Source organism: Impatiens glandulifera, chromosome 2 (genome assembly GCF_907164915.1).
Source record: "Impatiens glandulifera chromosome 2, dImpGla2.1, whole genome shotgun sequence".
Lineage (NCBI taxonomy): Eukaryota > Viridiplantae > Streptophyta > Magnoliopsida > Ericales > Balsaminaceae > Impatiens > Impatiens glandulifera.
Genome location: NC_061863.1, coordinates 9,154,242 through 9,226,330, shown reverse-complemented (window position 1 = coordinate 9,226,330; position 72,089 = coordinate 9,154,242). Strand labels below are relative to the sequence as shown.

The 72,089-nt window shown below is 30.2% G+C and overlaps 6 protein-coding genes and 1 non-coding gene across 8 annotated transcripts; 3 read left to right on the top strand and 4 right to left on the bottom strand.

Moving 5' to 3' along the window:
• Window positions 1-7,462: 7,462 nt before the first annotated feature.
• On the bottom strand, window positions 7,463-8,524 carry LOC124924303 (aquaporin TIP4-1-like). The gene is made up of 3 exons (XM_047464361.1): window positions 8,398-8,524; window positions 8,063-8,307; window positions 7,463-7,798 (listed from the first exon to the last, which is right to left on the bottom strand). The coding sequence occupies exons 1-3, from the start codon at window positions 8,522-8,524 to the stop codon at window positions 7,463-7,465; spliced, it is 708 nt and encodes a 235-aa protein (XP_047320317.1).
• A 7,452-nt stretch (window positions 8,525-15,976) lies between these two features.
• TRNAS-CGA lies at window positions 15,977-16,058 on the bottom strand. Its single transcript has one exon. It is a non-coding gene; the product is annotated as a tRNA-Ser (tRNA).
• A 2,103-nt stretch (window positions 16,059-18,161) lies between these two features.
• On the top strand, window positions 18,162-24,126 carry LOC124926040. The gene is made up of 3 exons (XM_047466200.1): window positions 18,162-18,694; window positions 22,083-22,163; window positions 23,480-24,126. The coding sequence occupies exons 1-3, from the start codon at window positions 18,307-18,309 to the stop codon at window positions 23,884-23,886; spliced, it is 876 nt and encodes a 291-aa protein (XP_047322156.1). The 5' UTR covers window positions 18,162-18,306; the 3' UTR covers window positions 23,887-24,126.
• A 2,033-nt stretch (window positions 24,127-26,159) lies between these two features.
• LOC124926818 (60S ribosomal protein L37-3) lies at window positions 26,160-28,125 on the top strand. Its single transcript, XM_047467126.1, has 4 exons — window positions 26,160-26,230; window positions 26,329-26,464; window positions 27,716-27,817; window positions 27,907-28,125. The coding sequence occupies exons 1-4, from the start codon at window positions 26,228-26,230 to the stop codon at window positions 27,951-27,953; spliced, it is 288 nt and encodes a 95-aa protein (XP_047323082.1). The 5' UTR covers window positions 26,160-26,227; the 3' UTR covers window positions 27,954-28,125.
• Window positions 28,126-29,224: 1,099 nt separating this feature from the next.
• LOC124925708 (mediator of RNA polymerase II transcription subunit 4) lies at window positions 29,225-31,208 on the bottom strand. The gene is made up of 2 exons (XM_047465783.1): window positions 31,039-31,208; window positions 29,225-30,651 (listed from the first exon to the last, which is right to left on the bottom strand). The coding sequence occupies exon 2, from the start codon at window positions 30,618-30,620 to the stop codon at window positions 29,382-29,384; it is 1,239 nt and encodes a 412-aa protein (XP_047321739.1). The 5' UTR covers window positions 30,621-30,651; window positions 31,039-31,208; the 3' UTR covers window positions 29,225-29,381.
• Window positions 31,209-32,001: 793 nt separating this feature from the next.
• Window positions 32,002-49,365, bottom strand: LOC124926029 (helicase and polymerase-containing protein TEBICHI). 2 transcript variants are annotated; one of them, XR_007098328.1, is made up of 27 exons: window positions 49,193-49,365; window positions 48,658-49,001; window positions 48,175-48,397; window positions 47,358-48,092; window positions 46,493-46,557; window positions 45,723-45,828; window positions 45,438-45,638; window positions 45,048-45,251; window positions 44,010-44,171; window positions 43,684-43,923; window positions 42,317-42,529; window positions 41,903-42,253; window positions 41,564-41,716; window positions 40,495-40,713; window positions 39,734-39,952; window positions 39,485-39,602; window positions 37,801-38,840; window positions 37,078-37,275; window positions 36,026-36,285; window positions 35,558-35,747; window positions 35,353-35,463; window positions 34,230-34,582; window positions 33,553-33,661; window positions 33,324-33,464; window positions 32,616-32,712; window positions 32,357-32,526; window positions 32,002-32,320 (listed from the first exon to the last, which is right to left on the bottom strand). XR_007098328.1 is itself a non-coding variant. In XM_047466187.1 (26 exons), the coding sequence occupies exons 1-26, from the start codon at window positions 49,226-49,228 to the stop codon at window positions 32,453-32,455; spliced, it is 6,162 nt and encodes a 2,053-aa protein (XP_047322143.1). In that variant the 5' UTR covers window positions 49,229-49,365; the 3' UTR covers window positions 32,002-32,452. The 2 variants fall into 2 exon arrangements, 1 of the variants encoding a protein (XP_047322143.1); XM_047466187.1 differs by having other exon boundaries at window positions 32,002-32,526.
• A 15,012-nt stretch (window positions 49,366-64,377) lies between these two features.
• LOC124926561 (protein ALTERED PHOSPHATE STARVATION RESPONSE 1) lies at window positions 64,378-68,169 on the top strand. The gene is made up of 4 exons (XM_047466810.1): window positions 64,378-65,575; window positions 65,685-65,860; window positions 66,147-66,370; window positions 67,178-68,169. Exons 1-4 carry the CDS (start codon window positions 64,600-64,602, stop codon window positions 67,992-67,994), a joined length of 2,193 nt encoding a protein of 730 aa, XP_047322766.1. The 5' UTR covers window positions 64,378-64,599; the 3' UTR covers window positions 67,995-68,169.
• The last annotated feature ends 3,920 nt before the right edge of the window (window positions 68,170-72,089 follow it).

Genomic DNA, 72,089 nt, shown 5'->3' with positions numbered 1-72,089 from the left:
ATCTTAATTATAAATAGTAATTAAAGTAAACATTACTTTATAAAATATTATAAAAATAGTTTTCATAAATTTTAATACAAACATTTTCAAACATAATTTTTTTTATTAATTATATAGACGTGTTATAAAATTTTAATTAGTATACACAAATATTTTATTAATTATATTATTATATTTAAAAAAATATATTTTTAAATTATTTTATTTATTTATATCTATTTAAAATAATATATAATTTTATTTAAAAATGATAATTATATTTATTTTATTAGTAACTGATACTTTTATTAATATTATTATTTCATTTTATTATTATATTTATGTTAATGAATTTTAATATTTAATTAATATTATAATTATTGATCAATAATATAAATATATATATATATATTTGAAAAATGTAATAAAAGTATTAGAATTTAAAAATAATTTAAAACGGTTAATATTTATTTGAGAAATATCTCAAAAATATTAAAAAAATATTTTTTTATCTTTCAGAATTATTTGAAAATAAATTAGAGTTTTAAAATTAAAAAAAAAATAATTATAAATTTTGAAACATGGAACCAAACCAGCCTTAGGACCAGAGTCTTAAGACTTGGGATCGTTTTTACCGATCTAGGCTCGGATAGGCTCGGTCTAGACCATGAGTGGTTTGGATCGGAGCTCGGGACACTTAGTCAAGGGACCGGAGAGTTCGACCCTAGAGTCTCAGTCTCAAATCTAGCTTCCTCGGTCGTGGGACCTGGGAGTCTTAGTCCCAAGTTAGACCTCTCGGTCCTAGGTTAGAATCATCGGTCGGATTCCTCGATCTTTGCTCAAGAACATCGGTCTTAAGGTTCGGTCCTCACTCAAGAACACCGGTCATTGGTCTCGGTTCTATATCAATTTTCTCGATCCTTGGTCTCGGTCAGGACCGAGAATTCTCGGTCCCGATCTTACATGACTCGGTTGTTGGGGACCGAGTGTTCTTCATTTGATATAAAGAATTGCAAGTTTATAACTCTTAATACTGATCATGAAAGCATGATCTGTAAGTTGAAAACAACTCATATGGATATAGGGATCATAAATCCTAACCCTAAATATGATCAATCGAGTTTTAAGATCATCAATTCTCAACCCAATTTTTAGGGCAAGAATTGTGAACTTTTGATTTAGGTCATCTCATGGCCTAGTTCTTGTTCCAACAACTTTGAATTGATGTTTATAGTCGAACACAACCAAAACATGAACATCAATCAAACTCTTTAACAACTTTCAAAACTCAAACTCAAACTCAATTTTTTTTTAAATTTAGTTGGATCAAACATGACTGAGATGTATTTTATGATTTGGAAATCATCCTAACATGTTTACAAACATGCTGTTAGGATCGGTGTCAACTATAAAGAGGGGGTCCTGAATATAGTTAACAACTTTCAATTCGATGTTAATCATGTGAGGGATTAAGATCTGTTTCTATTCTTCACAAATCTCCGCAAGCTCTTGAACGGTTTCAAGTGCGGAACTGCTTGCTAGATTTGAAGCGTTAGGAAAACGAATGCAAGAAGCGGAAAGGAAATAACACACGGAGTTTTATGGATGTTCAAAGATAAAACTTTTATGTCACCCATTTTTCTGTTTCCATAAAGTTTTTCACTAGAATGCTTTGATTAGTATAGAATACTACACAAATCCGGTCAGATACACATGACATAACAACCACCTATTTTTGAACTCCTAGTTAACTCTCTGTTGAACAGAACAATCTCTGTTCAACTTACAATATTGAGATTTTACACAGAAAGGATAATAGATTGATTACAGAATGTTCACAAAGTGAGAAATTCGCACTTGAGCTTTATAGTGCAAGAATGTCAAGAGAGAGATTCGTCGATGTCCTTGTATTGCTATTTATACTGAAATCGCACCAACAATCGAATCTTCCTTTTGGACACGTGTCAGTTAACCGTTGGATGATCGCAAAGAGTACGAGATCGTACAATAGAGTATATGCGTTTGATCGTGGCGAATTAAATCGTACTTTAGAATATTCGTAAGAACGTGGTGTACGGGACAGTACAGAACGTGAGTTGGTAGAATATTTGAATACGTGATAAATAGGCAGTTAAAGTGTGTTCAACTGTATAGGCGAACGACTGATAATGAATATTGTTGACTGGCAAGCTGATGAGTTGAAGTTAGACGGCGTCTGCTCGCGCATTTCTTCAGACCACGTCTGATGAAGTTAGACGACGTCTGCTCGTGCACTTCTTTAGACCACGTCTGATGAAGTTAGATGACGTCTGCTTGCGCATTTCTTCAGACCACGTCCGATGAAGTTAAACGACATCTGCTCACGCACTTCTTAATACCACGTCTAATGAAGTTAGACGACGTCTGTTCGTGCACTTCTTCAGACCACGTCTAATGAAGTTAGACGGTGTCTGCTCGTGCACTTCTTTAGACCATGTCTGATGAAGTTAGACGGCGTCTGCTCGCGCACTTCTTCAGACCATGTCTGATGAAACTTCTTTAGACCATGTCTGATGAAGTTAGACGGCGTCTGCTCGCACACTTCTTCAGACCATGTCTGATGAAGTTAGACGATGTCTACTCGCGCACTTCTTTAGACCACGTCTAATAAAGTTAAACGACGTCTGCTCGAACACTTCTTCAGACCACGTCTGATGACATTCATGTTTTGAGTTATACCTGCGCAAATACAATTTTCACAACTTACTTTTGTTCAGACCACATCATTAAAACTATGTCGTACTTATTCTCTTAAGATTATTAATTAAATATTTCTCTTTTAATTAATTTTCTCTTTACTTAATTTAACTTAATCTAGCGCGTGTTAAGCAGCTAATTGAATCAAAATTCAAGATTAAAAGCTAAAGAACACAAAATTCAAAATTTCTAGATTTTCAAATCAAATTTGGGTTTTTTTATTAAGGTTAAATTGATGAATCTCTTTCGACAGAAAGCTTAGAAAATATCTAGAGATTGATTTTGGCTATAGAAAGAACAAAATTGAGCCCTGAAAATGATCAACGCGATCGAACTTGGAAAATCCAATTTTGTTTCCTTATTCGAATTACAAATGAACTGGAAGCTTACTAATGATTGGAGAACACTCCAATGATGTGTAGGAAGCTTTCTCAAGCTCTAGATCAAATCTTAGATCGCCAGAGAAGTTTTTACAAAATACAGTCGTCGGAGTTCATTAGAATGCTTTGAATTAGGCTGTAAGTTTTTATGTATGTTCGATGGATTGGAAGAACACTACCTAAAGACTATTTATACCCAAGCTATGTCGGTTATTAAAGTTGAATTCAACTCCAATTTGGCTACCAAAGTTCTTCTTCCCAGTTTCTGTTTTGTCCTTAGAAGCCTTGGTAGAGTATAAGTTTTGACTATTTATCATAGGGTAAATAATGGCGAGGAAGAGATGTGCACATGGGTGAAAGAATGGAGGGATAAGGTTTTTGGAAGAAGAATCAGCGTCGATCGCGACCTCCAGCATTGGCCTAGTTGATCGAGAAAGACGAACAAAACGACGTTGTTTCATTTAAAATGAAACGTGTCATTGCGATCCATTAACGTTTGGGCTATCGAGCTAACGGGGTTAGCGTCCCGTTAGTTGATTTGGTGTGGGTCGGGCGCGCGTGTGCTTTCTTTACAGCCGAATGTGTGGCGTCTTCCTGAGCATTGTATGAAAATTCAACACTGATCTGATGGCTATGAATCATGCTTCAAAATTTAAACATAATTTTTTGCACACAGGATTATAAGTTTATATTTTAATAATAAGGTTATTTGAAATCAGTTTTAAACCTTTTTTTGTGTTTTTTCTTCACCAAATTAATACACAAAAATATTTTTGACAACATAATAAAAATTATGATAATTTATTTTATTTTGAGGTATTTATTTAATTATTTTAAGTCATAAATTATACATAATTTATGTTTAGAATTATAATTAAATTATTTCAACCCATTTTGGGGTTTAATTTGAATAAAATAAATAAAATATTTTAACCTCAAATTATTTTTGGATTTTTATTTAATTATTCTAATTAGAATTTAATTATCACAATAATTAACCCCAATTTAATTTTTAATCTCTCCTTTGGGTTATTTTGAATATAAATTCAAAATATTTTTAATATTATTATAAATTGAAATATGCTATATTTTCATGCTTACAATAATAAACAATATTATTTATAATATAAGTAATATAAATAATAATAATAATAATAATAATTTTAAATTCATATTCATATAACTCGTACTATGTTCTTATACTATACTTGTATGTAGTTCATGCATTTGCACGAGTAATTATATAAAACCAAGCAAAAAAATTACGTTAAAAATGTGATTTTATAATTTAATTCAATATTTTATTATCTAATTATTGAAAAATATGACAAAACTTACTTTTATCTACTTGTTTTATTTTTAAAAAAATTGTTATTTTTTAAGGTTGCCCAAAATCCTATAAATTAAAAACATTCATTAAGTGAAAATATAAATAGTTTCGATAAAAATAAATTTTCAAACATTGAATTATGGATCAAATTATGGATCAAATATAAAGTTTAATGGAGTTTAATATTACTTAATATTATATACTTATTTTAAAAAAATAAGAATATTAAAAAAATCATTTAACCAATACATTTAAGTTTTTATATTTATAATGATTTTGATTATTTAATAACTAAATTCGAGGGTGCATTTTTAAACAATCGATTACACATTTAGCATAAACCCTTAGGTTTTTTTATCACAAATGTTTGTGTTATTCAAGGTGACATTTCCTCCATTGACAAACCCTTAGTTTTTTTCACCTATGTTTGGGTTACTCAAACCGATATTTCCTCCATTGACAAACCCTTAGGTTTTCTCACAAATGTTTGCGTTACTCAAACCAACAATCCCTCCATGGACGAACCCTTAGTATTTTAAACAATTGATTACACTTTTAGCATAAACCCTTAGGTTTTTTATCACCAATGTTTGTGTTACTCAAGTCGACATTCCCTCCATGGAGGAACCCCTAGGTTTTTTCACCAATATTTGGATTACTCAAGCCGACATTTCCTCCATGAACAAACCCTTAGATTTTTCACAAATGTTTGCGTTACTCAAGCCAACATTTTTGCTTTCGCACTCACATATAATAATTACTTCTGGGATTTGAACTTTGGTCTTTAGTATGAAATGTTAACACTTTAATCGCTAGAACACTTATAATTCTTGAAATAATTTTATAATTTTGTGTATGTATATATATTTTAGAAGTTAGATTTTGAATAATTATATAAATTATTTATCAGGGTCTAATATTACTTATTATTATACACTTATTGGTTAAAGGGTTGTACTTGTTTTGTTATGTTGTAAATTCGAAACATATATACATATATAATTTTTAATTTTATTTTTAACCGTTTTAAGTTTATAGGAGGGTCAACCCAGAATCCGACCCAAGTATCCATTTACTCTCACATATATATCTAAATTAATCACAACTCACGACCCGGCAATCCGGACACTTTCAAAATTAAGCAACATTATATATATATATATATATATATATATATATATATAGATTAGTTATTTAAAAAGTTAAACTTGTATTATTACAATGTCATGCGTTCATCAAATTTGGTGTTGAATTAAAAATATAAAGTGTTATTAGCATAGTTGGTAAAGAGTTGTACTTATTTTGTTAGGTTGCGATTTCAAAATATACCTATAGCAATTTTTATTTTTAACCGTTTTAAGTTTATGGACAAGTCAACCCAGAATCTGACTCAAGTATCCAATTACTTTCACATATATATTTAAATTAACCACAACTCTCGATCCTACAATCCAGACACTTTCAAAATTAAGCATCATTATATATATATATATATTCATTTTCAATATAATATATAAAAGAAATACATGAAAATCAACCTAATATTGAAAAGTGGTTCCTAATATTGAAAAGTGGTTAATAAGAAATATTATATATATATATATATATATATATATATATATATATAGTAATAGAGAGAGAAATCTCAAATCTTTTACCTTTTTAAAAATTCACTTGTAAAACTCTTATTAGCTTATTTTTCTAATACTTTGAGGAGCCATCTACTGTTTTTTTCAAAAATCACCGTTGTATTGAGAAAGAAATATACTGTTTATTTTGCCTTTATTCGGAAGTACTAAATTTTAATGATTTAATTTAGTATTGTTTAATATAACTAGCATGTATCTCGTGCATTTGCACGAGTAATAATATAAAAAACCGTGAAAAAATATTACGGTAAAAAATTTATGGGCGGGTCAACCCAAAATCCGATCCAAGTATCCATTTACTCTCACATATATTCAAATTAACCACAGCTCTCGACCCGGTAATCCGGACACTTTAAAAATTAAGCATCATTATATATATATAGATTAGTTAGTTAAAAAGTTGAACTTATATTGTTAAAATATCACGCGTTTATTAAAATTTGGGTTGAATTTAAAATATAAAGTGTTATTAGCCTAGTTGGTTAAAAGGTTGTACTTGTTTTGTTAGGTTGCAAGTTTGAACCATACCTATAACATTTTTAATTATATTTTTAACCGTTTTAAGTTTATGGGCGGGTCAACCCACAATCCGACCCAAGTATCCATTTACTCTCACATATATTCAAATTAACCACAGCTCTCGACCCGGCAATCCGGACACTTTAAAAATTAAGCATCATTATATATATATATATATATATTAGTTAGTTAAAAAATTGAACTTATATTGTTAAAATATCACGCGTTTATTAAAATTTGGGTTGAATTTAAAATATAAATTGTTATTAGCCTAGTTGGTTAAAAGGTTGTACTTGTTTTTGTTAGGTTGCAAGTTTGAACCATACCTATAACATTTTTAATTTTATTTTTAACCGTTTTAAGTTTATGGGCGGGTCAACCCACAATCCGACCCAAGTATCCATTTACTCTCACATATATCCAAATTAACCACAGTTCTCGACCCGGCAATCCGAACACTTTAAAAACTAAGCATCATTATATATATATAAATTTGACATAAAAAAATAAAAATGATAACAAAATACGAAAATAAAAATAATAACATATGTACTATCCAACTCAATATATTTTTTAATCGTTCAAGCATTAACAACAAAAATACCAATTTAAGTAGAAGAGTCTTGCACAAATTGAATTTCAATAAATAGTTTTCAAAGACTAACAAAAGAATATAATGCTAAAATTCATTTGAAAGTCAACATTAATAGAAAAGTTGATTAGAAACCACCTTAATAACAATCAAGCTTTAAACACGAATTAAAAAAGTATACTAGTTCGAGTATATACCCTAGCATGTTTTAGAAGTTTTGAATATTCGTCTCAACTAAAGATTTCATTATTCATTGGAAGAGCGACATGAGTCATAATTATGAAGAAATTCTTGTAAATAATCCAGCAAGACCACCACTGATGAGAGGTCCAGCCCAATATACCCAATGATCGGTCCAGTTTCCGCTTATCAAAGTTGGCCCAAAATATCTCGCGGGGTTCAAATAAGCCCCGGAGAAAGGTCCGCCAGCCATGATACTTGCACCGACGACGAGTCCAGTTAGAAGTGGGCCGGGCCCATTAAGGAAGCCCTTTTTGGGGTCTACAATTGCAGCATAGACTATGAATATCATTGACAATATCAAAATTATCTCCATTATTACCCCTTGAATGAAATCCATTCCACTTGCCAAAGTATTCACATGAGGAGTTGTCTGCATCAAATAATTATAATCTTTCTTAAAAACAACATAATGTAAGAAAGATCTTTAACCATCCAAAATGTAAATCAATTTTTAGATCTTCAAAACAAGTTACAACTACAATATTTTCATCTTGTATAAAAATATTCAATGGTTTAGTATAATCTTATTAGATAGTTAAACTAAAGTTATTAAAAGTTAAAACTATATATTGTTATATTAATTAATATTAATTATAAAAGTTGAGATATAAATAAAAAACAATAAATATATTACCAGTCCAGTGGTTAGATATGAAAGGAGGGAGCAAGCTGAGGCAGAAGCGAGCGTCTGATCGATCAAATAAAGTGAACTTCTAGCCATCGTGATATGACCTCCGGCTAAGAGACCAAGAGTCACCGCCGGATTAAGATGGCCGTCGGAGATTCTCATTCCAGTGGAAATCATCACCGCTACCACAAACGTATTTGCCGTCGCCACAAAGAACAGACCCGTCAAAGAAGATCCAGCCCCTAGCTGATCTACATAAATATATATTTTTCAAATAAAACCAATTTGTTTTGTTTTCAAATAAAGAGTTTTTATATATAGGATATTAATTAATTAATTACCGGCTGCCATGGCGGAACCGAGTCCGGCGAAGACAAATAGGAAAACACAGATGAACTCGACTGTTAGGGCTTGAGTACAGTTCACCTTATCCGCGTCACTGGCACTTCCGACGGCGATCTTAGTCATAATGTCCGGCGGTCAGATCCAGAAATTGTTTTTACTCTTTAGAGACAAAGAGGAGTGTTTTATTGATTGATTCATGTTTTGTTTTTATGGGAGGTGAATTATTTTGGCAGTCGAATGACAATAATGGCCCCCCAGCAGTTGACTACTAGAAAACTAATTTCATCGTTCAAACGCATCTGAACCGCCCAAAAGGTGACCAGATTCAGTAATTGAGTTGCGGTGGGCATTGGGTAGGTTCAGTCTAAAAAACGATTAATTCGATGCTAACACTCACTCGACGTGTCAAATATACACGACTGTGAAACGTCACTTCACAGTCAAATTTTTTCTTTGTACATGTGTCGTTTTCTTAATGGATACACGTAGTTGGGTAGTATCGAACTAACTATAAAAAACAACAGAAAAATTATGAACAAAATAAAGGGTAAGAAAAAAAAATTATGAATTAAAAAAGAAATGATTAATTAATTTTTTTTTTTTTAAAAAAATAAGGGTTAAACCACCTTTCTACCCTAAAAAAAATTATGAGTGAACTGAAGCACACCTGATTCTTAACCTAGATCTGCCATTTGTGGGATATATGGTTTATTCAATTAAACGAACAATTCGATCTACATTGAAAACATATTGGTGTTGTGATTATGGATATTAACTTTATTTTATATTTTCGTTTAAATTGTACATTAATGTTTTTGTTATTTTTAAGTTAACTCACTAAAATACCTTACTCAAAAATAAAGTTGCATGTTCAATTTTTTTAAAAAAAAATCTTAATTTGAAATGGGATCATTATACTTACACTATGATAATTATTTTAATTAAAAAAAGTTTAAAGACAAAATAATTATAAAAGACCCTTTATAATTTGAAGCTTTTTTTTCAATTGTTTTAGATAATTTTTTAAAATTTAATTATATATATATATATATATATATTTATAAATTTATAATTAATAACTAGTTTCTTTTTGTTTGGGTTATTTCATTAATCATAACTTAAAAATATCATCTCACTCTTACTTTTTTTTATTACATCGAGTATCGAGTGATTCATTAGTTAAAATACTAAAATGTCTTATATTTAAAATTATTATTTTTTATTTTATTATTATTTATTAATACACTTTAATTTAATTTTATTTTTAAAATTATTACCTCAAAATCATTTATAATAGTTTAAATAACCAAGTTATTACTGAACAAGGCCTAAGATGTCTTTGTAAGTTTGGGAATTATTATAACACGGTATCTATTTCATTAAATTAAGCTAAAAAAGTCACATGTTGTATATAATTAATTAATATAATCTTAATATATAATTGACTTTAGAATAGTCAATTAATGCACATGATGAATTTATGCATGACTATTGCCTAGAAGCCTCTCCCTCCATTATTGAACTCTTTTAATTAACAATTGCAAATGAACAATTCTTTAATAAAAGGAAGAATTTGGAAAAAAAAAAATCAATTGTTTAATTCTTTGAAAATAAAAATATTGAAGAATACTTTTAATAGTTTTTTATCCAAATTATATGGAGTGTAGGCTTTAATTTGAGGAGTGATTAAATAACTTGTATTTCTAATAATTGTGTACAAAACTAGAGAAAATGAGTACTATGTAACATGTAACAATATATTTTTTTTAATATGAACGTCTCTTAAATTAAGATGGAGACAATTTGTCAACAACGGATCTAAAAGTTAAAGTTAAAATATACTTGAAATGAATTTAAAGAAAATGAAGAAAAAATTATGAAATGAAATAGTTAGATCAATATGAGTCTCTATCTTTTTATTAAAAAAAATTAAGAAATTAAATATCATGTCATTTTTCAATATTAAAAGAAAGTTAAATTGTCAAATTGAGGCTTACGAGAAATCAATTGAATTTCAAACATATTTAACGGTTGAAACGTCATTAACTTATTATATACGTGTCATTTATAAATAAAAATTCAATGTTACTAATTTAGTACTGAATTTTAGCAAATTAAAAATTTTAATTATTGAATTTTAAAGAATCGATAGTTAAAATTTAAAACTCTGAATTCGCTAAAATTGAATAGTTAAATTAGTAATATATATAAATGTCATTTAATAATAAATTAACGGAGTTTAAAACCGTTAAATACAAAATATTGTTTTATATAATTTTAATAATAAAGAAACTCAAATTTTAAGATTAAAAATAAAATATACGAAATGGTCCAAATAAAGATTAGCAATGGTAATCCGATCTAATTAATATATATATATATCTAATTAATATATATATATATATATATATATATATATATATATATATATATATATATATATATATATATATATATATATATATTTATTTATTTATTTATTAGGTAGACTTAAATCCAGGTTTATCATTATATATATAATGATGCTTAATTTTCAAAGTGTTCGGATTGTCAGATTGATAGTTATGGTTAATTTGGATATATATCTGAGAGTAAATGGATATTTGAATTGGATTGTGGGTTGATTCGTTCATAAATTTTAAACGGTTAAAAATAAAATTAAAAATAATATATGTATGTTTCGAACTTGCAACCTAACAAAACAAAAACAACTTTTTAACCAACTAGGCTAATAAAATTTTATATTTTAAATTCATACCAAATTTGATGAACGTGAGACATTTTAACAATATAAGTACAACTTTATAACTAACTAATCAAACATCAAATTTGATTAACGTGAGATATTTTAACAATATAAATTCAACTTTTTAACTAACTAATATATATATATATATAATGATGCTTAATTTTTAAAGTGTTCGAATTGTCGGGTCGAGAGCTGTGGTTAATTTGGATATATATGTGAGAATAAATGAATATTTGAGTCGAATTATGGGTTGACCCGGCCTTCAAACGGTTAAAAATAAAATAAAAAATGTTATATGTATGTTTCGAACTTGCATCTAACAAAACAAATACAAACATTTAACCAACTAGGCTAATAAAACTTTATAATTTAAATTCAACACCAAATTTGATGAACGTGGAACATTTTAACCATATAAGTTCAACTATTTAATTAACTAATCCAACACCAAATTTGATGAACGTGAGATATTTTAACAATATAATTTTAACTTTTTAACTAACTAATATATATATAATGATGATTAATTTTCAAAGTGTCTGAATTATTGGGTCGAGAACTGTGATTAATTTGGATATATATATATATATATATATATATATATATATATATATATGAGAGAGTAAATTGATATTTGGGTTGGATTGTGGGTTGACCCGCCCTTCAAACGGTTAAAAATAAAATTAAAAATATTATATGTATGTTTCGAACTTACAACCTAACAAAAACAAGTACAACCCTTTAACTAACTATGTTAATAGGACTTTATATTTAAATTCAACACCAAATTTGATGAACGTGAGACATTTTAATAATATAAATTTAACTTTTTAACTAACTAATATATATATATATATAATGATATTTAATTTTCAAAGTGTTCGGATTGCCGAGTCGAGAGTTGTGGTTAATTTGAATATATATGTGAGAGTTTATAAATACTTGGGTCGGATTGTGGGTTGACCCGCCCATAAACTTCAAACGGATAAAAAAATTTATAAATGTTATATGTATGTTTTGAATTTGCAACGTACAACCCTTTAACCAACTAATAAGACTTATATTTTAAATTTAACACCAAAATTAATGAACGTGAAATATTTTAACAATATAAGTTTAACTTTTTAACTAACTAATTTCTCTCTATATATATATAATGATACTTCCGTTCATAAATTTAAATAGTTACAAATAAAATTAAAAATGTTATATGTATGTTTCGAACTTGCAACCTAACAAAACAAGTATAAACCTTTAACCAAGTGTGATTGACATGTGGTTTGTCGAGAAATAACAGGCCGGTATCAATTGAAAGTGGTTAAAAAATATAAATCAAATATTTGATCGGTCAAAGTGTGAGGTCACGATGCTAAATGTTAAAAAATATAAATTAAATATTTGATTGATCAAAATGAAAGTGTAAGGTCACGAGATGAAAAGTTAATTCGAAAAAAATATGTTATAGATATGTGAAAAGATAAGTTATTTTACCGAAATGAATAAAATGTGGGAGAAGAATATTTTATTTTTTATTTAAATCTATTATTCGTGATTTATTAAAAATTTTAAACATTAAATATATAGTTATTATTATTTTATTATTAAATTTATTTTATTTATATTTTTATCCATGTGACTCGTTTGAAAATAACTATACAATAACAACTATGCAAGATAATTAAGATTTTTTATAATATAAACTGTTATAATTTTTTTAATTTAACCTAAAATATAATATGAGGAATAAAAATAAAAAATAATTTTTAAGTATTATTTTAATAAATAAAATAACATAAATACGGTATTTTTCCTTTAGGAAAATCAACGTTCTGGCAGTAAAGAGTACCCACATCTGTAGGACCTGTCGGGTCACCTTTCTTCACTGTCGTGTAAGTTTTAATTTTTTTTTTGTAAGGAAAATCTAACTTTTATTAATGTATTTTTTTTAAACGTTTATTAGGAACCCATTCAAATTAAATAAATTAAGTATATTGTTTTCTTTAATACCAAATTTATCATTTAAACAACATAAAAAATTCAAATAAGTCTATTGATGTAAACAACTGACAACAAAATAATCACTGCTCGTCATGCATGATTCTTGAAATTCTAAGGAGTCAATTTTGGTATTTTTGTTGTGACATCCGTATCGCCTTTTTTGAGTGCGTGATTTGTCGCGCGTTACGAAATTTATAAACTTTCCTTCCACGTGTGATATTTTATCATGTACTTTTTCGTAAATCTAATTTTATTTTTTCGATGTGATCTTAATTATCGACATATTTTTTCGAAGACATTAAGATATAATATTGTTATCAAGCGTTTTATAATTTGAAGTTTTCCATTCTTAATCATTTGTGCCTTCCCTTTCATGATTCAAGCTAGATAGTTTCTCGACCAATTGACATAACTATTTCTTCTTCATTTAAAACTCCGTAATAAAATCCTCCAACTATTTCACTATCTATTGAATGTTTTGTTCAATCTATCCTCTTATTCACCTGAATATCTCAATGACAATTCTCGATCTTCATTAATGTGAGGCTTCAACAACAATTGTAGGATCCACGATTTTGCATGTAGAAAATAGATATGTATTTATCAATTATCTATTGTCTTTTCAACTCCTCAAAACCCTATATGTATTTATCAATTACCTATTGTGTCTTTCAACTCCTCAAAACCCTTGATCTCACCATCATTAACTTAGGTTTACATGTAGACTTTTATCTTGATTTGATCGGAAAATTTTCTCTTATTACTTTGTCCATTCTTTCAGAGAATATAGAAGTTAGTTGAAATTTGATTCGCCTTCCAACGAGGTGAAAACATCGTAATTATAATATGTATACGATTATTTTCTTATCTAAACCTATTTTAATTAGTAAACACTTTAAAAACGATTTTCTTGTTTAAGGCTAACAACCTTTTATTTATATAATTAACATGTATTTTGATTTAATATTAGGAATAACTCCAAATAGCAAACTAAGAGATCAACTATTACAAGAGTAAAGTCGTCCATCATTTATTGATAAATTGAACAAATAAATTAAAGAACGAAAATAATTGTATCTTCTAAAAAATAAGGATCATTTTACTATAAATTATGGTGAAAGCAAATAAACAAACTAAGAAAAAAAAGTGCAATACATGAAATTGAAACCAACCAAACACAACATAATTAAAGTCTATCAAACAAACCCTTAGTCGGATTCATTATTTTCATCAATTTGATAACAAGTTGTGAAATTATTGAATTCCTATATTCACACTTAAACCTTTGAATTTGATAGATCTGACTTTTTGTTTTTGTTTTGAAGAGTTTAATGTGATTTTCAGCTTATGATTCATTAGTATATAATAAATGTTGTCATTATTGAAGAATTATTTATGCACAAGACATAAGATATATATGATTATTGATAGCTTGCTATTGTCACTAACTTCATTAATACTACTCTCTCTTCCATTTACAATTTTTTTGGAGCTTAGTTAGAGATTAAGTAAGAATCTTTTATATTTTTAAGAAATAAATACACTTTTAATTTGTGAGGATTGTAATTGTAATATTGTTGAGATAATAAATATCAATTTAATACATACAATTGTTTGGTGTTTGGTATAAAACTAGAAACAAACTTGTATATTTGGTGGACAAATTTGTTAGATTGAAATATGAACATTTATTTTATAGTTATACATTTCCGGCCCCGTTTTCAACGGGTATCTCATATTCAATATTCGGGTATCCGATTCCTAACAGGTACTCTAAATACCTGATATCATTTATCTTTTCAATTTTGATTTTCTCAACTTGAAATAAGAAGGAAAGAAAACAAAGACAAAACTAAACAAATTTAAGATTAGAACATATGGATTCGTGTGGAAATTTTATTTCTCTTCTTGAAAATTTTATAGTCAATTAATTATTTTAATGTATTCAATTTATACCTAACATTTTTTCATATTATGCTTTTATTGTTATACTTAAACGATTTTTATTAAATGAATTATTTTTAATAAATAAATAAGAAAATCCCATTGTTTAGAATAATTTTAATATATATATGAGCTACTTTATTTCTTTAGAGCTTTTTCCCACATGCTAACAAAAAATTAAAAATTATTTCACCCATTTCTCTGAACAATATCATCTCAATCAATTTTCTTGACTAAAATATATGTCTTGAAATAAATTTATTAGTATTTTCTTGTCTAAATTCAACTCACATTTGACTTCAAAAATATTTTCAAATGAATTCAATTGAATGAATAGTTAATCAATTAGACATAGAGTTCACTTCCTAACAATTTTGAAATAATAATAAAACATAGAGAGATTATAATCAAATTTACCAAAAACTAAATAATTTTCAATTGGGATAAGATTACTCTAACTCACCCACCTTCTAAAAATATTTTACCTATAAACAAAAACAAAATTAATTTTTTTTTTGTTAAGAACGTTTTGATTTAAAAGAAGGGCATGCTAGTCATTCCGAGGATAAATTTGGATCACAAAAAGTAAAAATTCATAACTTGAATTTTTCATTTTTGTACTAGGATCATCAAATAAGATTTTGTAAAACCTAAAATAACTTGAAAAGCCTGCTCTCTAAGTTTATTAGGATAAATGTAAGGCAAGGGTGTTGCCAATTCTCATATCTAGGATTCATTATTTTCAAACTTAGATTAATTTATTTAAATGTGTATATGATGAGAAAAAGACAATGTTTTATTGTTATTTGGGTAATATAACAAAAAGGGTGATAAAGATGAATTATAAAAAAAATCAAGAAAATTAAAAAATTAAAAAAAAAAATCGTCAACAGCAGGATTCGAACCTGCGCAGGCAAAGCCCAACAGATTTCGAGTCTGTCTCCTTAACCACTCGGACATGTTGACTTTTGTTTAAACTTATCTTTCTTTTTTTATATTGATTTTTTTATTATTTGTTTTAGACAATAATCATTTTAAATAACAACTTTGTATTTTAGTTGGGAAGAATAAAATTTATAGAATGAAAGTATATTTATCTCTTTTGTTTCTTTAAAAAACAGGAGGGTATTTAATTTTCACCATCTTGAAAAGTTTAGTTACACTCAATTGTATTCTTTGTAGCATATCCCTAAATACAAATTTAATAGAGTATTTCAACATTTGATGTAACAATACTGTTCTAATTTGTTGGATACATATAATAGAGAAAACAATTGCATTATTTTTATTCTAAAACTATTGATTCATTCTCAATTCTTTGCATCTCCCAAAGCTCGTACATTCCAATTTAAAATATCACTCTCCCTTGATTAATAGTCATATGCCAATATGTTTTGAACCAAATAATTATGATATTTAATACTAAAATTTCACAAAGTTTTGGAGATTTTTGTTTCACTTTTGATACACTTTAAATTGTATAAATATTTTAGAATTTTTGTGAGCAAATTAAACTGTTACAAAAACAAGTTAACATATTTCTCAAAAGTTAATCAAAATCAACATTAAAAAAAAAGAAGATAAACTTAAATATCAAAACAAGTACATAAACACAAAAATTCAATAAATTCGTAATACTCAACATATTGCTAAGGATATGGAAGATAATATAAGTACCTTCACATTCATTTAGAACTTTTATAAATTTGTAATTTAATTAGAACTTGTATCTAACATATTTTGCAGTTATATGATTTATATTAACATAACCCACATATATATTAAAAATAAAACATCTTTTTTTTTCTATTGTATTAAAGAGTAATATATATGTTTTGAGATTTTTTTTAAATGTAATGAAAAATTAAAAATTATCCCTCATTAAATTTTCCACATTACACATAATTCTACTCGGCCCTGACAACCAAATTCAATAATCCGATGCAGCTACAAAAGAAATTGAAAATGATTTTTTTGAGTGCAACGGGAAATTTGAAGAGATGATTCTCAAAAAGTGGTTAAATGCGGAAAGTGCAGATATTAAAAAAAAACGTTGGTGACCACTTTTACTGTTTTTGGACGATTTTGCCCATGTCGGAGGTTGCGTGACGCAACCGGAATCGCGAGATGAATATTTTTTCGTCTCGCAACTGGGGTTGCGTGACGCGATTACGTGACGCAACTGAGGTTGCGTGATGCAACTGGGCCATTTTCTTTCAAAAAAAATTCATAATTAAAATTTTTTGAAAAATAAAAAATTGCGTCACACAACCTCAGGTTGCGTGACGCAATAGGGACATTTCGTCAGAAAAAAAAAGAAGAGAATCACCGTTTTTTAATTTATGCACTGACACTTTCTCCATTTAAGCCTATTATTGGGTCATTTCTTCAAATTTCCTAGTCGAACCACCTACACAAATAAAGACAAAGAAAGATGATACTAGGAAAAGAATTATATCTTTTACTATTTTTTACAAAGGTCATATAACCATAAAAAGTCTAGAATGATCCAAACTTGGATAGTTCAAACTCTATAGACTTAAATCAAAGTTTGATAAAAACGTTCAAAACTTTTCCATTAGGTGACTGAAAAAAAGATTTTCCAAAAAAAAATCACACTTTCATCTCGTTAGGGACGGTTTTTCTCCGGTTTATCAGGAATGGACGAGAATAATATTTGTGTCCCTCGTCCCGATCTCGCACCAAACACTGATAAACATAATAAATATATTTATTTTTATATTTTATAAGAATTTAAAATTTATTTTTTTATAATAATATAAATTTTCAATATATTACAATATAAATAATATTAAAATATTTGTTTATAAAACTTTATAAAAAAAATATAACGGTGATCCAATTCATTTCATTATGTCCTAATTTTCACTAATTAGAGTGAGATATGATTTTGAAATAGATATAAGTTTCTAAGTTGAAAATATTAAAATAAATGATAACACTTTATTTATGTTAAATATAATTAAAATTGAAATTAAAGAAGGTGAGTATTGATGAAAATTGAGAAGTATGAAACTTAAGAAATGAGTTGGTTTAGTGCTTATGGAAGCAATCGCAAAACATCAATCTTTATGCAGGTTCATAATCAAACAATTGGATCCAGAACTCTCAAAATCTCTCTCTTCGATGTCATTACACAGCTAACCCTGGCGAAGGGAGAAATCTAATCAGGGTTTTTGTAAACTTCTGAAAAATGGACATAATCGGCGACGCACTTCGGCAAGCATTCATGCCCAAACACGAGTACGAAAGCTTACGCGAAGAAGATAGGGCATGTCTTCGTCTACGGCGTCCTTTGTTGATCACATGCGTTGCGCTGATTCTACTAGCCATCGTCGTCTCCACTTCGATTAGCTTATCCATAGTGTATCCTCGCGACGGCTTGAAACGGCCTTTCTGCTCTGATTTGCGCTTACTGCCGTTGTCGATCAATGCAACTGTTGCTTCCGCAGTTGGCGATTCAGATCTATTGCCTCGTGCTTTTTATCTTACAGATCAGGAAACGGTTGATTATTTCTGGATGGTGTTATTCGTACCTTCGACTATGCTTTTCCTCATCTCGCTCGTTTATCTCTTGCCAGGTTAGTCTGTAAAACTTTTTTTTTTCACTTGATTTTGCTATGTTTGATCATTAGATCTTGTATATTATTGAAGATTTTTAGAGCTTAAACTGGAGATATGATAATTACTTGGTATAGGAGTTAGTTTTTTGTGTTGTTTAGGTTTAGGGTTCACCAATCCTGCTTGAGACAGAAACAAAAAGCATTGGATAATAACAGAGAGTTCTTCCTCTTCCCATATTTTCCAAGAAAGTTTATCACCTGATCTTTCACAAATCAAAATAGAAAAGAAAACCTAATAAGTTTGCCAATTCGGATATATATTTGTTTTTTGTTTTGGATGGCATCAATTGTTCTATCAGGTTATGTTTGGTTCATATTGGATTTGCCAAAACTTGCTATCTGCAATGACAGTAGGACGTTTAAGGCTTTTCAGTCTTATGTTCTTTTTAAGACCTTGTTCGATGTGATTCATAGTCACTTCTTCCTTTAAATGATTCAAGAGCTTTAGATATCTGGATTTAATCTAGTGTTGATATACTTTGACCTTTCAGTCTTATGTTCTTCTGCTTTTTAAGGCCTTGTTCGATGTGATTCACTTCATTTCTTCTATTAAATCATTCTAGAGTTGCTTGATGTAGGTTGTTTAGGTTTGTTTCCAAATAAATCTACAATCCCATCAAACATAATTTCTTTTGGCCGGGGCCTCCCTCCGCCAATGGCAACATTGGCCATCGACGAAAGCGGAGGAAGACTATCAATAGTGACCTAAAGTTCTATAACCGTGTAGAAAAATAAAGATAAATTATATTGATATATTTTGTGATGCTTGAACTATTACAATGGGAGGCAAATATATAGACAATACTAGAAGATAGTAAATAAATGGTGAAACAACTTAAATGAACATGGTTTGGAAAACACAAAACTCCCAACCACTTTGTTGAAAAGGCAAATGTGTTTTTTAAGATTATGCCTAGTTTGATATTTCCACAATATCACACAAATGTTTTTCCAAATAACCCAACATCAAACAAGAGGCCCAAAACAACAACTAAAATACTAAAATGTCATTATTTTATTCAATGAAAATATCAATCTAGGCTCATTCCAATGTCACATATGCCATTCCAAGAAACCATTACTCCAACTGATTGGGAGTTGATTTTCTTCCCAACAAAAATCACATTTATGTTTATCTAGGCCGTTGTTTTATCATGTCTTATGCTACCTCTGTTAATGGCCGGAGTAGCCATTGGTGGAGTGCTTGAATTGTCCAATCCATTTCGTACACTGATGTTTTTATCCTATTTGATTCATCAAACACTCGAAATTCATCATAAAAAAATTCCTGCATAGAGAACCTTAACTCACTTGCATCTTCTTTGGCAAGATGTTGCCTTTCCTCTGCAATCGAAGGAAAAACTGCCAAACAGGCCATTGTTCTTATCGGCTTGTCTTCTATTCCTTAAGTCTCCTAGATTTGGTGAAGCCTAATACCAACAAACATCTTTTGACAGTTGCAAATCACGTTGCAAATTTCCTAGCCCAATATGAATTGATGCCTCCACTAGTTGAAACTCTTGGAGTCAGACTTGTTTTGGGGAAACCCTAGGAGAATTGATGCACCGTGGGAAACTCCACGTGAGACTTACGGAAGGGCATTCGAAGGCAGATTTGTTTTGGACCTTAGAGCTTGTTTGTCTTGAAGGATTGTTTTATTTTGAGTTTATAAAATAAAAAGAGCATTCCCTCAATTTGCTCGGTCCACTCATTTGAGCCATTTTTCGACTAAAATGCACATTGGGTCTGAATTCTCACTTGGGCTGAAAATTCAGACCCAAGGTGGATTTGTCCCATAATGGCTCATATGAAATGAACCGAGCAAAGTGAGGAAGTGTTTTTTTAAAACAGAAAGTTTGAGTAAGAGTGGAAATATCAACCGAAGCACACTCATAGCTACTTTTGCCTTTCCAAGAGCCATTACTCCAAGTTGTTGTGTTCCCAACAAAACATCCATTTAGGCTTATCTAGGACTAGGTAGTTTTTTTTTGTTATTTATCGAGTTTCTTCTAGGATTGCCTATAAATTGTAGTTGCCTTCTAATAGTTGTACTATTCAAATATGCAAAGAAAATTTACTTCTCTATAAAATTCTACATGCCCTAGTAACATTTTAAAATAATAAATATTAAGGAATTGATTATTTGACTAATAAAGACATTTTCCTATCAAACAAGTTTTTCTTTTTTATAAAAAATATAGATCTAGTAAGCCCTGAACATAGTTCAGAAGTTAGTATCTGGTTGAAGTAATTGTTTCTCAGATATTTTTGGGATTTTCTTTAATTTTTCTTAAAGAGAAGTCAACTTTGTAGTAAAAATGTTTGTGAGCGTGGGGAGCATGTCCATTTTACAAATCAAAGGGAAAACAAATTGGAAGATCGATAAATAAAGAGGAAAGGTTAGATTCCGATCAGGTCAAAAAAATCTCTTTGTGTGCAAATTCCTCCCATTTTTTTTTTTATTGAAGTGAACGTTTGCAAGAAGAAGCCCATGATTCTCTCTTTACCCACCTACTTTCCACAAGATATCCTTATGTTGCGACTCCAGGTTTACGACATCTGGAGAGGGACTTATAAGCAATCTGGCCAACAATACTATAGGCATTGTAAACTTTCTCCGACTTCATCCATCCTCATCAATATAGCCTCTATAAAAAAGAGAATCAACTTAAATACCAACATATTCTTATTTTATTCTTTATAATATTTTAACTATTAAATACTAAGGGTAATTGGTCATATTACCCAAATAATTCACTTTTTATCTAATAAGAAAGTTTTCAATAGTCGGTTCCTAAGAGACCAAAAGTCACAGATTCGATTCTCACTTAGAACGCCTTAAGTTGAAGTGGAGGTCATACTAGCTTGCTACATTTTAAAAAAATTAATAGTAAAAATTGTAAAATACTCCCTTAAATATTGAACTTTGTAGTTCAGAAGTTAGTATCTTGTTGAAGTGTGTCAGCTGATGATTTAGTGATTTAGTCCGCTAATAATTGTTTCTCAGTAACTTTTGTGATGTGACAGGACTTATAAGCAATCTAGCCACAACACTATTATGATCAATAAATTCATTGATGAGTGTCCTTTCAATATGCAGTCTTTGCAAAAGAAAAAAATATTGACAATGATGTTTTTCAGGCTTTTCTTCTTTGTTGCTTTGATAGAAAGTCTGCAACCTGGTTTATTATTATCATAAAAGAAAGTGCGATTCTTCTTTTCTGCCTTTGTTAATGAACTCTACAATTTACCAAAATTTGGGTGCACTTATTTCCTTGAATGTTTATCAATCTGTCGGTTTATTTATGCGCTTATAATAGTAACTCATTTATTTTCTCCCTTATAGGAATTGCTGTTTCTTATTCTGCACCTGCAAGACACTGGTCTTTAAATGTTGTTGAGAATAATTATTGTGCCTCAAGACGGGGTATGTTGATCTAATCTCCTTTTATTTTAATATATGATTATAAATTCTTGTACTGATCTATTTATTCTTGGAGTTTTTGGCGCCATAAATCTAGTTTCTTTGTATAGACAGATTACCAAAATATTGATGAGGTTCTACAGGAACTGGATGATCCAAACTCCTAACTAAGTACTAAACTTTTCATGTAATGGCCCCATTTTGTAACACTTTTTATTTTTTATTTGGATCTAGATACAAAAACTTTTGAAAACTAAACTTGGTCAAAGTAATATTCAAAAAATTATGTTTGTCCATGTTTCTAGATTTGTACTCTTCTTCATGCTGTCTATAGCGCCATAAATCTAGTGTATAAACAAATAACCAAGATGTTGATTGTGAATAGTAATAGAGGTTCTATAACTTGATGATTCTAAGCATTAAACATCGCATGTAATGGAAACACTTATTTTGTATCTGAACTAGATACTTAGTCAGAAACTGATTCAAAATTTTAATTTTGTATCTATATATAGATCTGGTCTCCTTTACATGGAGTCTTTGGCGCCATAAATCTAGTTCATTTGTATAGACAAATTACCAAGATGTTGATTGTGAATAGTGATAGGGGCACTAGAGGAACTGGATGATCCTAAGCACTAAACATAGCCTGTAATGGTTTTGGAATAACTTTTATTTTTCTAGATACAGAAACAGAAATAGATTTTCAAACATTTTTTTATGTAGATCTAGATACAGAAAAAGAGAAAAAGTAAATAAATGGGGCCTATATTTATATGCCCTTCTTGCTCCACTCCAATTGTAAATTTACAAGTTTTGGCAGTTAATCACTCTGCTAGTTCTAAACCTCAAAGAATTATGAATTCTTGTTTAACTCAATGGTTGATCGTAAAACTTATGGCTAGCAAAGTCGTGGGTTCGAGCCTTGATGGCCATTTTCGGAAAAAAAACTCAAGAATTTATTATTCCACGTTTCTCTTGTAATTTTCTGCTTGACTGCACAATTAGTAGGATTTAGTGAATATTAGGACCCTCGGTCTCATTGTCTTTTTGTCTCTTTTAGCAAGAAAATTTCATGAAGAAAAAGAAAGGTGTTCTCAAGACTTTTTCTGCAGATTTATTTGTGAATGTATTTTAACTGATTTTATGGTATATTCTTTACCTTCTAACCAACTGGACATTAGCTAAACTGTTATATCCACGTTTGCATTGAAAAATTGCCAAAATAAAACTAAAATTGATTTTCTTCGGTTAGTATAAGATTTTTTCTGCATTTGGCGTCATTTTAATTAGATATTTTTTTTTAATATTTGATGCAGGAGGAGTGCGGTGTTTATGCATCCTAAACACCATGTTTGCCGTAATATTTGGTATGCTAGCTGTATTTCTCGGGTCAACTCTTCTAACCCTAGGGAGTAGCTGTTCGTTACCATTGTTTTGGTGCTACGAGATAACTTCGTGGGGTTTGGTCATTTTATTAAGTGGAACCGCTTATTTCTTGAAAAGAAAAGCTGTAGTACTCGACGAAGGAAGTTTTAGAGGGCGTAATCTAGGTTTAGAAATGCTTGAAGCAAATCCAGTTGAAATCACACCGGAGGTTGAGGGTCGTGTTAACGAAGGTTTTAAAGCTTGGATGGGATCGTCTTTTCTATCTTCTGATGAAGAAGATGACGACGATGACTTGGATGGATATCGAGAAGCTCCTGGAATTTCACACAAACTCTAATAGGCAAAAAGGACTATGAATTTTGAAGATGATTATGCAAATCGAAAAAAATCCTTTTTTCTAGGTTAGTAGATCGAAAACCACTTGAAATGTGTATACATATATGAGTTGCTGCAGCAGTAGTAAACAGACCTATGTAGTTGTTATTTGTATAAAGAAAAATTTGTTCTTGAACCGGAAAACATGGCTGCCAACAATGACACTATCTATATTCATTCAAATCGATTCTTTATTTCATTTTCCCGGTATTTTTTAAGTGACGAAGATAGATAGGGACCCAAATAGGGTCAGATTTGATGGAAATAAGTCCATAATCTATTTTTGAGATCAAGTCAACTAACCCATACTTTTGGTTTAATCAAAATAATTAACTCGTCAAAATTAACATAAAAAAAAGAGAACTCACATAAATCGTATAGACAACTGCAGATACCAGAACTGCATATCGAGCAAATGTTTGTAAGATATTCTTGTTCCGATTACAATATTGGAGATGAAAATGACAGAAATATAAATCCGTAACAGATTCAAACTCGACATTAGAGTTTTAGTTTACAGATCGTCCCTTCTCGTTTCATCATTCCTGTATCTGGTTTACTCCATTTGGCCTTCTATCCAAATTGAAAAAAAAAAACAATCCACAATCAAAAAGCATGTAAACCAACTAAGTTTATTTGTTAGTTGTTATGTAATGGAGTCTAAAAGGAAACTCTTTTGTTCTTTTTTGTTTCAGTTTTGGAAATACTATAATGTCTAATGCTAATTTTCAATAATAAAAAAAAAAAATTCAAAATATGCAATCAAACTCAACTTTGCAACAAAAATTTAAGTAAAGAACAAATGATTTTTCAAAAATTGATTAAATATGTAAAAATGTTGAGTGATTAAATATTTTTGAAAATTGAATATAATTTCTCAATCTCAATTTTTTGATGAGAAAATTTGTTAGAAAATTTATTTTTCATTTTAGTTTATTGATCAATTAGACACTAAGAATCACTTGGATAAAAATAAATAAATAAAAGGATTTAGATAGAAAGATAAGACATACAATTTTGATTATTTGAATTGTGTAAGATAAATTATTGAAAATTTGAATAGGTGATATGTTTTGTAAATTGATGTATATTGAAAACGTTTTTTAATAAGAAATGTGACTTGATGTACATTAAAAACAAAATTGATAATATCTAGAGTTTTGGGTCTATGAATCATTTCTATTAAATCACTTGAATGATCATATTGAAAAAATAAATCTTTCAATTGAAAATATAAGTGGGTTAATATCTATAAAAGTCTTAAATTATAATTTTTTCAACTAATTAGTATTTAAAAGATATTATATTTGTTTATACATTGTATTTACAAGATTTTATTTTACTTCTTAGTTTACAGTTATGTCACTTCATTAAACTGGTTATAAGATGTGACACAAATTTATTGTATTTGTAGATAAAATGCAGCTTAACATCATATTATTGAAATGCATGACCTACTTACTGTATATAAAAATCCCTATGGGATGAATAGTGGCATAAACTCCGGGCCCATTTAGAACCGCATCCATTACTAATATTGTAAAAAAATCGAAAATCGATAACTGAAATTATAGATGTTTCATTCTACCAGTTTATCAGTTAATCGATTATAGCGGTTCGGTTAATCAATTTTTTTACCAGTTAAACAATTTAGTTTTCGGTTGAACTGTTTTTTTATCCGTTTAATCGGTAATAATTTAATTAGATATTTGTAAATATTAAATATATTATAATACTAATAATATATATTAGTTTTTTTTCAATTTTAAATTATAATTTGTATAAAATTGTTTTAAAAATATATAGCATTGCCTTCTTAATCTATAGATTTGTAAAATTATGAATTATCGGTTCCTAACTAACCGACCAAACTGATAGAATCATAACCCTATATCGATTTATAAAATAAAAAATAAAATCAGATTTAACCGGAACAATTAACTGACGAGCGTATAAAACCTAATACCAATACCATTAGAGATTTATATAATAAAAAACAATATCAAATTTAACAAAGAACGATTAACCAACCGGATGACTACCTACTCTCCCATATCAAAATTTATATATATATATATATATATATATATATATTTATAATTGAAAAAAAGAATATATATTATTTTTTTTATCAAAATGAAAACAATTAACAAAGTCATTAAGATCTTGAAAGATACTATGAATTATGGGCCTCTGGCCCGATATGAGTGATGGGCTTATAGCCCATAACTAGGTTTAGATATAAATTCCACAATTTCAGAGTAAAGATCATAGTCTAGGTTTATTTCACTCCGCCAACGAAAATGGTACTTGTTCTTCTTCATCATCTCTTTCTTGATTATCATCATCAGAAGAAGAATCAATGATCTTTATCCATGACGATTTATTCAATTATTCTTTGTAGGGAAAAGGAACCGGAAGTTTTGGTAAGAGGAGGAACAAGACCCACACACTCTGTGTGAGGTGTGGCCGTCGTAGTTTCCATCTCCAGAAGAGCAGATGTTCCGCCTGTGCTTTCCCTGCTGCCCGCAAGAGGACATGTTAGCTCTCTCTCTCTCTCTATCTATCTATCTGAAACCCTAATTTATGAGCTACTTGAGATTTCTAGTGTGTTGATTTCATTTATTATTCACACGGATCTGTTGATTTCTCATAGAGGTTGATTTGTTTTGGATGGATGGATGTTAAGGCATCTCATTTCAGTGATTTATATCTAGAATAGAGTTGCAAAAAGTTATTAGATTTGATTTTTACAATGGATCTGTAGATGAAATGTTTTATTGAACTGAATTGTGAAGATGGTTTGTTTAAAGCTAAAGCATTGATTTCATTAGAAAAAAATTAGATTTTTTTTGAAAAACTGCTCCAAATGTGTGTTAAAGACTTTATTTTCTTAATTTGATGCTAAAGAAAATACTAATAGTTGTTTCTAAAATTTTATTTTGTTATATCTTGATATGGGTAAAAACCTTTTTTTGGTTCAATTGAACATGTTTATGTAGTGAGTTGTTTCTAGAGGTGATGGAGAATTGGGGATGATACTGAAACCATACGATTTGAGATGAGAATCCGGAGAACGTAGAGAACAATAAATGAATTATAAACATAGCTATGAATTGTGAATGCAGTCAGAAAAATAATAGGTTGGAATACAAATTTGGATTAGTGCCTTTTTCTTTTGGGCATCTTGTTGATTCTTTAATCGCATCCTCGGTTTCTTGTCTCTGTTCTGGTAATCTTCCTCAAATTTCCAGCTAATCACATTTCATCATCTTCTTTGATCAACTTGCTACATTTTCTTCATTACTTATTTAGAGTTAAATAGACTATCTTGTGAAGGAACTTACTTGGGTAGCTCAAGTGGTAAGAGTTTTTTTTAATATATCAAAGTTCTTGGTGTAAATTCCCACTAAGAATACCTTTAAAAAATCTATCTTGTGAAAGATTTTATATTGTTTGCAATCACTTTGTTTAGATGTTATCATTTTTTTTAATAAAAAAGTCTTTATCTCCAATGAACCTTGTTTTATTTAGGTTATTGAAAATCAAGTTATTTGCTTAAAGACATTAGTTTTTAAAATAGAGGGTATTTTGTTTGATGGTTTTAAAGATATGATTATGATCATATCCTTGGACCTTGATTATTTATACTAGGCCTTAGAGCTTTATTTGAAAAAAGAAGAAGCATGTTTGATGTTTGGTTTTAAAAATCAGATTATTTAAGGTAATCATTCAGTAGAAAGACAACCAGAACAGATTTAGTAAGTATTAATTTCTATTAATTTTTTTAGATAACTGGAGTGTGAAGGCAATCAGGAGAAAGACAACCGGAACAGGTCGAATGAGGTATCTTCGTAATGTTACACGAAGGTTCAAGACCGGCTTCAGAGAGGGTACAAACAAATCTTTGTTTTTCTCAAGCACTTTCACAAACTGTTAATTTGGTTTGATTTTGCTGAGAAATTGTCGTGTTTGATCACAGGTACTGAAGCAGCACCAAGGAAGAAGGGAGGAGCAGCATCTGCTTAAGTAGTATTTTATTTGAATTGAAAATCCCTTTTTATTGTTTCCCTTGTTTTATCATCCTTTCCTTGAACTTGACTGGAGATTTTGTTTGTAGAACTCTTTAAAGGATTGTAATATTTATTATGATTATGGATTTTCAAACTCTTTTAAGGACCATTTTTGTTACTTTGTTTGTGCGTTTTGTTGAGAATTTTGAGTTTTGATGTTTTTGATCTTTTTTCATTGATGATTGAGTTTATAATTTTTTTTTATTAATATGGAAGAGTATAAATAAATTATGTTTAAAATATATCTTGCACAATTGAAATTGTGTACTTATTTAATCATGTGATATAGAATCATTTTTGTAAGTTTATAAAATATAAGCAACCCAAACAAAATGAATTTGGATGTAATAAGAATATATGTTATTTTTTAAAGTTCATCATTTTGGATATAATGAACTTATAATGTGAAGTAAAATAAAATTTTGTTGTAAATTTAAGAAGAAAAATGAGATTTTTTACTAGTAAAGTAATATTGAATTTAAATAAATGCAGAAAAATAGAAGAAAAAAACTATGTAGAATTTCTTAAAATTTTCATTTTACATAGTAAACTTCTATCAATGATAATTTGTAAGAAAATAAAATATTTTCACTTCATTTTTTTTTAGTGAGAAATAAATAACTCAAATGGTAAGGCTTGTCTAATAGATTAAAACTTATGAATTTAATCATTAGGTTCAAAATTGTATGTCATTGTTATCCTATTTGTCATTAGTTTTAGCTTGTTTGACTCAAATTCACTTCTTTTTTTTTTGTCAGGGTTTAATTATATGGTGACTAGCACAAATTCTCACAATCACAACCTCTTTAGTAATAGCATTTTTAGTCGAGTTGTTACAGTTTGTAGTAATAAATATGCATAATTTTTTGAAATGGTAAAACTAATGTTTTTTAGTCTAATTCTCTTAGTCAAGACATCTTATTACCGTCACTATAATTACTACTTTCACCCTCATCAATATAAAGTTTTACATTCATGATTTGGATTAGATAGAATACTTTGCCAGGGAATAAAAAAAAATTAGACTAAAATCACTTTTTTTTTAGATGTGAACCACTAATGTGACTACAGCCTAGATAAATCTGACTTAACTTTTTTGGAAACACATTTTTATTATTTTCACAAAAATTCTATCTCTAATGACATGATCAATATGAGTTTTCTTAAACACATTAATCATTTTCTAAAAAATTCCAGAAATAATTCATCTGATAAAAAAAATGTTGGGCAATTACAAAACAAAACCACATTGAATTCATGCTTTGATCCAAGGTCCAATTTTTAGGTTTAGAAATTATACCAATTCGATCTTAGCTAAAGAAATAAACTTGAATGTTTAAAAGACCAACATCATACAATTTAAAAGAAACTCTCCATTCATCTATTAATCCTCTTCGTCATCTGAGCTCTCACTATCGCTACTATAATCACTACTTTCGCCCTCGTCAATATCAAGCTTCACATGTCGAACATTTATCGACTCTTGGGCCTTAGGGAACACTTGAGCCCGACCCGTAATCACTTGTTGTTGCTCAACCCTACCCATACCGGAAGCGTGAACACCGTCCAATGGTGGCAATGGAATCGGATCTCCCGGTTTCCATCCGGGTGGAACGATTGGTAAATCGCTCGGCAATTCAACCGGCATACCTGGCTTCCACCCAGACGGAACCACGATATTCGGCGGAATCAAACCTGTAACCGAAGCTAGGTTACCTAGTTGACTCGCCTCCTGTTGTTGTTTAGACTCGATGATCGGCTCTTCTCGAATAGCCTTGGGTAAGCCAATGTCGAGGTCGGAAAACGCGTACAACTGCGAGGCTCGCAGTTGCTCGTCCTGCGGAGCAGGCGGGAGCGCTCCTCTTAGAGGAGCGGTTCCGGCTCCGAATTCAGGTGGGGCAAATGTAGTGTAGCTTATTGTATGAGCGTACGATAGAATGTCGTTTAGGTTTAGTTGAGTCGAGATTGTGGTCGTGGTGGCATCTGTAGGGTTTTGATCGTTAGGTTTCAACCGTTTAGGACGGATGTAGTCGGAGTAGTCATCGACTAAATTGTCGAGGACTTGTTCGGCTAATCTAAGTTTATTAGCGAAGTTGCGAATGGTGGTGTCCTTTGATTGGATTTCGCGGGTAATTTTTTGTTTAGCATCTTGAAGGTCTAGAATTTCTTGAAGTTCGGAGACGGCTTCTACGAGCTGAGTTTGAAGAGACGAGAAGGCGGAGATGGCTTGTTTGGTAGTGGATGGAGATGGTTCGTTTGGATTCGGTTTCAATGATTGGGTTTGGGAAGAAAGGAAAGTTGGGAGGGAACCGCGGAATGAACTAATCCAATGCGGACGATTGGAAGAAACTTCGAAGATTCGAGAGGAAAGTGCAGCCATCTGATTGAGGAGAGATTGGGCTCTAGGAAGTGGAGGGAGTAGAGGAAGAAGGGTAGATGAAGTGGTAATGGTAGTGGTTGTGGTTGTGGGTGTATTTAGCGGTTGCGAAGACTGCTGAGATTGTTGAATTTGGGAGGAGAATCTAGGAGGATTAGTAGAGTTTTGTAAAGAAGGAGAATTCGGAGACGAAAGCCCCAATCTGGCCGGTGATTGTGCAATCTGGTGCTGCACATTTTGCAGCATTTTTCCGAGTTCAATTATCGCAGAAAACAACCTAAATCCAATCAAACAAAGAAATTGTGCCATGAAATCAAATATACAGGTGTTTGTATACAATCAAATATCAATCAATCAATCAATCTAACATCATTAAACCCTAAATACAGGCAATATTGAAGATACATGGATTTAATGCTGTCATATCAATTTGAAAGATCAGTTCCAGACTATACATGAATCTAAATATCAAAGCATTCCTAATCCTTTATCAGCACTTTCAACTATGAACTAATAATTAAGAGAAAATGACGAGTCCAAAACTTGAGAACAGTTTCAAATCACTTAAAATAGTCAAATATATGAATAATTCGATTATAATAGGCCTAAAAAGAGTAACATATATGAACCCTAGAAAACTATACAATGATTTCAGTATAAATACCTGGATTCGAGGAAAAACTCCGGTTCCAAATGAAGAAGAAGTCAGGTCGCGCGATGAAGAAGGATCGGTGTGAATTTGAAGAGAATTTGTGAATGAATTCGGATGAAATCGTCGAACCCTAAGTATGAGCGCATAGAGAAATTAGGTTAACGAAAGCTGTGTATGTTCTAAGTGAGAAAATCAGTGTCTTTGCCAAATTAGGGATCGGGGATCTATATCTAACTGGTCCTCCAATTATCTAAATATATTAAAATTGAATCTAAACAGTAGTATTATTATTTTTAATTTTAATATTATTAAATAGTTTGAGAACTTAATAATTAATACTGAAATTAGAGTACAATCTTCTGTTTTTGTATAATTAATTATATATATTTTTTAAATTTTAATTGAAATCTTACGAATTGAGAAGTTCAATTATCACTAAATCAACAAACTTAATCGTGAAATTAGGTTATACAGATTCAAAAACCATCAATCGATTTGGTTAGTTTCTTTTACACCCTTAGTGTGCATACATTTAAAATGAATCAAAATAAATATTTACATTTCCTAAATTTTTTCTTCCTAAGAAACACAATAAATTTGGTTAACTAGAGATATAACAGAAACTAAAATTGATGAATAATTGATTAAACAAATTTTTTTAAAAAAAATCCATAATCAATATTACAATTAACAAATCCAATTTGTATAAAAAAACTACATTTTTTAAGTGTAACTTGAACATGGAAATTTTGATTTTTAAACAAAAATTTTTTTTACTTAAATTAAACAAATTATTTTTTAATACAAACTATATAAATTATCCATCAAAATCCCATAAATTATGGGCCGAAATCTTCTATTACGGGATTCTCTTATTACGGGATTATCTGTGCTTCTCTCCCGACACAGGGGCACAAAGATATCCCGTAACAAAAAGAATTTCAACTGATAAATTATACACATATGCTTATTGCATGTATAGAAAGAACACAAACTTGTATTATGATCAAGGTTTGTTTTACATACATAAACTAGATACAATTTAGAACCTTCCATAAACTGAATATCCTCAAATAATTTTTTTGAAAATAGTCACCTTATGGACAAAATTTTGCGACGAACCACCAAGCTAGACTATTCTTCTAATATCCTCAAATAATTCAATCAGACCTTATATCCAAAACTTTCTAAACACCAAAAGAATTTAAAGTTAAAAAAAAATCTTTATTTTTCTTGTTCATTCATTCTTCCACTTCCCTTGTTGGTTTCCCATCGTAAAGGAAACAGTCCCCCACCAAAAACCTTCTCGAAAATCTTTTGTTCTTTCCCATCCATACAAAGCAAACGTAAAAAGAACTTGAAATTGTTCTTGGATTTGGTTACTCAACACTTCCTTTTGTCATGCGCCCAACACTTATTATGCGTCTTAGGAGTTTTCAGATTCGAAAGGCTCCAATGATCCCCATGTCCGTCCAACCATCAATTTGACACGCAGAGGAACTGGTAAGAACACACAATAATATTTAACATGAAATTCATCTAAATGAAACGAGGTCAAAGCACAAATTTATCTAATTTTACTAACATACCTATAAGTGAGGCAGCTGATTCCATGCTCATTCGAAGAAACATGGCAGCTTCTTCTTTTACAGATGGATCAGCTTCTATGACCAGCTCATCATGAACCTAAAAACGTAAACTTCAAACATGTACATCAGAATTTGAACAAGATAAACTAGAATTTATTCACTAATCTTATTATTACATCTTCCAAGGGACTTGTTTAATGCCTGGTGATTTGAGATTAATTTCAAATAATTCACTATCCAATCAACTATTTACTTAGTAATCACGTCATTCAATTATCAACCAATGTTCTTTACCTTCAATAACCTACATCAGACAACGATATTTGGAAATAAACACTTGGTTATTCAAATAACCCTAAGTATGAATGTACAAAGATATGAAGTAGTTGCTTCCATTCGTTTATATATTTAGTTCTATTCGGGACTTTTTTTTCTCTATCGGATTTAAGAATCCCAACAGGCCACCGTTTATCCTATAATCATTACGCATAATATATTTTTCTATACTAAACTTATCTAACATTTAGCTGATTATGCATGATTTGTTTATATTTTTTGCCTTTGAAAATGAGAAATGAGCTTGTTCATCTCATTAAAATTCTATAAATGGTTTTATTATTAATACAAGGATTTTTCTTTTCCCAAATAAAAGAAAATAAAACCTCTCTTTTTATAATGAAAATGGGTGATGATTTGTAAGCATATGACCTGTAATAGTATTCGGCAATGGCCCCGAAGCATGTGAAACTTCGATGCTAACTCCTTGCAAACATGAATGTTCTCATTGTCTTCAGCAATTAGGGAGTGTAAGTTTATCATTGCAATCTTGATTATGTCTGCAGCAGATCCCTACAAAAATAAATTAGAAATAAAAAAATGGGTAAGATTTCATAAAGGAGAAGAAAAAGCATGACAATTGAATTAAGCATATAACCACCTGACAAATAGAGTTGACAGCTTGTCTCTGAGCCTTCGACTTCTCCTTACTGTTTCCATATTTAATCTTTGCTAAAAAACGCTTCCTTCCAATTAGGGTTTCTATGAATCTGTCCAAGTAGCATAATTAGTGCAGCATATAAAACAATAAGTATCAAGTTCTTGTTTATGTGGGTTATTTGAAATTAATCTCAAAATAACCTATCCCATCATTAAAATCAACTCAAATACCAAAATACACTCTATACCCTTATATTAGTTGTATTTAATTGGAAAATTTGATAATAGAACCCTAAATAACCCGGATATTTGAATGTTATAACCAAACAAGGTTATTTCAAATAACCCGCTAGTTATTTTAATAACAAGATCAAACAAGACTTTGATTTAATCCAAATAACCTATTATCCCATCAGCAATCCCTTCATTAATCAAATCATCAACTAAAATACAAAACAATCTCACTTTATATTTTTATAATATTTTAGTCATATAGCCCAAATAACCTCAAATTCACTTTTTTTCATCAAACAAGGGTTTTTCCAAATAGTCAAATTATTTTTTAGAAAAAGAAAACCTACATCAAACAAGCTCCAAATGTTGGGTGATCACCAAAATTAATTGTGCCTATATTGAAGAAAAAACAAGATAGATTATTCCTAAACATTATTAACTCACCCTTTGTGATGACAGGATGCAACAGATTCTTGAAGCCAGGAAGAAACGCCGGGAAAAGAACTCCGAAAGCTATGGATTTTATCCGCAGCATCATCCAAACTGCAGTTTAGCTGCTTTGAAAGGGAATTAGGACCCATACCATACAGAATACCATAAACAAGCTTTTTGGTTTGGTCTCGTTCTTCTGTACTAATACAGGATTCTTCTTTTCCTGTCCATCTTGCAGCTATCATTGTGAAGACGTCTCCATGTGGTTTATTTAGGATTTCAACCAACAAAGCATCTTTAGAGAAATGAGCCATTAGCCTCAATTCAATCTGAGAATAATCTGCTGTCAGTAACACCCAATTATCCTGCAAAAAAAAATTGAAATATCAGAATAATGGAGCTCACCATATATATATAATAGGAAAGAAGCTTTTTTTTTCTGAACTTGCGTCGGGCTTATTTTGCTTCTCGAATTTTTTAAAAATGACTCAAATTACATATTATCGTCAATTATTAGTTAATTCCGTTAATTGTTTCTATACACTTTAGAAAGGGAATAAAATCCTAAGGATCCCCTTCTAGCCTAGCGATAAAAAGAGATAGATATCCTTAGCCTCCTATAGGTCGTGGGTTTGAGCCTGTCAGGCGATTCGTCTTGGTTAAATTGGTTGAGTGTATTTGCAAACTATGTGCTTAACCCGCGGGGATTAGTCGTACTCCGAAGAAAAAGAACCCAACGTTCTCAAAAAAAAAATTCCAAAGATAGGGATTAAGGAGCAGCAACAATTGTGTGCATATGATTTAAGAAGTTCACGGAGTTAACCAAGAAATGAAGATAGAAAGTAATTTCAGACAATTATTTTAAAGTTCACAAAAAAAAAAAGCATATGAGCTTCTTTCTTATGTATACAATATGTGAGCCTTTGATACAATATGTTTTTTTGGGGGCTCTTAATAATTCTCTTTTTTTTGCTTTCAAGTTTTCCCATTGATGCTCATGTTTTTAGGAGTGAGAGTAGCCTCGTTGTACTATCAAGTTCAAATTCTTTTTACTTAGTAAATAAAATTATTACCTTTTCAAAAATATATATGTGATACAGCAATTTTTTCCAAAAATAAAAAAAGCAGCAGTTACCTCAGTGGGTACAAGAAAATCACGAGCATTAATTTTGTATTCATCTGTTTGAGAGTCATCTCCATCACTGTGAATGCTTTTCATTGAGATATCCATGGCATGCTCAACACACTGCGTAATTAAAACAAATATTTAAATTAAATGGTATATTAAATAAAAAAGGAAAGAAAATGTTACCCAAATAAAACATAAAAGAGGACCAAACCTGAAGATTAGGTTCCTCTATTGAAAGTCTTCCAGTTGCTGTTGATGTTTGGAGCCAATGACCATGAAGTTTGTACCTTTGGGTCCTAATGGAAAGCTTTGAAAGACTACAAATTGAACCTAATGTAGAGTTTAATAGCTTTGACAATGTCCTATGCTCCTTAATGACAGGAATAATGGGGTGCTCAAGCCTGAAACATAAAAAATATAAATAAAAAACTTTTCTAGTATGATAACTTCTGGAGTTTACTTGTTTGATCTTGGGTTTTTTTCAGAAAAAAACTATTATCACATCACCTATCATTTCAACCATCAAATAACGACAGTATAGTAATTCAACCCAAATAATCCCAAAAATCCACTTTTTCATCAAAACAAAATTTGAATTTCATAACCTTCAAATAACTCATATCAAGCGAGCTCCAATGAGAAAAACAGAGATATGATTTAAAAGCAAATCTCGCACTACCTGAGCAAATCAAGACAATGCTTGTCAGTGCTAGGGTGTCGTTTTCCTTTGGAGGACCCCTCTGGAATAGGTAGCTTCAAGTGTGTATACAAGACATCAGCAATCTCCGATGATGTATACAATGAGAAAGTCATACCAGCCAATTCATAAGCTTCTTTCTCCAGAATCTTTAGTTTTCTTCCCAACAATTGTCGGGCTCGGAGGCATCCTTCAAGGTCAACTCCAATTCCACACATTTCCATGTCTGCCAAAACATTGACCTGAAAGAAAATTTAGGGTGTAAAACGTGAAAACATGAAAAGTAAAAAAGAACATCTTGCATACTGAACTACATAATCTTCATGGTAGAGCTTTCATTCTACGCTTGGGAGGCTAATCCATGGAGAAGTTTTCTCACTCTCAACAAACTAAAAAGGAAGGATTTTGCTTTGGCGAACAAATGTAATTGACCTCATTTGGAAACACTTTTTTTCTATATGTATCTGGATCCATCCATATACATAAATTGCAAACTAAACTTAGTATGAGTGTGGAATTATCCTCAAATATGGAAAGTCGGTAGCAAATCAATTAAACTATTGATTTGCTAACTGACCGAGAATGGAAAGTCATTAGTAAATCAATCAATTAGACTAATTGATTGAAGATTTGCTATCAAATCAATTATATGATTTTATCGTTTAAATAAATCATTTCCTTTTCTGCAAATGTATTTTTCACTATTTAAGCACTGAACTTTTTATGTAAGAAACACAAGCAATAGACTAGCAATAAAATTTCTCTTTTCTTTATTTTTTCTACAATGAGAAATTAAATAAAAAAATGTATCTGAACAGATTCAAAAAGTGTTTCCATAGCACCCAAAGATATAAACTAATTCCAAAAGTATTTGCTAAATATTATTACTAACATGAAAGGTGATGGAAAATAGAAAAGAATATATATACCATGCTGTTGAGAATGCTAAAATATAGCTTGTTGACCACTATTACTCATGATCTAGAATTTGGATTGAGAAAATGGAAGCTCAAGCAGATGTTACAAGAACTAACCAGTGGGATTTCAGTCTTAACAAGGGATTCAAGAAGATCTTCAGAAATGAGCAATTTCCATAGAGAAGAATGCAAGGCCCTTGTTTGTGCAACTCGACGACAACAACCATTATGAGCAACTCTTCTCATGTGGTTTTTCCACCTCCCACTTCTATTTGCCGCAGAGACAGCTTCACTAGTTAATCTTTTCTTGAATTCCTAGTCATGTGAACATATTTAAAACATTATAAATAATGAAGTTAAATTAATAACATAAAACCAGAAACATCTCTAATGATGACAAGCTTCAATAATAATGGTTTTGTTTGATGAAAGGTTAACTCAAATAACTCTTCATCACATCATCAATCATTTCATCCACCAAAGTACTAAAGAACCCCTAATTTATTTTTTCTTATAAAAATACTGGAATAACATAAAACCAGAAAAATATCTGATGATGACAAGCTTCAAGAATAATAAGGTCTTGTTTGATGAAAGCTTAATTCAAATAACATTTTATCCCATCATCAACCACTTCATCATTCCAATCATCAACCAAAGAACAAATTACCCCTACTTTATTTTTTTATAACATTTTAAATACTAAATTCAAAGGATAATTTAGTTATTTAACCCAAATAACCCCAAATTCACTTTTCATCAAAGATTTATTTTTTCCAAAACTCAGATTATTTCAAAAAAAAAATCATCGCATTCTGAGCAACATGATAAAAGAATTACCTTTTCTAAATTGGGATTTGAACTTCTCTCATCATCAGGCCAAAGGATCCATGACACAATACACATATCAACGCCATCTCTCAAATGAACAGGTGGCAACATGTAGTACAAATTGTCCACAAGTTCCACGCCCCCAGCTTTCACAGCACTGGACAAGCTACCAAATCTGTTCATTGAAATGGCAGGACTCTTTAAAGCCTGAATCTGAACTTTTAAATTCCAAGTGAACTTTCGAACTCCATTTTTCCCCATGATGAAGGAAATCCTGGACCATCTCTGTTTTGCTCTGTCTAACTGATGACTTTCTGGTAAGCTATACCCGCTACCAATAGACCAGAAAAGATCCTTGGGAAGATTGACATAGTATACAGGAGAATTCTCCCAGCAAATAGCAATGCCATGTACTTCGAAAGGAGCCAAGGAGCTTAATTCAGCTCTTTTGTTAAAATAAATATCGAAAAAGAACTCTTGCATGGATTCCCAATGATTCAAGAAAGCATCAAATCCATCTGGATGATTAACTGCATTTATGGGGCCCTTATCAGTCATGTTAGTGCATAAACTCATTTCGACATTTTGCATCTGATTGCCAACTGCCTTAGTCTCCGTGGCATCAACCATAACTGTGGAACAGTTTTCACTGTGAGTTTGGAGCTCTTTGATAGGTTGATTAACTCCTGCAACTCGAAAAACACTAGGTATTTTACTGATTGCATTTGTTTTTACTGAAGTCTCTGTGTCAACATTGGAAGCTTTCACTTTCTCTACAACTTCAGAAGTAAACTTTTCAATATTTTGATGACTTTGAGCGTTCTCTGAATCATCCCTCATGTATTCTTCCTCAGCATCATTTTGATTGGCCTGGTGAACAGCTTCCAACACTAAAGGCCGAGAAAACTGTGGAATATCAAGTCCAAGAGACTTAAAAGCTGAAAAAGCAACAAGCCTGGCCTCTTCAGCTTTCTCTAGAACTATTTTTCGAGCTCCATTCTTTATCTTCTTAACGACGCCAAGCTGTACACGCCGTTGTCCTGAATTTTCTATTGCCAAGGAAAAATATGCCAATCAGCATAGTCAGTTCTAGCAGAAAAATACAAATTTCATTGAAATATTACTTTTTATATCACAATTATGAAAGAATTAGAGCTGGGGCAAATTAGAAATTTTAGAAGAATATAAAATGACAAATTGGAGACAAAAAAAAGTACATCATAAAGCTATAACTTTAACATAAATATGATTGTAGACCGTAGGGCCTCCAAAAATATTAAAATGCTATATCAGATGGTTAATTAACATAGGAATGAAACCCTTTTTTTTAAAAGGTCAACTTTTCATTAAAAGGAAAACGCAAGATGCATTTAATGAATTACAGATGAAAGGGAAGAGAAACAAAAACAAAAGAACAGAAGGAATGAAACCCTTATTCAAATATTATTATTTCAATTTATGTCATCTTCTCTTCTACCCAATTAAGTTTGGTCTCTCTTCACATACAAATGTCATCAAACAACTTAAGGAAAAAAAAATTAGCAAAAAATAATACAAGTGACATAAGGAGAAGAGCATGAAATGGGCAATGACAAAAATCACCACATATTCAAATACTAATATAAAAAAAAGTAGATACCTGCGCTAGATAAGAAATGTCAAAAATAGCATAAACCAACCAACAAGAATTCACCTTCACTAGCCCAGGACGAAGATTCAAAAAGAGCCTTGAATACTTCAGCAATCGATGCTTCAGCAATTGCCTGAGGAGTGCGCAACCCAGATTTATAAAGAGCTCTAGCTCGTGAACCCTGTGGAAAGACCATAACAGTAAGAACCATCCAAGTCAAGACTACTAAATACCTCAAATAATTTAAAGTTCATTTCCCATACAAAATCACCAAGATACAATTAGTCATAAACAACATAAAAGATTCAATACCTTTACATAGGGAATGGTAGTCAGCTCAACAATCTCTGCTCGGACTCCAAAAGAAACACGATTTTGAAATTTTGAGATCAGTCCCTCTAGATCATGCCAACCAAGCCTCTCACAAAAAACAGAAACCATTGATGCAAATCTCCCAGCATTTTCTTGTAAGGATTGAACCGTGCCTCGAGCCACTTTAAAGGCTTCACAAACTTCAGTAACAGGAACTTCCTGATACACCAAATGACAATCACACATATCAGAGAAAAAAAAATCAACCTTGGACTCAAATCCCGGTTAAGAGCACGGATCAGGCTCTCGCGAAAATAGGCTAATGCTATGCCTAGATGTAAGTAAACTTAAAAAGGGATGATAACAATACTTATAGGCTATGGATTTCCTTTTTTTAGATGTTTTTTTTAATTTACTTGAAATTCAGAAATTCTTCTATAATCTTCCCCAATTAAAAATTTTGATTAGAAAACAGTTTTTTCTAATGATTGATCCTAAAATTGCAGACTAGACAATCATAAATACACTTATGTACTATGCCTTAAGTTGAAGTGAGAATCACTGGTGTCATGCTGCTTCCTAAATTCCAAAAAATAAAAAATAAAAAATAAAAAATAAACAAAAAACAAAATAATAAGTACTCCTATCTACTCAACAATTTAGACAACTTTATACATCATAAAAAATTTCAAGCAGCATACTTTTAGTGTGTCTATCTATATTTGTGTGCATGAACATATTAATGAAGTGTGTTAACTAACCTGAACAAGTCTTGACAAGATGAGACCAATGTAGAATCGTCTGCACACTCGATTTGTCTGTTCATTTGAAAGCAAGCTCGGGTTAGTGGACCGAGTTTGACAATTTGAGCCAATAGATCCATCTTTATTTTCTTTTGATCGCTTTGATGTTTGCATCGGTGCACCATGGGCCCTATGCATCAGAAAGGGTTCCATTACTCCAACTCGATTTCCAACAGACTGCATCTCGAGAAGTAAAAGGTGTCACAGATCAAGATGTGTACCAATACCAAAATTAAATTTATACAGGTATGAAATGATCTCTAGATTTTAACATATGTCTAACAAAAAGAGGTAACAGTACAAGCAAATAGTTTAATGCATGAAATTTCAGGTTACAAAAGCATTGAATGGCCAAATTATAATAACATAAACCGGACATTAAGAATTATCCTTCTCCAGTGATTCATCTTAGAAGTACATTTGAATTTTGAAAAGTAGATGATAATAGTTTTTATTGTATCATGCTGCGGATAAAAGGCAGTAAGAAAGCCATGGTAAAGTCGTATCTTCATTGGGTCCATATGTAAACACTTTTTCAGTTAGATATCTCATCAGGAAACAGGACTTAGTCAAAAATAGATTTGAAAGTTTATTGCATCCGGGTTGAGATACATAAACAAAAAAGTGTTGAGTCAATTGTGTACCAAATGAAATTTACAATAAATGAATAGTGCAGAGGGTATCCTTAGTTCTTAACATACCATGTCAATTGTTTATCATGAGTGAATGCAAGAAACTCCACGGGAGTACTGGTACCAAAACTTTTGGAACATCCCGAGAGAAACAAAGTGAAATGTTAGGCCCATCTAGAAAAGATTGTCAATAAGGTGTATTTGAACCGGGTAATCTTATATGTGAATACATTAATTGGAATTTGAGGAATGACACTATTGGAGATGAGGATAACATAGTAAGAGTTTCAATTCAAATTTTGAGAAATGGAAACTCTAATGGGTGTTTCCAATTAGCATTATAAGACAAATCACTTCTGCAGAAAACTAATATTGATGGATGATAAAAGTGTTACCTGGTCAAGAGCAGATAGTTGCATGAACCTCTCATAGTACAGTTCCCAATTGGGTTCCATATCAACATTGATAGGTGTGACCAAGTATACCAAATGCAAATCTGAAGCAAGCACAAATCCTTCCCTAGCTCTTGAAAGGTCGTCCAAAACAATCTGAAAAAATGTTAGACAGTCACCAAATATTTATGCACCAAGAAAAAGTTGCATAAATCTGTTTAATTAATGAACTGCCTAAATAGATAACACAATAAGACTAGTGAGCAAGGATACTAGATTTTTATACTTTTAAAAAGTAAGCAAAACAATAACAGAAATTAAATTGGAAGTGTGAATGCATACAAGTGACTCTTCTGGGCACAAAGAACTGCCAAATGAGGCACGTCCAAGAGATGTTGTACTGTATAGTTTAGTATCTTCATTCCACTCAAGAAATCTTCTTTTGCACAGCCACCGAAGAGAGTCTTGAGCTGATTTTACTACATCTTCAAATGGCTTGGTAGAATTGAGAAGGGTACACCTAACATATCGATTAATATCCTTTGCCGTTTGAACAATCCCCCCTGCTACAACTTCTAAAATAGCATGAGTCATTCCATTCTTGTCTTCAGAGAGACAGGAATTAAGTGGTGGACAGCTGTCATTTATAATTCCAGTAACTCTCTTGACCTCTTCAGGTTTACAAATCAGAATCTGTAAAAAATGAAGTCATTAGAACATGCTGTGTTGTAAACAGAAATAAATTTGAATACATACACTCTCTCCTTTTGTATCTATTCCAGTACGGCCAGCCCGACCAGACATCTGCCTATACCTCGTACCATCAACAAAGTCACGCCCAATACGAGGTTGTCTAAATATAACCCTTCTTGCAGGTAGGTTAACACCAGCAGCTAAAGTAGATGTAGCTGTCAAGACACGTACAATTCCTTTTCGATAGCAGGTTTCAACAATTTCTCTTTCTTCAACCTGCAATCAAGAAGGAACTAAGGTTACAGAAAGAATGTAGAAGAATAAGTTGTATTCAGATGAGAGAAGAATTCACTACAATATTTTTTCCTAACTGATTTCTACAGTAACTATCATATTATAAATTTCTTTGGCTGGAAAGCAATTCACGGGGGCGTTCTGACAATTGTGAAGCTTAAAAGGAAGGATTTTCATTTGGCTAGTATGTGCTGCCTCTGCACGAGGAGACTATCGATCACCTTTTCCTTCTCAAAGTCTCTGATTTTTGGGATCAATGGATTGATTGGGGATCCGGTAAGACCATCACTGAGGATTGGAAGTTGAATAGAAAGAACATTCCAAGGGAAAATCTACAGCCACTGAAAGAATCAAAGGTTTTCTGCTCCATGTGTTTGCATCAATCCGGAAAATAGGGGCTTGCACGGGATGATAATTTTTTATTTTATTGGCATCTAACCTTATTTTTCATTTGTTTTCGGTTTTGCTTTTCCCCCTTCCCCAGTTTGTAATATTGAACGCCCCTCGCATTCGTTGTTTTTAATGAAAAGTTGACCTTCAAAATAAAAAATTTAAAAAAATACTTCTCCCACCCATGTGTATTTCTTGCTTAATACCCCTACAACTCTCGGCCACACTTCCTGGGTACTCTTGAGTTAGACATGTGTCCCTGTCTCATACACTCTGGCTTCAAACCCCAGAAAAATCACTACCTCTTTCAACCAGCGCCAGTTGGATGGTTTCTAATCCCATCCGTCCTTTCCAGGGTATTTAACCCTAAAACACAGTGAAATGATCTAATTTAATGCAACAATATTTCATGTTCAATAAGAAGCAAACTAATATTCTACCAACAGAATGGCATATGGTCCATTTGGAAACCCAAAGGGTGTTGCTGGTCTCTATTTTGAATCAGAACTTTCAAAACATATCAACATATTTATTGTACTATTTCTCAAATTCAAGTACTTACACTAACACCCAGATTCAGTTTCAAATTTGAAGATCACCCGTTTCAAGTAGCCTCTTATAAAAATTTGTTTAGACATAGCATATAGATATTTAATTCAAATATAAGAGGATGAGGAAAATGCTTAGCAATACGTACAAACATTCAAAATTGCAATTTTACTAGAAAGGGAGAATGTTCAGCTAACCGTAAGACCAGCGTGGTGATAAGCAACACCACAAGGAATAGTTTCTTCAAGTACAGGATCTAGGCCACCCGGAGATTTTCGAAGAGCATCAATAATATGATCAATGCTGTCAAACTCAGACTGGCCATTATGGTAAGTAACAGGAAACTTTTTGATGAATTTGGCGACATGTTTAGCAGTTGATTCACATCCTTTTCGGCTTGAACAAAATATAAGCACTGAGTTGCCTTCTTGAACTACCTGAGATTAGTAGAACGCTAAGAATTCTTCATCTCTCAATGATAAAGTCTCGGTCAGTAAAAGTAAGTTACAATTACAACTCAGACCTCATTGCATAACTCTACAACATGATCTGGATCTCTACCACCTAGATCAGCTGCTTTTGAGATTGTCCTGACAATTTTCATTTCCCTGTCATATATTGAATTCCCAACTTTGATATATTCCTCTAATGGAACTGGTCGAAATTCAGTCTGATACAGCGCAGCCTGAGAAAATTAATAGAGAAAAACAATTTTCCTAAATAAGAACATCCCTGTAGTAAGCACTTCCACAATCATGTTTATCTGTATATTGTTCATGCAATTCAAACAAGAATTATCATAAGCACCCTATCAATATTTGGAGTAATATTCTAATGAACAATATTCTCTTGTTATTCTTTATGAGCCTGTTAGGAGAGAAGCTGAGAAGCCATTTCTCAAATTCAATTTGTGTGTGCTTTAATTTGACTTTGAGGAACGGTTACGAAAGCTAATTTTGACAAATATGAAATTTTAATTTTTGAGTAATGACTACTCAAACTCTAGAAGTGCCTTCTTGCAAATAGGCTCAATATAGTTGTTATAGGACAATAACATAAAACAGCCGAATAAAATACAGTTGTAAATCCTACAAAGTATACAGAATCCTTTTCACTAAGGATAGTGTGAAAGTAGTACAATAGAAAATTTCTCTGGAGCACAGTAAGCTCCATCCAAAATTGATCCCACAAGAGTAACAATGATTATTATTCATACCACAATAAACGACTGCAGAAAGACCTTATCAGTTGCTGACAATTATGTGACCCATAAGTCCTTTTGACCTCCAAGTAAAATACTGACACAAGATTTTTCATCTAATCCATAGTAGACATTCAAAAGTAATCTTGTGACTCAGACTAATGCAGCAGTAGCATTACTTGGGTGTTAAAAAAAATAGTTCCCACAAATAACTCCAAAGTTGCCTGTTGTTATCATATTTAAGCAAATCTATGTAGCACATTATCAGAATGTAGACTCAAAGCCCTTCTTAATTTGAGCAATAATCAAAGCTCTTCTTAATTTGAAGTAACAATTAGGGAAATGGTATTAAGTTCTTACTTGAAGCCATTCAGCGACAGCTGCCACATTAGGCAAAGTAGCACTCATGCCAACAATTTGCAAACCATGTGCAGAGTCTGCCTTACCGCTGCTGCTACCAGAACTTCCTCCACTAGATGGTGATTCTACAACACCTTCGCCAGCTGCATATAGGAGCTTTGTCAACAGGAGTTCCAACAGATAACCCCTATTCTGATCACCAACCTATCAATTGAAACAAACACAACACTAATTCATAGACTGCCTTAGCATCAACTCAGGCCAGAAACTGGCAGAAAGGATATCAAGAAGAAGAACCAAGTTGTGGCAATTGGGAAGGGGGATAAGCGAGATTGCAAAACCAAATTGAAGTGGAATATCAGTGAAGAAGGTAAAGCAAAAGACAATTACCATGTGAAGTTCATCTACAACAATGATCCCAACTTCTGAAAGACGTCCCTCTTCTAGCAACCTGTTGATTAAAGAGTTGGCTTTTTCAATTGTGCATACAGCAACAGCAGTATCTTTTGGAAGTGTTCCACCACCTTGGCTCCCAAAATAACTACGCACATGTTTACCAAGTGGTTCTAAAAGGACCTCCAGATGTGTTGCCTGCCATAGATTGTAATATTTCATTATTAACTGCAAGATGTGAGACATTTTTTAAAAAGAAAAAAGTTCAAAATCAACACTGACCTTTTCAGCACAGATGGATACATAAGGAAGCACAAGAAAAGCAATTTTACCAGTGTTTAACACTCTCCGCAACATTAGAATTTCAGCAACAAAACTTTTACCGGCACTGGAAATAACAATAAGTAAGAAATCCATTTAACACAATAGGAACAGACTAATGTGGCTACAATTTGCTCAAACCACAAAACTGAAGAAATCGTCTCATTACTTCTGTATCTCTTGGGCAACCAAATAAACAATGCAAAAGAATTAAGATGTAGGACACCTTTTACAAATCATGTATCGATAATGAGATAGTCATACATTAATTTTAACCATGATAGTTTAAGCTGATATGAACCTATATAGGTTTTAATTTAGCATGCAGCGAACTGCTCAACGATACATTAACAGGTTAATCTTTGAGAAATAATATGCCAATAGCAATTAAAAGCAAATACAGATAAGATTTTCAGTTTTGCACTGCTTATTTTTCCATCTAAATGCCTAATATTCTGCTGAGAAACATTCAGCAGGTTTCCAAGCTTCAGAGCTAAATGACACTTGTTTCTTTTGTATGGTGTAATCATGAAAATCTCCTAGTTTCTCAACAGTAACAGTCCTCATGGTATTAGATCAATATGCTCCACGCTATTCTTATCTTCAATATTTTTCAGCAACATATGAACAAAGTAAATAGGGAATTATAACCTTGACAATTTAAATTTTAATGAAGAATCATACTGAACAGAATAATAGGAAGATAACACAAGACCAAGCTGACATAAGACCTTGTTGAAGCGCAGTATACAAGATTTCTTTTCTCTAAGACACCGTCCGTCTGAAGGCACTCAACCTGAAAATGTGGTAAATTGATATGCAAATATTTTGATTTAAAATTAAAGAAGACAATGTCTAATGCTAGTAAATTAAGCAGAAATATATATATATATATAAGTAAAAGGAAAATAATGTATATATATGTTATTTGTATGATAAGAATGTAATACTACAAACATGTTGCCAAAGAGGCCACCAGAGGAAGAAATTATCCTAACACCTACATGGTTCACAACATTCAATAAGCACAAAGTTTATCTTTCCTCCAACTTTTTGTATAACCATGAAGCTAATCAAGAATTTCAGAGAAATGACATCAATCCTATATTCGTTGGAGGATCTAAAGAAGAAGAAAATTGTGAAATCAGTAACTTCCTAAACAATCACCCTCATTGGACCATCAGGATGCAGTAAGTGAGAAGTGTAATGACAACATAGACTACTCAAGTTTATTTCCCCTGTGAGACGACTCGTGATGATCCAAGATCTCAAAACCCCATAATTCAAAATGTTCAGTCTTTTAGATCATTCAAATTTACATCCTTAAATAATAGCCTCTTAAGTATCTTAGGCTGCAATAAATCATTCTAAATTCAACCTCAACTGTGGGTTCTGATACAAATCACCCTCAAATTACAACTAATATCATCATATCAAGTTGTACTTTCACAATCAATTACTAAATCATAATGAAGGTAAATTTTGTATATCAACTTCGAGAAAAAGGCACTAAACTGGGCTAGTAACGGAAAGCATAACACAAAGTACATAAACAAACAAAAATTCAACATGGACAGACAAAACACAAGTATGTACCTGCCACGGGTATAATTTGCTTATTCCTTTCTTCTTGTATGCCATACATAATTCAGAAGGAAGCCAGTGGTTAATTTCCAAATGAACCTTCAGTGGTGCAAGACTTGATGGAGTACCATCTTCAATGTACTCATGAGCAATAACTCTTTTAATTGATATATCTGGTGTACCCAATGTTATATCGATCTTTGATTCCCTCTTTACAGTTGTATTCTTAATTGTCATATCCAGTCTATCATGTAATTCCTTCTTCGTAGTCCTTTCTCTTTGGTCAGCTTCACTAATGGTGAAGCCATTGAGTGTATTCCCAGTTGCACATGTCTGAATCTCACCATCAATGTTTCTATCCTCAAACGAAAAATCAATATGTTTTACAGGTAGCGGGGATGCCTCTTTTCCCAAATTACTACAGCCTTTTATATTGGTGCAACTAGCCATGCTGTTATCATGATAAAATAGTTTTCCAGTTCCAGACATATGTACTCTACTTCCTATGTTATTTGCATTATTTATCTGAGATTGTTCAAAGGAAACAAAGTTGTTGCTTGTAGCAAAACCATCAGCAACTTGTATGGCTTCTTTCCAAAATGAATCTCCTGGTGAAAATAAAGAGCTTCCCCTAGTTGAATTGGGTGTTACTCTAGATTCAATTGCTACGCCCACTGGACTAATGGTGTCACATGCAGACATATCGAAACCTGATACTGTCATTTTCATGCATTTTCTCAAACTTCCCTGAAGTAGATTTATATCATTATTCAGGTAACTAAAAGACCATTTTCAATATACATTATTATTGTGTTAGCCATTTACTTACCTCTTTGGAACAAACAAGTGTATCTCCAGGTTTAGAGATACCATCTAATTGAGGATGCTTCTTGTTGTGATAAGAAGACGCTTGATCAGAAAAATGCTCAGCAGCATCTTGACTGCAATTTCTTTTCTTTGGCGATTTATCCTCAGCTAAAACCGATGGACTTCCCTGTCTTTTCAGAGAATTGACTTTCACATCTAATGGTGTCCTTACACTTGGAAGTTCTCTGCAGATAGAAAGGAAGAATTTCTGTAGCAAGAGCTCTATCCAAAAAGTACAGGCAAAAGAATAAAAAAAAGGTGTTTACATGTAAGTAAAGATTTTAGTGTTACCAAATTCAAAAACATCTTTCACATAAAATTATATCATCTTTAACGTCTATTAGCTGAGTGAATAATCATCCCTCTCCATAACAAATTTCAGCACATGAATAGATGAACAAATACATCTAAAACTATAAAAAGAATATATGAATAGAGACTGTACCTACAATATAGAGACAAAAAGTCAGTTGCAAACTGTTTAAGTTCAGAATTCCCTTTACAATTAGCATTCTCTGTCTGGTTGTCAGGTTGGGTCTTAGTTTGCCTCCACAATGACAAAGTCTCATCAACTTCTCCATCTTTGGAAGAGAGAACACTAGTCAATGGCAATTTTCTCTTGACTGGACCTTGTGTAACTGATGAACCATAATTATCATGAGTAGTGGCTAAAAAGTTATCCAAAGAACCTTTTCCACTAGGAGACCCTCCTTGAATGCCTTTTACATCCTTATCAGTTTTCCCATATGAAGATTGTGTAAGATTTTGCTTCTTCTTTGAAGCAAAGAACTGCACATAATGAGACGTAAAAGAATCAGGTTAAGAGTTCCTTGCATTTCTTAATTCAAAATCGGGAAAACATCGACTTTACTAACATAAGTTCGTTAATCAAATACAAGAATCAACACCCATTACTCCAAAAGTGATTATCGACTGTATTTCATCTAATACGAGAATACTTCGAGAAAAAAGGACGTAACCTGATTAATTCGCGTAGGATTTGAACCAGATGCCATGAATGGAATCGAGTTTTCCAGATTACAAACGCACCCTATTACTATTAGGTTATCTTGCCCTTCATCGATCACTTTCGGTATCCATGACTAAATTTTTTGAATTCCCCGGGAAGAGTCGAAGACCGACTAAGGGTCAAACCTATGAATGAATCTAACGTTTCATTTTTTGGGAAAATAATTTTCAAGATTTTCAGCCTATAAATATTTATCCTTTTTGTTATTTTACTTAGTTTAGAAAAGTTGTAGTTTTAATTTTAAAATGAGATTCAACCAAATTATTTAGAACTTTAAAAATAATAATAATTTGTATTTGATTAATAAAGTTTGATGGAGAGTTTTTATTTAACAAATTAAATTATGAATTGATTTTATGTGAACAATTGTTTAAAAAAAATTAGGGTTTGTTGGGATATAATTGGAATTAGTATTTGAATTTAAATTTAATTTTAATTATATAAAAAATCAATTCTATTATAATTTTTATATTTAAAAAAATATAATAAAAATAATTTAAATATATATTATTAAGATATTAGTTTAACATAACCTATTAAAATACTAATTAAAATGTAAAAAGTTTTATCGTAAAAAAAATGAAATTAGTTAACTTTCTAAACTAAAAAAATTATTTATTGATTTGATACGTTAATTTTTAAATTAAAAAAAAAAATATTAATTTTATAAGAAACTTTTAAAAGAAAATAAAAATAATTTAAAATATTAACTTATTAAATTAAAAAATATATATTTAATTTTTAACTTTTAAAATAAAAAAATGATTAAATACGTTAATAATACTAGAAATAATAAAATAATAAGATACTTTATTTATAAAAATATTTAAAAAATAAATATTAAAATTATTATTCCGAATTAAAAATAGTGTAACTAATAATTATAAAATCAACAAAATCATTATTGAAATTCTAATTCTAAATCTTAATCTTAAATGATGTACTAAACATCGTAATTAAAATTATAATCTCTAATTTCAATTTCAATTTTATTTTTATTTTTATTTTTATTTTACCAAACATACCATTATAATTTTTCATTGATTATAAATTCATACATGTATTTTGATACTTACACTATATTAATACTTAGAATTAGATTTAAACCTAAAATCTTAAATATAATTAATTAGGTATGATTAAATAAAAATAATTATTAAATTAATTTAAAAAATTGTAATTATTTGAATATTAATTTAGATAAGATAATATTCAATATATATTAACAAGTTTATTAATGTTTTTTAGTTTCAATTTGAATTTCAAAAGTTTAAAAAAAATAATATATAGAGAGAAAAAGTTATCATCTCGGATACTTTTTTAATTGTATTATTTACCATTTTATTTCAAAATTTAATTTTTGGATTACATATTATATCATTTTTTTATGGACTTTGGAATGAAAAGAGACAATTCTAACCAAAATTTTATCTCTTTAAATCATTTTTATTATTACTATTATTTAAAAAATTATTATGATGTTACTGCACGTCCCGCTTTAAGTTAATGCATTTTTTTGGATAAGAATTAAATTTGTTACTTTTATCTTTTGGACATTATTCTTATATTTTAAATTGTGTTTCATTGTTTATTAATGATATTTCTAAGAGCTTAATTGATCTTTGTTTTTTTTTATGAATTTACTGAAATTTTGTTAAAAAAATATTGTTTAATAAAAGGAGGTTATTTAGATTTTTAATTAATTTAATTACTAACATATTTTTTGGGGGATAAAAATTGGTTAGAAAAAAAGAAATAGATATGATTTGGAAAAAAATTTAGTTTTTAGGTATATATTATATAAATACTGGTAAATAATAAAAATATAAAATATTTAAATAAGGGGTAATTTGGTGGTTTGTGTTATTCTCATGGATGCATTTTGAATGACAACATATGGTTGAGTTTTTTCTTAATTAAAAAAAATGATAGTTTGTTAAGATTTTGAGTAAAAACTCCAAATAACCCAATATATTGAATAAGTTCTTAGGTTTTTAAAATTTAAATTTAATAAAAATAAAATAAATTTAGTTGATAAAAAAATGAATAATTTAATTATTAGAATGATAGTAATGTGATTGTGATATTTAAACAATGATATAATTTTAAAAAGAAACTCAAATCAAATGAGCTTTAAACTAAACCTTATTATTATTCTTATTCCAATTAACATTAGGTTAGCTTATTATTATTCGTATATCAATTATCATTAGGTTTAGAGTGTGTAAATTGGAATTGGAATTAGAATTGGAATTGGAATTGGAATTGGAATTGAAATTGAAATTGAAATTGAAATTGAAATTGAAATTGAAATTGAAATTGAAATTGAAATTGAAATTGAAATTGAAATTGAAATTGAAATTGAAATTGAAATTGAAATTGAAATTGAAATTGAAATTGAAATTAGAATTAGAATTAGAATTAGAGTTCAATTTTAATTCTTAAGTTTGATAGAACTTTTAATATTAAAAATTGAAATTAGAATTCCAATATAATGTATTCCATTCTTTTTAGGTCGAAATTATAATTTCAATTTTTTTTTTATGATTTTATACAAATAAAATAATTTATTATGCTGGAAAAAATTAAGAGTTAATTAATTTAGAAAAAATTGTTTAGAAACTATGTAAGAGTTAATTAACAGAAAAATACTAAATATTAATTAATTGAGTTTTGATGATGTTTAGATATGAACGAAGCTAAGTCGTCTAGATGTTTCTATGAAGATGCATCAGATTTGGCTAACTTAGACGTGGTCTAAGCATGCTAATTAGACGTGATACGTAGTTAGACGTGTCAGTCTAACAAATACGTAGTTAGACATGTTAGTCTAATAGATACGTAGTTAGACGTGCAAGTCTAACAGATACGTAGTTAGACGTATCAGTCTAACTGATATGTAGTTAGACGTGTCAGTTTAACAACTACGTAGTTAGACGTGTCAGTCTAAAAGATACGTAGTTAAACGTGTCAGTCTAACTGATACGTAGTTAGACGTGCAAGTCTAACAGATACGTAGTTAGACGTGCCAGTCTAACAGATACGTAGTTAGACATTGACGTCTAACTCTTTCAGATTAGTCTAAAGTGATATATGGTTAGACGTTGCAGTCTAACCCCATTATACGTGGTAGTCTAATGGAACTCGCTGTTAGACGTTGGCGTCTAACTCCCTTAGACTTGATAGTCTAATGGAGCACGTCTATTGTCTCGCTTCAGCAGCTGTTTAAAATTAGCATTCGTCTACCCACGATCAACTAGTTGTACGTTACTCCTGCTCCACTTTCTCTTGTGGACTAGTACGCCAGCTATTTGTATTCAATGAATGAACGCCACGTACGCGAAGATTCCTCCCACTACTTGTTCACTACAGGACAGTTGCAGAAGAATATCCGGCGCACTACCATTTAGTACTGCCACATTCCAGGAGCACAGAGTCTGATGTATTATGTCCTTTAGGCGGTCATCCTATGGGCGCGTGCCACATGTCCATGAAGAAAATTCGACCGTTGGTGTCCTTCTACTACAAATAGATGCTCAAGGACAACGGACGAATCTCTCGGTCTACCAGTTATTGAATTGAATTCTTCTTACTCATTTGCTCTTGTACTTACTAATTGTACATCATTTTCTAAGTTCAAGAGAGAGAATCAAAAACACTGTCTACCTGAGAGATGTTATTGATCATATTGTAAATTGAACAGAGTGTGTTCTGTTCAGCAGAGTGTTAGTTATTCAGTAAGCTGTATTTGATTCAAATAAGTTTAGTGAAATCCTTCTGGTTGTTGAAAGAAGGGGTGACGTAGTAGAGTTAGCTCAAAACATTCATAAACAACTTGTTGTGTTCTTTACCTTCTATCTTTCATCATTCATTGGTTTAAAACTTCAAACTCAAACAAACAGTTCTGCACTTGAATCGTTTTCAAAGGTTTGTGAAGGTTTGCGAAGAATATAAAGTGATATTAATCCCTAACAAGATTTCTATCAATCCGTTTATCCGAAATTGTTATCAATAGTCAGACTCTCGTTTCTACTGATTACCGATCCTATCAAGTTTTTATTAAAGGACGCTTTGTTTATTGACTTTAATATACAACTTTCTTTTGTCACAAAATTATTTAATATAAAATATTTGATTAATTATAAAAAAAATCCTCATTTAGGAGATCTGGTCAATTTTGGGAAAAGATTTAAAATTTATATAATCAAGCATTAAATAACGATATTCAAAATTCAAAAATATATAACAAAAACTATTCAAATTCAAACTCCAGACCAGTATTAGAAATTTAGAATGAATGCAAGTTTATGACCAAAAAGCTTAATTCTGGTTATGTCATTCATCTAAAATCTTAGACTAATTGAGGTTAATCAAATTCTATTTTTTTAATTTTAATTTTTTTTAATGTTTTTATCCATTATTTTAATTTTATTTTTTCAAAATAATATTATAAAATAAAATTTATTTAAACACAAAAAAAATAGATTTGAGATTCCTATACATTAAACTATTGGTCAAATTGTGAAATTGAAATTTCTTATTAGAGATGAATTGAGAATTCAAACCACCTCTCTTAAACCTTAAAATTTGGAGTTATTTATAGTTATATAGTTATTCAAAATGAGTTTTTTCTTCTGCTTTTTTAACGATTTCAAACGTCGTTAACTTATTATCTAAATCTCATTTATAAATAAATAAATAAGAGTTTCATCACTAATTTAACTACCAAATTTTAAAAAATTAATATTCAAAGTTCTAAATTTGCTAAAATTTGACAGTTAATTAACAGTGATATTGATATTTTATTTATTAATATATAAATATTATGTAGATAATAAATTAACGGTGTTTAAAACCGTTAATATAAACTCTTATTTTGTTTAACTATAACAATAAATAACTCTAAATTATAAGATTTAAAATAAGAAGTCCGAAATTTCAAAATAAGAAGCCTTAATTTGACAATTCGGTATATATATATATATATATATATATATATATATATATATATATATATATATATATATATATATATATATATATATATATATATATATCAAGACTTCATTCAATTAAAAAAACAACTCAACTCAATTGTTATTTAAGACTCGAACTTATTGTTATTTTATTTTACAAATGTGATAAATTAATTTAGAAAAAAATACTATGTTAGAGTAAAAAGACATACTTATTCTTGTGTGAACAAATTTTAAATATTTAAAATTGTGATACTCTATAGAGCACAATTCAAAGTTTGAGTTCTATTTGACAAAAATGATCAAAGTTTGAATTAAAATTGTTCAATTAACATTGGACCTTAAAAAACACATATAAAAGGAAGAATAGAGAAGTTCATTATCTTTCAATAGTCATTCTTTTAAATACATATTCTTTATAATATAAAGACAATATATTTGTAAGATATATATATTGTGATAATGATATATTATCTTTATATTATAACATCCTACTCAAATTCAAGATGGAAATAATTTGAACAACATTAGATTGAAAATGAGATGTTGAAATAGTGATGATAAATTCTTTAAGCTTCAGAAACTCGTAAGCTCAATTCAGTTACATGATGGCAGCATGTTGACTTATAAACCAACGAAGATGTAGAATCACATGGGCATTGTGATAATATCTAGGATGTACTTAGTTTCTATCAATTTTAATAGTTTTTTTGTTATAATATAAAGATAATATATTTGTAAGATATATATTGTGATAATATCTTACAGATATATTATCTTTATATTATAACATTTCTTCTCAAACTCAAGATAAAAATGACTTGAACAACATGAGGTTGAAGATGAGATGTTAAAATGTTGATGATGTATTCTTCAAACTTCAGAAACTCCTGAGCTCAATCCAGTTATAAGTGACAACATGTTGATTGATAAACCAAAGAAGAGGTAAAATCACATGGACATTGAATGCTGAGGTGAAACAACAACCGAATAAACTCTGAAGTTACTTGTGAGTCTCGAGATCCATACAACGACAAAATGGAAGTGTGTTGCATAAAAAAAAATCAATGAATAAGGTAGAATCTAATGGGCATAAAATGTTGGGGTGAAACAACACCTGAAAAAACTCATCATAACGAAATGATGACAGTGTGTTTGACTAAATAATCAATAAAGAAACACATATAATTATATTAAGACCAATAAAATATGAGCATTGACTACCAGGATAAATCAACAACTAAAACAAAACTTAGAGAATATGATTGTCGAAGAAAAAATAAGAACATTAAAGAAATTATTTGAAAGAAAAAATATTGTAAAAAAATATAATAATAATAATAATAATAATAATTAGAGTCTTCCATTAATGACTAAGATAACCATTAATGAAGATAGCGGAAAACTAAAATTTATAACCCGAAAATAAAACTTTGATTCTTATACCATGAGTAAAGAGAAAAATTATATTAAATGTTATATTTAGAGTCTAATATATAGAAATTAGATTAGACTTATAAAAAAACTAATATAATATTATATTGATAATATCACAATTTTTTGTTTTATCATAATATTTTATATATATATATATATTATTTTTATATTATAACATTATTTTCTATATAATTTATAATAAGTTAACAATAAAAAATTATATCAAAATTGTAATAAACAATGTTATATAGAAGAGGCTTCACTTGATCATTTATAAAAGCTTAGTTTCAAGTATATTCTTATAAGATGTTTTGGTTACAATTTTCCTAAAAATATTTTAAGTTGAATTGAGTCATGATTTTGAGTATCATATTAGTTTTTAAAATAAAAATAAAAATAAATTATATTATTATGTTTGGTCTCAAACACACCTTCTTTTTGGTAACTTATCAAAGTAATTTATTTTAATAAAAGGTTATTTATAAGATAAGTGAATATCACAAAATAAATAAAATAGCATAAAGGAATAATACAAAATAACAAGAAAGAAACAAATATTTGTAGCTTAGATTGAACAAGAAAATGTCATAAATTTGATTCAAACACTTTTTTTGTCTAGATATAATTTAATTATATATAATAAATCTGTTTGAAGTTTATTTTGCATTCAAACTCAATTTTGCTTCAAATTGGATTTGTCCTTATAAAACCACCAAAACTTGGACCTAAGGACCTAGTCCCCATCAGAGTATATATATATATATATATATATATATATATATATATATATATATATATTAAATTATATCTATTATTATTAAAATTATGCTAATTAATCTTGATAATATAAGTTTATCTAATAATATATATTTTTCAAATAATCTTGTTGGCTTAGTGAAGAAAAAACTCTCAATTACAACTATAGTTACTCTTTACACATGTTTTTTAAAATTCAACACTATCTCTAGTTTTATTAATGGTCCAACAAATATTATTTAATTCGAGGGGACCATTTCTTTTCAAATATAACTCATTTTCCTCATTCATCAATAACTCCATTGATATGGTCATTACGGTTACCAAAACGAAATCAAGATTATATACATTCTAAAAAATGAGGTGATGCAAAATGAATCAATTTTGCTCTAAAAGATGTGTATATCAATTTGTACATGTTTAATAATATTATATAATAATAATAATTCAAAAAATTGTTCAAATAATTACATAAGGACCATCTCAACTACAAAGTCTACAATTATCCCCAACTATCGTCACCACCAATCTCTTTAGGAATTTTAATAGTCTAGACATGTTCTCGAAAATTCAACAATATCTCTAATTTTATTCATGTTCCACCAAATATCAATTAATTCGAGGGGACCATTTCTTTTCAAATATAACTCATTTTCTCATTCTTCAATAACTCCTTTAATTTGTTGATATTGTCATCAACTTTACCAAAACGAAATCAAGATTAAATACATCCTAAAAAATTGAAGTGATGCAAAATGAATCAATTTTACTCTAAAATATGCGAGTATACCAACTTGTATATGTTTAATATATTATATAATAATAATAATAATAATAATAAATGGTATAATCAGAAACTAAAATGTTAAGCATTAAAAAAAAGTTGTGGAAATGTGCTAGTTACAATTTTATAATAAGACTACCCACAGCAGGGTGTCAAATTTTTTCATTTAACACCCTGCCACGTCAGCTTAACACCTCTTTTAACACCCACTTTTTAACATGTCATACAGCAGCGTGTTATTCAAGGTATCAAAATTACTTTTTCACTTTCTCTCACTTCCACATCATTTAAACATATACATAATTTCATTTTTTTTTTAACCACAAACAATATTATTCATCACTTCATTCACCACAAACAATATTTTTTTTGGTGTCCAAATGACACAAACCACGTCTCTATTTATAGATCGTGAAAAATAAAAAATATTGATATAATTTTTTTTTTTTTTTTATTGATCAATTATTATTAAAATGTATTTTTAAAATAAGAAAATTAAAATCAAAAGTAAATATTAAACTGCCACATGGCAGCGTCTCATTGGCCAAACAAAATTTGACACCCGTATCAAATTTTGACACCCAAAATTTGATCCCCATTTTTGCCCCCCTGCTGCCTCCCACCCTCCTCTTTTGACACCCAAATAACACCTTAATTAATCCCCTGCTGCGGCTGGTCTAAGAGGATATAAATTGTACATTCTTATAAAGTTTTACCAGCTGTACAAACACAACAATGGCATATAAAAAACATTGAGATTCAACAAACCCTTTGTACTATTTTAAGATTGTCTTTCCTATTTTAAAATATGTAATAAATTGAAATGATAAAATTTCACGAATTGTATTCATACTTTCATAAGAACATCTTAAATATTGTAATTTTTTAAATTCATAAAAATAAAAACAAAAATATATTTAACAAAAGAATTAAAATAAAATTAAAAATATATATATAATTATTGGAGGAAGTGATTAAAAATATAGACTATTTAAGTTTTTGTGGATAAAAAATATTAACAACCTAATAAATAGAGAAATATTGAAGAAAGAATTTAGGAGAGAAAATTAAGTAGATGAAAAATTAAAAAAAAATTATCTCTCTTCTCACTCTTCACTTTTTATTTTATTTTTTAGCTAGTGATATAGTGATATTTCATTATTATTTGATTTGTTCAATCTCACAAATTCTTATATGATTCTCTCTTTTAAGATTTTGATATCATAAAAAATAGTTTTTTAATAAATTAATAATAAAAAAAATATCTTATCTGATACTAAAGTGAAATAACTCAAGGTAAAAGTTGATTAGCATTTTGGTAATCAAAATCATTAAAAACATCTTAATTTAGGTGGGGACATGATATGAATCTGAATCTGAATCATGCTAATTTTCTAAAGGTAAACAAAACATTTATAAAACCAAACAAGTCCTAAATATTGAGGGTCCCATGAAAAGGCCCCTGTTCTTTTCATGAACTTTGCAAATAACACAATATTCAATGCCAACCTCCACTGTCTCGAGTTTTAAAGTTTTTATTTTATTTTTAAAAAAATAAAAAAAAAAATAGTTTTAAAGTTATTTCTAGCTCACCGATTAGCTTCTTCATGCACTCTCAACTACCTCGATTGCAAACACGCGCCCTATGTTGTTAAATAAAACTCTTTATTGAATATAATTTATTTAATTTGAATTTAAACGAATAAATATTATTAAATTTGATTAATATATACCAAATTAAAATATATTATAGAACACTATTTTATTTAAATTAATATCCTAATAAATTATTAAAAATATTTTTTTTTTTAATTTTTTTGCCGAGGTTATATATATTATATTTTAAAAAATGGTAATGCTAATTTTTTAATATTTAAAATAAAAGTCATGATCAATTAAAGAAAAACAAAAGGTGAAGCTTGAAAATTCCAAGGGGTTACTTGATGATTATAGAGTTATTTGATTTTTTATGTAATTAGATAGTGGTTATTGTAGCTATTTGTATAAATAATAAAAAATTTAAATGTTATAAAAGTTAAAGGAGGTGTACTTTATTATTTGACTTATGAATTGAAAATTTTCATTAAATTAAATAGATAATTGTAATCACGAAATTTTTTTTTTTCGGAAAAGCTAGAATTCGAGAATTTTAACATTAGTTTGTGTTACAGAATCTTTTAAATTAAATATTATTTTAAATAATTTTGACAACTTTTAAAATTGATTATAAAGATAATAAATTTGGGTTCAAGTTTAAATAATCTTTAAATTTGTTAAAATCAAACTAAAATTTGTTTTTTGAAAATAAGTGTTTAAATTAATTTAAAATAAATAATTTAAAAAATTATTTATTTGAAATAGGGTCGTCAATTGATTGAAAATCAATAAAAGGTGTATGTGTATAAACGTATTTTTCACCATAGTTTCGTATTAGTTTAAATTTTGGTGATACTCGAAAAAAGACTCTTCGCGCTTCATCCTCCGTATCCATTTTAAAAACGGTATCTACTTTATAAATCTTGGTTTTTGAAAATCGATTGTATAACATTTTATTTAACCAATTATTATTTTGGTCCTAAACATGCACATGTTTTGTGTATTTAAAAATTGTAACAACAATATTTAAATGCTGGTACATGTTGTTGATGACGTTGACTAGAGAGGAAAATATTTGAAGAACATCAATTTGAAAGGCATTATGTTTTAAAAATAAATCCCCAAATAAGGCTTTATCAAAATATATTTTGTGGAAATATCCCAAATTTATTTTGAAATCATTTTCTATTTTTTTTAGGACTTTTAGAAAATGATTTGGAGTTCCAAAGTTATAAAAATATTTAAAATTTTAAAATCAGAACCAAACAGGCCTTAGGACCGTTGTCCTCAGTCCTGGGTTCGTTTTCATCGGTCGGGCTAAAAAGCCCTCGGTCCTAGGCCGAGTCTCCATCAGTCCTAACTTAGGATCCTCGATCGGGGTGCTAAGGCCTCTCGGTCCTTGGCTATAATTCTCAATTGAAAGCTAGAATTCTCGGTCGGATATCTAGGTCCCATGTAGAAATCATCGGTCTTGGGTTCAGGAGTGCTCGGTCTGGTGCGAGACTCCTCGGTCCTAGGTTTGACTTATCGGTAGGATATAAAAGTCATCGGTCCTGGCTAAAAAGCCTTAGTTAGACTTCTCGGTCCTGGTCAAATTTTCTCGGTTGAACCTCTCGGTCCTGACTAGAGATCTTTGGTCGGATCTCTTGGTCTTGATCGGTCCTCAAGAACATCAAAATTCTAGGTTTTGCAATTTTTATTAAGGCATTGATCCTTTAATCCAAAGGCTTGGGTAGCTTCACAAAGCTCCCATGAACATTAAAAACATCATCTCAAGGTATCAATCGATCTGAGTGATGTTCGTTTTGTTCAAAATAGTTTGAAGGCCAAAAATTGGATTTTTGGTTTTATGTTGTAACGAAGTGTAAGGAGCTTGCCAATAGTTTCCTTATATTTCATATGATTGATTGGTACAAAACATGAACATTAGTTTGTTCATTTTGACCAATTCAAGAATTGAAAATTTTCAATTATTTTGAAATTTTTGATTTTGATGATCCAAATAGGTGTCCATCATCATTAAAAATATGTTGGAAAGTTTTTTAAGCTACTGTTCTTGAGGATTAACCCAATAACAGAAAACCCGTTTTTTAATTTTTCAAAATTTAAATTTGGTTTTTTTTTAATTTTAGATCGATTGGTCGATCCCAAAAAGCTTGTAAATGATCCTTTGATCGGTTTCTAATTAAGAAATTCAAAAATCAGACAACATATAAGCTTATGAAAACTAAAATATATAAATTTTAATTTCAAACTGTAAGTATAAATTAAAGGATGAGTAGAAGTTTATCAAGTATTGGAGAACACTCCTTAGACCTTAAGGAAGCTTTCTAGATGCATGAATCCAAGATTTAAGGCCTTATACAAAAATTTTGAAAAATCTGAAAGCTCGAGCTTTAATGATCCTTTGATCGGGTTCTAATTAAAAAATTCAAAAATCGGACAACATACAAGCTTATGAAAACTTAAATATATAAATTTCAATTTCAAATGGTAAGTATGAATTAAAGGATGATTAGAAGTTTATCAAGTATTGGAGAACACTCCTTAAACCTTAAGGAAGCTTTCTAGATGCCTGAATCCAAGATTTAAGGCCTTATACAAAAATTTTGAAAAATCTGAAAGCTCGAGCTTTAATGGCAGATTTCTGTGTTTTTCGGATTGAAAGCTTGAGAGGTTGTCCATTGGCTTCAGAATTATCAAGGGAGACTATATACAGCCTCTTCAAGTCGGTTGAGGGAGCAAGTGGGCTTGAATTAATCAAAAGCCATTACTGACATTTTGGTTGTTCTTGGTTCAACTTGTCCGACCAGGTTATAATTATACATATGATCGTAGGTGAAATGATCATCGTGGTAGGGTGATCATTTTAGCTTTTGAATAAGCCGAAATGGTGGACTATCGATGAAGTTCCATCTTTGATTTATCAAAGATGAGATTCATCCTTATCTGCTCAGCGATCGCGAGAAAGATGACAAACTAGGGAAAAACGATGTCGTGTCGGGTGTATTTGACGAACGCGGAGCGTTCCGTTGGCGTTGTGTCAACACGCCGTTGCGTTTCGGTCGTTTCGTCGCGTTTCAGCTAACGGGGCGTTAACTGATTCGCTGCTTCGTAGATGCACACACGTTCCGCTGTAACGGGAGACGCGAACGACTCCTGGACGTTTTGATGAAAATCCAACTTCCATCCGAAGGTTGCAGTTTCGGCTATAACGATTTTGCTGTATTTCGGCTACACCCAATTGCAAATTTTATTTTTTATTTAAAACTCTAAAAGTTTGTTTAAAATTGATTTTTCTTTCACTCTTTCGACTTTATTTTTAAATCTTTAAAATAAAAAAAATGACATTTATTTGGTTAATTTATTTTATTTTTGTATGCTTTTTGGGTTTAATAAATATTTATTTGGGATAAAATGAATACAACATTCCTCCTAAATTATTTATTTTAATCTCTTTGATTAATTTGAGATAAAATGGATACAAAATTTATCTCAGATTATTTTATTTATTTGATTTGACCATTACCTTAATTAATTAAGATTTAATTATCACAACAATTATTCTAATTATTTGTTTAATTAAATTTTGGTTTTGGAGTTCATTAATTCGATTTTGTTTATTCAAAAATAATCAAAATAATTATCTTAATTTTATAAAATTACTTAAATCTTACTTTAATAATAAAAACAATTACTTAAATTACATTCAATCTCAAACTTACTTTAATACTTTGAAAATAAAGCTAATTACCCAAATTTACATCTCATATTCATAAAAATAAAATAAAATATCACAACCACCACAATCATATCTACATATCCATACTTTTGTAATCTTTAATTTATGTTTTCTATTAAAAATACATTTTTCTTGTAACTAAATTTAATTAGTGTTACTTATTTTTTATTTATTAAAATGAGCTTCATTAGTTACTATAACAATATTTCTATATTTAAAAATACTTTAATATTGTTAAAATATCTTTTTATATTTAAAAATATTTTAATATTATTATAATATCTTTTTATATTTAATTTTTTTATATATATTAGTTGATGAATTAAATAAATTGATAATAAAAAATATAACATGGTATTTGAATTTTGAGTAAAAATTCTCAAATAACTCACATCAAACAATATAACTTAAAAAAATATCATGAGAAAGAAAATATATAAATTTAGATTTTAAATAAATCCAATATAAAAAAAAAGTAAATCTCATCAAATCAATAAACCAATTAAAATGATCTAATTGTTATGAAATTAATTGCTTAATTACTTTCTTTTCATCTTCTTTAATTAAAATATATCATATCTAGTATTTTTATTTGAAAAGACATCTCAAAATAACTATATTAATTAATTCTGTCTATAATTTAAAAAGAAAGTAATTTCTATATTTGCTCATGAACATTTCATGTTTGATGTTTGCATGATAATTTCATTTAAGGTGGAGGTTTAAACGATGTGATTCATTTATTTATTTATTTTTTATAATTAATCATTAATATTAGATAGTATTCAGTTTATTGATTTATTATTTTATTTATTCCATATTATTCATCTTATTTAAAAAGATAAAGTTGTATTTTATATGTTTAATCATTCTAATTTATACTTTTATTTTATTTGTTTTAAATTATTCAGTTTATTTACTAATAATTTAAATATATAATTATATTTATTAGATCAACATCTCAATCTGAATTTGAAAGGACGAAATTAGAGTTTAACGAACAAATGTTAATAAATTTATTAATATATACCTAACTAAAAAAACTACTTAACATTAATTTATCTAAATCAAAACTAAACAAGATTTTAATATCCAAATTCAACTATCGAGTTGAGTATCAAACATAACAAGTTATAGTAATAAGATGTAAACACTTAATTTGAGTGAAACTGAATTTGAAATAGAGCAAATTATAGTAATGAGATGTAAGCACTTCAAATTTGAGTGGATTAAAACGTGAAATATTATTACATCTGTTATTATACACATAATTAAAATATATTATTTAATCTAAATTAATTTTCCAAAAAAATATAAAAATAATATAATTTTTTTTCTAAACCCAGATCCGGATATTAGTTATTAATTCATCTATGTATATATATAACAATGCTTAATTTTGATATTAGTTATTAATTCATCTATGTATATATATAACGATGCTTAATTTTACCAGGTCGAGTGTTGTGATTAATTTGAATATATATTTAAAAATAAATAAATATTTAAGTCTGATTTTAAGTTGACTTACTCATTAAAAAAAAAATGTTAGAAATAAAATTACTATTCAAAATACTAAACAATCTCATAAAACAAATAAAAATGGTTAAAATCATTAAAGTTATTATTAACCTTTTTCTATTTACCTTTTTAAAAATAAAAAAAGTAATTTAATTTTGAATCAAAAATAAAAAAGAATTAAAAATATCTAAGAAATGTATTAAAACGACGTCGTATATAGCCTCGGGCAATGTGACCGTTACACAATAATGGTTCGAAATCCCGCGAGTGCCCTAGTAAGATAGTTAACACGGCGCGTAAGGAAAAAAGAAAAAGTTTACTCTGTAAATCTTGTTCATCTCTCTGTCCAAAATTTCTTGTCATTTTCCTCTTTTCAGTTTTTTCCTTTCTCTCCTCCACCGATCTTTCATCCTACAATCCCCCAATCCGTCAAGATAAAGTAAAACTATCCATGCCTCTATCTGTATTTGATTCATACAGTTCCAGCTGAACTCCACTCTCGCCTCTCTCTCCGTTTGTTTTTCGTTTTGAAACCCTAGGAAACAATGGGATGTGCTCAATCGAAGATTGACAATGAGGAATCAGTAACTAGATGTAAAGAAAGAAGGAATCATATGAAGAATGCTGTGTCAGCTAGAAACGCATTCGCATCAGGTCATGCCGGTTATGCTATAGCTTTGAAGAATACCGGCGCCGCTCTTAGCGATTATGCTCAGGGTGAAGTCGATCATGAATATGACCAAGACAGCCATCTCCATCTCCATCACCATCACCAGCCTCAGTCGATCTCTACTCCAGAGCCTCAGTCGATGGAACCGACTCTCCTGCGACCACCACCGTTACCTGATTTCTCTCCGGCGACGCCTCTCCAGCGTTCGGCGACGATGCCGGAGTTTTCCGTTACGAAGGAGAGTAGGAAGATGAAGGCAATCGCTATTGAAGAAGACGATGAGGAGGAGAGGGAGGAGATTAAGGATGAGAGAAATCTAACAAGGCGTAGTAAGAAAGGGAAGGCTGAGCCGCCATTGCAGCAGCCTCTTTCACCTATTAGAACACCAGAGCCACCTCCTCCTCTCCCGGAGGAGCTTAAGGGGGTAGCATGGGATTACTTTTTCATGACTGAAAACATACCAGGTCCTTCTCTAGATGATCCGGAGATGAAGGATCAGAATGAAGATGAAGAATTTGATGAACATTTTGATAGAAAGATTGAAGAGGAGGAAGAGGAGGAGGAAGAGCCAAAGACGCCGGAAAAGTTGGTTTCTCATGGTTTTAACACAGATGTTGAGGAGGAAACACCGGTGGTTGTGATGGAGAAACACTTTATGCATTCCAAAACTGCACCGTCTGATATTCTTAAGAGGGCTAGTAATAGAAAAGTTGGATCTAATGTTAATTTGATGAAAGTATTGGGTGACATTGATGATCATTTCTTGAAAGCATCTGAAGCTGCTCAGGAAGTCTCGAGAATGCTTGAAGCAACTCGAATGCATTATCATTCCAATTTTGCTGATAATCAAGGTGATCTTTTTTCTAGATGTGATTTGCTAGAAAAGGAATGATTGGTGATACTGATATTTACAAATTGATATCTTCAAGCTGCAATTGAATATTGTGTTGTGTTTTGCAGGACATATTGATCATGCTGCAAGGGTTATGCGTGTTATAACTTGGAATAAATCGTTCAAAGGTGTATCAAATGGTGAAGGTCAAAATGGTGATATTGATTTAGATGAACATGAGACACATGCCACTATCTTGGATAAGATGTTAGCATGGGAGAAAAAACTGTATGAGGAAATGAAGGTTCATTGAAACACTTAAATTTTGTTTTTATTAGTGCTATATGTAGAAATTGCTTGAGAATAGATGGAAATGATTGTAGATATGAGTAATCAGTTTGATTACATTCTAAGGTAAATAAGGCCTTGTTTGATCTAGGGTTTCCATCCTACCTCATTTGATGAATTGATCGAACGATAGGTTATTTGACCACATCAAACAAGGCCTAACTGCTTAGAATAGTCTAAGTGGATAGAATGCTTTCTCTCCTGCAAGGGTTAAATTATGATGACTAAATTGATTCTGACAGGCTGGTGAACTCATGAAGATGGAATATCAAAGGAAAGTGGCGCAGCTGAACAAACTTAAAAAAAACAGCGCCAGTGCTGAATCTTTAGAAAAAACAAAAGCAGCTGTAAGTCATTTACACACTAGATACATAGTTGACATGCAGTCGCTCGATTCTACAGTCTCTGAAGTAAATGATATACGCGATCATCAGTTATATCCAAAACTTGTCGGTCTTGTTAACGGGTAAGTTCTGGTTCTGAAAATTTGCTACAGGTATAAAACAACTTTTCATGTTTAGGCATGATTATTACTGAAATCATTTAATATGATGTCACAGGTTGTCGGTTGGTCAAGATTTCTTAACATTATATTTATGTTTGATCTATATGCTGTTTGTAGGAATTTAGTTAAGAAGATGTGTTAGTATTTATTGAATGTGTTACATAATATGAAACTATGTCTTAAACAAAAAAGACTACATCTAACCATAATTATGGTGATAATATGAATAACATAGATTTTATCTCCCATTCTCCCTCCACTCAAATCCAAGTTAACAACTTCTATGTCTATTTTGGGAAAAAAATTAATGTTTTATGGTTTAACATTAGCAAAACCTTAATTTCATTCTCTCCATTGCCTTGTCTCCAACCTTCTTCGAGTCTGAGATTTTAGAATCTCTATTGTCTAAATCAATGAAGTCCTCCACCCAATTGCTACCTCGGCCGTTGATGGATGCAACAAAAAGAGTATTGATGGCTACTCAAGAACAAAAATGCTGTATTATGTGAGTGGTAGTGGGGAATTTAGGGTGTATTTTTAATAAATGTTGAACAAACCAAATGAAAATATCCTAATAAATACATAAAGTGTTGGTTTGCTAAATGTAGAACTAATTTTCGGAAAAGTAGTTAAAGACTATTTTATCCTTATAATAAGATAGTTTGGTTGTCTTTCAGACACTCTTTACTAGATTATCGAGTTAAACATTGACTTGTCGAATTAAGAAAAATATTTTTGCTTACTTTGAGTTGAATATAAATTTGTCAGGATGGCGACAATGTGGGAATCCATGTGCATACACCACGACAGCCAACAAAGAATCGTAGAAGACCTAAAGTCTCTTGAGGTAACCGGAACCCCAAAAGAAACAACCAAACAACACCACAGCCACACGATTCAAATCTGGGAAGTTGTTCAAAAATGGCAAACACAATTCGACATTCTAGTAACAAATCAAAAACAATACATCCATTCTCTAAGCGAGTGGCTAAAACTAAACCTAATGCCAATCGAGAGCACCTTAAAGGACAAAACAACCTCATCGTCACCACCCCGACCACAAAACCCACCGATCTATTCCTTGTTACAGTTTTGGAGCACCCAACTCGAGAAACTCCCAGACGAGCAAGCGAAATCCGCGATAACCTCGTTTGCGGCCGTGATCAAAGCTATCATAGTTCATCAAGAGGAAGAGATGAAGTTGAAAGAGAAATGCGAAGAGACGAGAAAGGAGTACTTGCGTAAGAGTCAATTGTTCGATGATTGGTATCAGAAGTATATGTATAAGAGAACAGGTTCCACTGAAGACGATCAGGACTCAACAAATAATAATAATAATAATCCGATTTCAGAGAGACAGTCAGTGGTGGAGATTTTGAAGAAGAGATGGGAAGAGGAAATGGAAGTTCATCAGAGGCATTGTCTTCAGGTGAGGGAGAAATCATTGGGGAGTCTTAGGATTAGGTTACCGGAGCTGTTTAGGGTTTTGTCCGATTATTCTCATGCATGTGCTGACGCTTATCAGAGATTGAGAGTGGTTGCGGAATCGCAGAATGCCAATGGTGGCGGCGGCGTTCATCCTTGAAATGATGATTGTGAGTTCTTGCGATAAATATGTTCTTTGTAGTTTGTTTGTTTGCTTAGTTTGTAAACCTAAGTTGATTTTGTAACTTAGTTTGGGGAAGATGATTATTCTTCGTTTTTTTAAGGAAAGGACCACCTTTTTCCGTTAATAAATTAGTATCGGTTTATTTAATATCCTTTCTTTTTGCGAACTAGATGTTTCGATTGGATTAGGGTAGATTCAGATCCGATCACATTTGTATATTGACCTAGATTTGAAAATTTGATTGGTTATTTCTTAGTTGGATTTTGATTTTGAAACAAAAGTGTTCCTAAATAGGACCTTACCTGTTAGAGTTGTGATTAGGACTTAGGAGTCCACATTCAAATCGATTCATGTTTCCTTATATATATAGTTAATTTTGTTTGATTAACAATTTTATAACTAGTTTACAAATATATCATATATGTATATGGTCGAACTGATACATTCAATTTGTTGTAGGGTTGTGATAGAGTATAACTGATGTAAAAGAATCCGACCCAATTCGAAGTTTTGATAGAGTATAACTTACCTATAAAAGTCCGAATCAAAGATAAACCGATAGTTGTGATATGAATTTTTTATAGTTTTTTTGACTTTTGAGAGCAAATTAAAAGAAGAAAAATATGATTGCTTCTAGATTTTTGGAGGGTTAAGAGTAGTTTCACACCAACCATGATGATCAAATGACAGACAAATGATGAACATTAGAAAAGTATCCCATCTTAATATTCATTCTTTTTTAGGTTAGGTACATAAATTTGATAGCACAGCTGGAAAGAATGATAAGAATTATGATTTTATTGGGTGGAAAATGAAGTAGTAATTAGGTGGATCAAGTCACTTTAGTGCATAGCTTTTCAAATGTAGACCACCTAACATGATTATGAATTTTATTATCAGTTTGATCCTTAAATTGATGTTTGGCCTGGTTTCCTAGTTATATTTTTTACATTCTTTAAGGTTTTTGTTTTTTTAAAAGTTATATTTTCCATTCGCCTAAAACTTGTTACAATTCAAGTTATGACAAATATTACCATGATTTTGTTTGTATACATTGTTGATTATTCGTTTAAGTAATTTTTTTTAAAAGATTGACAATTAAGATTTATCTCTATATCACATACAATAGTACAATTAGGATATATAGGTTCTGAGCCGTCCAACAAGTCTTCGGGATAAAAAAAATTAATATATAAGATTGTAGTATAATAGCTTAAGATAAAAACTAAGAATTTTATTTGGTATGGGTTCAAAACTAAAAAAAAAATTTAATCAAAATTTTAAATTAGACATAAGTCAACCATTAAATTTTTTTTTTTTCTTAAGAATGGGGCAGCCCAAAACTCAGGCCGGTTCGATAGAAATATAACAGTTTTTCAATGATTCTTTTTTATGGTATATACCATTTATTGTTACTTTTATATGAATATATATTATTTATTACTATATGAATGGTATAATCAAAAGAAATATTTTTATTTCCAATGTAGACTTTTATGTGTTAATACATTAGTAAAGAAAATACCATTATGACTAAAAAAATATAAATTTATAATTAATTAGAATAGTTTAAATGCGAGTATAAGAATTAAACAGGGTGATAATCATAGGAGCTAGGTCATGTTAATTTTTATAATTAAAAAAAAAACTAAAAAATATATTTTTTTTTCATACGCAAAGATATTTTTGGATGATTTGTAGAGATATAAAAGAGATTGGACAAAAAAATGTACATTATAGTTGTCCTGCCAATGTAGCCTAATGATAAGAATCGACATTAATAAATCAAAATGTCACGAGTTCAATTTCAATTGAGAGCATTTTGAATTGAAACGGAATGCTAGATTTAATGATCATTTTATTAATAGAACTGGATTTTTTTTAATGAAAAATTTAAAAATTCATTCTAGTCTTTTAAAAGATATTTAAAAAAGAATGTATATAAACATTGATGATGTTAAAACTTTATGGTCAACAAAAATAAATATTTATGTTAGATAATATAATTGAATTTGTAAAACAAAACATATAACCTTCTATTTCTATTTTTCTTCTAATTTATTTAAAAAGATTAGGCATATCACCCACATTGGAAACTCAGAGTGCTCAAATTAATCTCATTCATAAAATTAAGTATCAAATTCTGCAACAACCCAATATAGATATACTTTTGTTCTCACTTATTCTTTCTATTTCTATAAATGTAAATAACCCACTTTATAAAGATATTTGTTTTTGTTGATCAAAACATATTTTACATGTTTTCTCTTAAAAAAAACATATATAAGAAGGCAATTCATTTTTAGAAAAAAAGAATATGTGAATTCATTAAAAATAAACCACTCTTCTCATATTATATATATATATATATTCTCAGTACTTTTTCTCACTATCCCATCTCCTTCTTTGACTTGATTTTAATTTTCACCGAACTTCAAATAAAATTACAAATAATACCATTTAAAAAAAAAAATAAATTTGATTCAACTATCAATATTATATTTTAAATATACTTAGCATTCTTACTTCAAAAATTTTACATTAATCATTTTATCATTTTACACTAACCATCTCATCTCATCTCGTAATTGTTATCATTATTATTGGCATCTTACATTCTTACTCACACATATATTTTCGTGACCTCTATTCTAGAATTTTGTATTAAATCATCTCATCAGGGCAGGTCCAGGAAATTTTGTATTAAATCATCTTATCGGGGCAAATTCAGAGGCAAGTCCAACAAACCCATAACCTAAAACAATTCCATCCCTAAAGTCTAATCCAATAATATATGGATATGTGTAAAAAAAAATCTTTCTCTTTCCATCTCCTTTTCATTTTCCTCTCTTTTCTCTACACAACATTTGTTTAGCTAGCTAATAATTAATTATTAATAAGTCAACAACTTTGTTTAGCTAGCTAATAAAATGGCAGCTTATTCAAACAGCAGTACGAAGAAGCGCTGACAGCTTATTCAAACAGCAGTACGAAAAAGCGAAAAAGCGCTGACATCAGCCTTGTTTCAACAGCAGTACGAAGAAGCGCCAACAACAACTTTGTCAACAACAGAGCCAAAGAAGCGCTGACATCAGACTTATTCAAACAACATCACTAAAGAAGCGTTGGTAGCATGCTTATTCAAACAGCAGAGCTGAAGAAGCGTTGACAGCAGACTTATTCAAACAACAGTCTAAAGATGCGCTGACAGCAACATTATTTCAACATAAGTCTGAAGAAGTGCTGACAACGTCTTGTTTCAACATCAGTCTGAAAAAGTGCTAACAGTAGTCTGAAGAAGCGTTGGCAGCAAGGTGGCAACAACCTTGCTCCATCAGTAGTCTGAAGAAGCGCTAACATCAGTCTGAAGAAGTTGACAGAACTGTTGCGCCAACAGTTGTGTTGCGCTAACAGCTGAGTAGCCAACATTAGTGTTGCAACAATAACTGTGTTGCGCTAACATTTGAGTAGGCAACAATAATGTTGCGCCAATAGCTAGCTGGGTTGTGTCAACAACAATGTTGCGCCAACAACTGGGTTGTGTCAACAACAATGTTGCACCAACAGTTGTGTTGCGCTAACAGCCGAGTAGCCAACAACAATGTTGCGCCAACAGATGGGTTGTGTCAACAACAATGTTGCGCCAACAGTTGTGCTGCGCTAACAGCCGAGTAGTCAACAACAATGTTGCGTCAACAGTTGTGCTGCGCTAACAGCCGAGTAGTCAACAACAATGTTGCGCCAACTAGAGATGGCAATGGGTACCCGTATGCCCGATACCCGTGGGTACCCGATAGTCGGGTTTGGGTATTTTAAATCGGGTTCGGGGTCGGGGTCGGGCATGGGGAGAGGGAGAAGGTACCCGGTCGGGTACGGGGTTGGGGATGGGGAGTGTGCGAAACCCAAACCCGATACCCGGTTATATTAATATTATTGATTTTTTTTATTAAAGTTTAATGTGTGACTTTTCAAAAATGTTTCATCATTGCAAATGTATCATAAATATGCATCATTTAATTTGATCTTATCCACACTTCACTCCAACCATAGTCATAAATACACTACACTCCA

What these genes read in the sequence shown, in the direction of transcription:
- LOC124926818 (XM_047467126.1), top strand. An exon ending in TGCTGCCCGCAAGAGGACAT is followed by an intron (nt 26,465 to 27,715) that starts GTTAGCTCTCTC and finishes TAATTTTTTTAG; the next exon opens with ATAACTGGAGTGTGAAGGCA. An exon ending in CAAGACCGGCTTCAGAGAGG is followed by an intron (nt 27,818 to 27,906) that starts GTACAAACAAAT and finishes GTTTGATCACAG; the next exon opens with GTACTGAAGCAGCACCAAGG.
- LOC124926029 (XM_047466187.1), bottom strand. Translation starts at nt 49,228, where the DNA reads ATGGCATCTGGTTCAAATCCTACGCGAATTAATCAG. An exon ending in CACTTGTTTGTTCCAAAGAG is followed by an intron (nt 48,093 to 48,174) that starts GTAAGTAAATGG and finishes AATCTACTTCAG; the next exon opens with GGAAGTTTGAGAAAATGCAT. An exon ending in TAGATACAAAAGGAGAGAGT is followed by an intron (nt 42,254 to 42,316) that starts GTATGTATTCAA and finishes CATTTTTTACAG; the next exon opens with ATTCTGATTTGTAAACCTGA.
- LOC124925708 (XM_047465783.1), bottom strand. Translation starts at nt 30,620, where the DNA reads ATGCTGCAAAATGTGCAGCACCAGATTGCACAATCACCGGCCAGATTG.
- LOC124926561 (XM_047466810.1), top strand. Translation starts at nt 64,600, where the DNA reads ATGGGATGTGCTCAATCGAAGATTGACAATGAGGAATCAGTAACTAGA. An exon ending in AACTGTATGAGGAAATGAAG is followed by an intron (nt 65,861 to 66,146) that starts GTTCATTGAAAC and finishes TGATTCTGACAG; the next exon opens with GCTGGTGAACTCATGAAGAT. An exon ending in CTTGTCGGTCTTGTTAACGG is followed by an intron (nt 66,371 to 67,177) that starts GTAAGTTCTGGT and finishes TAAATTTGTCAG; the next exon opens with GATGGCGACAATGTGGGAAT.
- LOC124924303 (XM_047464361.1), bottom strand. Translation starts at nt 8,524, where the DNA reads ATGACTAAGATCGCCGTCGGAAGTGCCAGTGACGCGGATAAGGTGAAC. An exon ending in CGGTTCCGCCATGGCAGCCG is followed by an intron (nt 8,308 to 8,397) that starts GTAATTAATTAA and finishes ATATTTATGTAG; the next exon opens with ATCAGCTAGGGGCTGGATCT. An exon ending in CATATCTAACCACTGGACTG is followed by an intron (nt 7,799 to 8,062) that starts GTAATATATTTA and finishes TATTTGATGCAG; the next exon opens with ACAACTCCTCATGTGAATAC.
- LOC124926040 (XM_047466200.1), top strand. Translation starts at nt 18,307, where the DNA reads ATGGACATAATCGGCGACGCACTTCGGCAAGCATTCATGCCCAAACAC. An exon ending in GCTCGTTTATCTCTTGCCAG is followed by an intron (nt 18,695 to 22,082) that starts GTTAGTCTGTAA and finishes TCTCCCTTATAG; the next exon opens with GAATTGCTGTTTCTTATTCT. An exon ending in TTATTGTGCCTCAAGACGGG is followed by an intron (nt 22,164 to 23,479) that starts GTATGTTGATCT and finishes TATTTGATGCAG; the next exon opens with GAGGAGTGCGGTGTTTATGC.